The sequence below is a fragment of the Oncorhynchus gorbuscha genome, linkage group LG02 (assembly GCF_021184085.1).
Source record: "Oncorhynchus gorbuscha isolate QuinsamMale2020 ecotype Even-year linkage group LG02, OgorEven_v1.0, whole genome shotgun sequence".
NCBI lineage: Eukaryota > Metazoa > Chordata > Actinopteri > Salmoniformes > Salmonidae > Oncorhynchus > Oncorhynchus gorbuscha.
The window spans coordinates 84,770,114-84,842,202 of record NC_060174.1 but is presented as its reverse complement, the minus strand read 5'-3'; the positions used below and the strand labels follow the sequence as shown (position 1 = coordinate 84,842,202).

The following is a 72,089-nucleotide window of genomic DNA, read 5'->3' as shown; positions in this document are numbered from 1 at the left end:
GTGAAATGTCAGAATAATAGTAGAGAGAATTATTTATTTCAGCTTGTATTTCATCACATTCCCAGTGGGTCGGAAGTTTAATACACTCAATTAGTATTTGGTAGCATTGCCTTTAAATTGTTAAACTTGGGTCAAACGTTTTGCATAGCCTTCCACAAGCTTCCCACAATAAGTTGGGTGAATTTTGACCCATTCCTCCTAACAGAGCTGGTGTAACTGAGTCAGGTTTATCAGACTCAATGCTCGCACACGCTTTTTCAGTTCTACCTTGACTTTGTTGTCAAGCTATTTTTCAACAACTTTGGAAGTATGCTTGGGGTCATTGTCCATTTGGAAGACCCATTTGCGACCAAGCTTTAACTTTCTGACTGATGTCTTGAGATGTTGCTTCAATATATCCACATAATATTCCTTCCTCATGATACCATTTATTTTGTGAAGTGCCCCAGTCCCTCCTGCAGCAAAGCACCCCTACAACATGATGCGGGCACCCCCGTGCTTCACAGTTGGGATGGTGTTCTTTGGCTTGGAAGCCTCACACTTTTTCCTCCAAACATAATGATGGTAATTTTGGCTAAACAGTTCTATTTTTTTTCATCAGATTAGTGGACATTTCTCCAAAAGTACGATCTTCGTCCCCACATGCAGTTGCAAACCGTAGTCTGGCTTTTTCATTGTGGTTTTGGAGTAGTGGCTTCTTCCTTGCTGAGCAGTCTTTCAGGTTATGTCGATATAGTACTCGTTTTACTGTGGATATAGATAATTTTGTACGTGTTTCCTCCAGCATCTTCACAAGGTCCTTTGCTGTTGTTCTGGGATTGATTTGCACTTTTCACACCAAAGTATGCTCATCTCTAGGAGACAGAACGCGTCTCCTTCCTGAGCGGTGTGACGGCTGCGTGGCCCCATGGTGTTTATACTTGGGTACTATTGTTTGTACAGATGAACGTGGTACCTTCAGGCATTTCAGGCATTTGGAAATTGCTCCCAAGAATGAACCAGACGTTGGTCTGTGGTCGCAGCCTGGTGTCATAGGGGTATTTTGGGTATATTTTGCGGTTAAATTCCCATGTACCGAATAAAAGGTTAAATGGGTTTCCATCGCATAGTCAACTATACTGACCACGAAAAATGTGGCGTTACATAGCAATCGTGCCCACTCTGGTATTGGCTCATACTCTGGTGCCCACTCTAGGCAACAGCACGCAGATACAGTGCGGGTATAGCCTACTACATCATGAGATTATTTTGGACAAAAACATCTAGATTATTTGTCATACCGCAGCCAAGCATCGATTATCATGTCACCAGAATAAGAATTAGAAATTTGCATTAATTAGAAAGGAGCATTAAACTCATCACCTTTTACTTCCACCACCCTGTGTTCACCTGTAGCATAATAAACTTTATGCTGCGCAACAAATAACCCCCCTTCAAAAAACATCAACAACATGTATTGATGAAGTAGCGCGGTGCAGCTGCCTTCACTTCACAAGTAAGCAGGTGTGTACTGACGGACCTCACTTTTTTTCCATTTGAGAATACAAAGAACATTTATTCTGATAAATTCTAAATACATTATATTTAATCACCACACAAATTCCATGAAAAACAATAGAATTACAAACCAAATAAATATCTAGGCTACAGCAACCTAGAGGTAGGTAGGTTGCTGTAGCCTATGGTGGGTTCTTCCCTAATCTCTCTGGCGAATAATCAAGAACTGTGAGCTACGTGTGTGCACTGCAGAGGTCAGGGCTTCGTGATGGCCACTCCAATACCTTGACTTTGTTGTCAAGCTATTTTTCAACAACTTTGGAAGTATGCTTATATATATATATATATATATATATATATATATATATATATATATATATATATATATATATATATATATATATATTGTATCATGCGCCAAAACTAGGCAAGATATATGCTTTGATTTAAACAAAATACAAAAAAGGCTAATGGTTCAGTGTTCACTGTAAACACACGCCGAAGTTGCACAAAATTCTCACAGTGTTCAAGTTTCCGCTCACATCATCTACTCTAATTGGCTCACAAAACAGTCGTTCAAGAAGATCGAATTGCATAGGCAATTGCCATTAACTGACTGAGATCAATCAAATTATTGCCATGTAGATGCAGTTTCACCAGTAAAACCTGAATACGTAGGTATGCCTAAATTAGTGTTTGAGGGTATTAAAAATATAACATTTTCTTGAGGCAATATGTGTGGGCTGGGCATAGGCAGACGTTGCAATTGGAGGATGCATTTTATGCATATTTTATAAACGGAATCTTCAACCATGTTCCTGGAGAGCTACCATTCTGTAGGTTTTCATTCCAACCCTAATCTAGCGCACCTGATTGTAATTTATTAGCTAGTTTATACAATTAATGGAGTAAGTTACAACCAATGGTCACTCTAAACTGCGTGCGGTCGAGCACTTTCTCCAGGACTGCGGTGCGAAACAAATGCCTTGCAGCTCAGCGATGCAAGATATTGAACTTCACTGAGTTCTCCCATTAGTTTGCACTATATAGATCAACGTTTTTTTTCTGAGATCAAATCAACATATTATCAGCCCCTTTTCAATGCAACAAACCAAAATAGATCTAACTTTGCAAGACTGAATCTGTGATTTTGTTGTATGCAGAGCCAGAGTACAGAGCACAAATGGAGTAGAATTCTATTGGCGGGGCTCGTCCTAGAGCGGTCTTTCAATCACCGGTGAGTGAATGCCCTTTTCAGATCAGAACGCAGAACCGCGCATGTGTACATTTGTTGGTATTCTTTGCAAGTGAGCAAATTGTGATCCCAGTTCTAGATAATTATAGGTCAGCAATGGGGAGTTACTGCTTTCTACAAGAGCACAACACGTGTAGGGTACATTTCAAGCTCTCTTTGAAAAGTCCGTTAGGAAAAAAAAGCTTATGTCTTAATTAAAGCGGCAGTGTTGTGTTTTGAGACAGGCTTGAATATGCAAATAAGCCAATAGGCCGAGGGACATTATCTAATTCTCTGTATGGTAATAATTCATTGTATTTTGTTAAGGGGTTTCTTGCATCATACAACACAATACAATGCAATTTACAGTCACATATTTGGCCCATGGTGTTACAGACCATGTAAATCATCATTAATGTCAAGCCCTTCATAATGTAAAAACGTTTTTAAAAGTCTAATGTAATGTCGGCCTGCATTGAACACCACATATAGGCTACTGTAGGCTATATCATACAAATCAAAAGCTATTTCCATGTGAAAATGTTATGGGAATTGCTCCATTGGTGTTGTTGATAGGCCTACATTATGATCAAATTGCCACAATAGCCTATTGGCTAATGTCTAAAACTGTAAGTGTACAGCCTCAGTGTTCACTGTAAACACACGCCGAAGTTGCACAAAATTCTCACAATGTTTAAGTTTCCGCTCACAAGACCTAAAATTTGCTCAGTCCCCCCAAAAAGTTGAGGAAACATTGGTTACAACCGGGGTAGTGCTCCAGGAACAGGGTTGGAGAGCCCTGTATTGATAGGCTTTTTAATTGGTACAAACTTTGATTGAGGAAATTATGATGTAATTTACGAATAATGCAATAAACAGAGATACAGTACCAGTCAAAAGTTTGGACACACCTACTCATTCCAGGGTTTTTATTTATTTTTACAATTTTCTACATTGTAGAATAATAGTGAAGACATCAAAACTATGAAATAACACATATGGAATCATGTAGTAACCAAAAAAAGTGTTAAACAAATCAAAATATATTTTATAATTGCGATTCTTCAAAGTAGCTATCCTTTGCCTTGATGACAGCTTTGCACACTCTTGGTATTCTCTCAACCAGCTTCACGACGTAGTCACCTGGAATGCATTTCAATTAACAGGTTTGCCTTATTCGTTTCAAGGACTTTACAAGTTTCTTCAAGTGCAGTCGCAAAAACCATCAAGTGCTATGATGAAACTGGCTCTCATGAGCATCGCCACAGGAAAGGAAGACCCAGAGTTACCTCTGCTGTAGAGAATAAGTTCATTAGAGTTAACTGGACCTCAGAAATTGCAGCTCAAATCAAATTGTATTTGTCACATGCGCAAGGATTCGACCTTACAGTGAAATGTTTACTTACATGCCCTTAACCAACTAGAGATAAGTAAAAATTGATAAGTAAAAAATATAAAATAAAAGTAACAAATAATTAAACAGCAGTAGTAAAATAACAATAGCGAGGCTATATACAGGGGATACCGGTGCAGAGTCAATGTGTGGGTGCACCGGTTAGTCAAGGTAATTGAGGTAATATGTACATGTAGGTAGAGGTAAAGTGACTTTGCATAGATATAAACAGAGAGTAGCAGCAGTGTAAAAGAGGGGCCTGGGTAGCCCTTTGATTAGCTGTTCAGGAGTCTTATGCCTTGGGGGTAGAAGCTGTTAAGAAGCCTTTTGGACCTAGACTTGGTGCTCCGGTACCGCTTGCCGTGCGGTAGCAGAGAGAATAGTCTATGACTAGGGTGGCTGGATTCTTTGACAATTTTTGGGGCCTATGACTGCTCCACTACAACCTCGTCGATGAGAATGGGGGCGTGCCCGGTCCTCCTTTTCCTGTAGTCCACAATCATCTCCTTTGTCTTGATCACGTTGAGGGAGAGGTTGTTGTCCTGGCACCACACAGCCAGGTTTCTGATCTCTTCCCTATAGGCTGTCTCATCGTTGTTGGTGATCAGGCCACCCACTGTTGATTCATTGGCAAACTTGATGATGGTGTTGGAGTCGTGCCTGGCCATGCAGTCATGAGTGAACAGTGAGTACAGGAGGGTACAGGAGGGGCCCCCATGTTGAGGATCAGCGTGGCAGATGTGGTGTTATCTACCCTACCTCCTGGGGGTAGCCAGTCAGGAAGTCCAGGATCCAGTTTCAGAGGGAGGTGTTTAGTCCCAGGGTCCTTAGCTTAGTGATGAGCTTTGAGGACACTATGATGTGGAACGCTGAGCTGTAGTCAATGAATAGCATTCTCAAATACAGTAGGTGTTCCTTCCCATTTGAGATGGTTTCGGATGAGTTGGATCGCAGAGTGAAGGAAAAGCAGCCAACAAGTGCTCAGCATATGTGAGAACTCTTTCAAGACTGTTGGAAAAGCATTCCTCATGAAGCTGGTTGAGAGAATGCCAAGCATGTGCAAAGCTGTCATCAAGGCAAAGGGTGGCTACTTTCAAGACTCTAAAATATATTTTGATTTGTTTAACACTTTTTTGGTTACTACATGATTCCATGATATGTGTTAGTTCATAGTTTTGGTGTTTTTTAAATGTTTTATTTTACCTTTATTTAACTAGGCAAGTCAGTTAAAAGAACAAATTATTATTTACAATGATGGCCTAGGAACAGCTCTAACCACTAGGCTACCTGCCGCCCCAAATACATGCTACAATGTAGAAAATAGTAAAAATAAAGAAAAACCCTTGAATGTGTAGGTGTGTCCAAAACATTTGACTAGCGCTGTTTATTGCGGTAATATATTTTTTTGGGGGGGCCTCGCAACAGAAGGCTCTATCAGTCAGCTAATTAGGACTTGTAAAGGCCCAGTGCACTACTTCTGTGAGAGAGAGAAATGTTTTTGCCCGAGCTAAAGACTGCTATATCGGTCCGCTAAATACAGAGCTAGTAAATCCCAATGAACTACTTTTGTGAAAAAATAATATATTAATAAAATATATATTTTATTATATATCCGCAGCTATGGACAGTGGCATTTGCTCAATTACAATTGATCATACCATTTTTTAAGATCTGCGTGCCAGTTATGATTTTGATATAATCATTGTAGGCTACTCAACTGTGCCCAGAAAATATCTAACCGCCCACAAACTGAATTGCCTAATTCTAGCTGGCTACTAGACTGAGACGTTGCCACACCCCACGGAGCTCCACTATGCGTACCTGTACCGAGGCTGTGTCCATTCAGCGGTTCTGAATCACAGGCTCTGCTTTAATTTGGAGATTCCTTGGTCGAGTTTGTTTGTCTTTATGCGTCCTTCTCGATTTTAGGCCTAAGTAATTCCTTTAATGTATGCCTTTTATTTAAATGCATGTGTAGGATTTATCTGGTATAGTTTGCATTCGCAGTCAGCTGTTTTATATATAAAAAATGTTAACCCTTATTTAACTAGGCAGCCAGTTAAGTAAGAACAAATGATTATTTACAATGACAGCCTACACCGGCCAAACCCAAACCATGATGATGCTCCGGTTACTTTCACATTGTATATGAAGTTGGCCTTGATAGCATGTATTATGAATCCATTTCCTGTTGCACTGTATGCAGTGTTTCACAAGAAGGCTAAATCGGTCAATGCAGCCTATATATGATGAAGTTGAGTAGTACATTTTACACGCCATTCCACAGACCTTTAAACCTAATATAAACGTATGATGTCTGGGGGACATCTTTGTTTGTTATTTCATTTTAGAGTTTTAAAATTGTGTAGAAGTACAGTAAATTAGTTTCAACTGGTGGGTGTTTCCAATCCCAGTATTAGTGTACCAGAATGTTGATGAGAGTACAAATGCAGAGACCAGACATTCTGAAACTGGTAAGTATGATTTATCCAATGACACGAATACAATTTGTATGCCTACGGTTTTATCAGATGGAACCAGGTGGAATGAGGGGAAAAAACACTCAAAAGGAACAAATAAACAACCCCCTACCTCTCGCCCACTCCCTGGGCCGTTTTATGAATCCAAAACAAAAACATAATGAAAAGAAAGTTGGGCGGCCCACCATTTATGCATTTTGATCAGTAGAGCCAATTACTGTAAGGCTAATGGAAAGAACATGCAACACCTAAAGGAGGGGAGGCAAGTGGGTGGGTCAGGTGATATCCTCGCAGATAATGTAGTCTGCTGCAGTTAAAAGTAATATCAAGATTCAGTAAAAACCATCATCAAAGGTACAGGCAATACAATACATCTACATACACTAACACAATCTAACACATCCTCTCAAGACAAGCGTGGTAGCTTCTTCGTATGTGCTCTGATGCGAATGTTACTGTCCCCACATGTCATTTTGTCTTTGAAAAGTTTTATTGAAATACTGTAGAATGACATTAATTCCTTTCTGAGTAGTACCAATATGGTGACTGGTGGCTTCAAAGTCATTGGCCAATATAATCATATAATCAGCAATCCAGGGTTTATATACATCACATAATAAGGGCATCTGTTTGGAAACATTTCTCTTTATAACTGGACGTTTTCTCCACAGAATTTTATTTGTTTGTTCTGTGTGTTTTTTTTGTTTAATTTTTTACCCCTTTTTCTCCCCAATTTTGTGGTACTATCTTGTCTCATCGCTACAACTCCCGTACGGGCTCGGGAGAGACGACAGTTGAAAGTCATGCGTCCTCCAATACACAACCCAACCAAGCCGCACTGCACAGAGGAAACACAGTCCACGCTTGATTAGCGTGCACTGTGCCCAGCCCGCCACAGGAGTCACCGGTGCACAATGAGACAAGGATATCCCTACCGGCCAAGCCCTCCCTAACCCGGACAACGCTAGGCCAATTGTGCGTCGCCCCACAGACCTCCCGGTCGCGGCCGGTTATGACAGAGCCTGGGTGCAAACCCAGGGTCTCTGGGTGCACAGCTGGCGCTGCAGTACAGCACCCTTAACCACTGCGCCACCCGGGAGGCCTCCACAGACTTCTTCATAAACTACAGCGACAAGTGTTTTTCTGCCACAGTCATTAGCATTGTTTTCCATGAAGAACATACTTTTTACTTCAAGCTGTATTGCATTGCATAGTGGTTTTCATCCCTGGTCCCAGAGGGCCACACTACAGCACCTGCAATGTGAGGACCCCTAGGACCAGTTGTGAAGAGCACTGAACTATTTCTACAGTTACGACAAAGCAAATTCCAAAGTCCATTTAAAAGCCATGTTTAATGTGCATCAGGGCCATGTTCTATATGCATCAGGGCACTGTCACTAAAGCACCTCGCTGAACGGTATCATTTCTCGCACCTTCATTGAACTACAGTGATGTAGGGCACCCTTCAGAGGTTGTCCACCAGACTCTCTGTCCAGCCTGCTGATCAGAACGGATGTGGTGTGGAGTTCAGTTAGAAACAGGAAGCTCGTTCTATTCTCCCCCTTAACAGCTCTGTCACAGCAGCCTGTCTGTAAGTGGAGCTGTCAGTGAGATGGAGGTGGCCTGAAGAGGCTTTACTGAAGGTGAGAACAACACAATACATGTACTTCTTTTGTCTCATGTTTAAGAGTGTAGGAGCAACTTGGTTGGAGAAAGATAGACTATTTGAAGGGCTTCAATTTTAGACGCATTATGTTGTGTTATTTTCATCCTCTTCATCCTGATTTAATTATAGCTTTCAATAATGTACCACTTCAGTTTTGAAATGTCAAACAGATCAACCAGCAATCATGGATGATGTTCAGCTGAATGTGTGAAAAAGGGTATGATGTTAAAGTTTAGTGTTGTTGTGTTTAATGTTTAATGTTTTAAAGCTGAAAGTGTTCTTATCTTCTGATGCAGATACAGTATCACTGAACTAACAGGGATGTATTGAATACAATACCATCATCATTTGTTCTTGAAAACTGTCAAGACTTGACACAATGGCATTTGGCTATAGTGCTGTGGTTATTTGTAGGCTTAGGTTCTTTACAGGAACACAAGGAACACATGAACACAACAATTTATACCAAGTGAGGGGTATTCTACATTCTTTTTAAGACACTATTGGGTGAGCAGGAGATTTGTGCCGTTACAGCTGAATAAGGAACAAGTTTGGCCAACACCTATGGAAGAGAGAAAGCAGTAATACATTCTAATGGTGATGCCAAACAAATATTCTAAGTTCTTTTTAGTAAAGTGAAAAACAGCAGTAAGCAACTGTTCTTGAATTACTGATAGAGATGAAAACTATGAAGGAAATACATTAGATTATCCCAAAGAAAAATGCATTGTTGTGCTACTTTTCCCCTTTAAGTATGATAGCAATCTTCAGCCTACAAGGATCTGTCCTCACAGTTGTGTCTGTGGCATCGCTCAGTGTTTTCTCCGCTTTCTGCCTGTGGTGCAGGAGGAAAACCAGTGAGTAGCACTGTATTTAATATTATGAAATTTATTACAATGTATTACATGTTACACTAATCAACCTGTACAATGTCATGAAATCAATTTGTCATGTAGCACTAAAGCTAAATCAATATACTTAATTCCTTAGTTTGCCACTTTGATTTGTGAAATAATTGTACAGAATAAGTCAGTGTAGTGTAAGTGCCATTAAATACAATTGTCCTGCTTTTCATCATCTGTAGAAATAATACATGAAGAGAATCAAATTTATGACCCTCAAATATTGTAAGTATAACATAAACATAGATATGAAATAATTGATGCACTGTAGGACCGACCGATTGTGATCTTATGGATATGGATATGGTGAATATTACATAGAAGAATAGAAAAATGAGTGTATGTATTTTCTAATGTGAAATTCATAAAATAGGAATTTTCTATCATTCATAAAAGAGCTGTTTCTATTCTAACATTACAGTTTAAATACATGTTGTAAAACAATTTAACCTCATTATTGGCTAATATATTACAATATGATTTTACATCCCGTAACTCTACCCACGCAACAGCCAAAGCGAAGGTAACAGATTTGCAGTAATGCGATCTCAAACAGGTAAACGGACATTTTGATTCATCATACCTTTTGAGTCAGTTTCACCTGCAGGAGTAGCCTTATTCTACTTAAAATAATCCAGAATTTAAAAAAAATGCATTTCACAATTGTCCTCAATTATTGTGATATCTCGTCTCATATTGAATGATTGAATGAATCTAATTCATATATGTGGCTTTTGTGCTGATCAACAGTAAATGACATGTTCTCACTACTGAATCGTTCTCTATTGAATGTCTTGGTCTTTTGTAGTCACACGATCCAACCAGATTAAAAGAGAGCTGCCGCCAACACCAGTGTAAGTAACTTTACTCATACATGAAGGTCTTATGCCCACCCTGCTTTTGTCTTGTTTCAACATGACAATTGAAATGTTCCTTAAAACTGGATGGGTGGCAAAATATATACCTGTACAAATATGAATACAAGCAAACAATAGCTTCAAATAAATTGGAGTTCAGTTTTTACCTTCCAGCTCACCCCTTTTGGTTCTTACATGTAATGACCACAGATTTACTTCTGACCACATATTAGCTATGGTCTGTTTTACCTTCGGTGGCCTCTCAGCACTTTATCATTGTCACCAGATATGCTAGTAACAGACAACAGATACTCTACACTCACAATAAATACTTTAATGTATTTTATTTTACAGGGAACCAATACCACAAGGTACGTTGTATGTATTTGTTAATGTACAATGAAGACCTTTCCATTGACTTCTATGGTGCCAGTGTCTAAAGAGTCTGTAGACAAAATTGAAACAACTGGACCCAGAATATGAACAGTCATTCAAGATTACTACCATTACATATATTTCAACATAGTATGCGTGTAATACTATCTTGTAATATGTACAGCTGTGAATGAGGAGCAACCCAAGTATCAAAACATTGTAAATGAAAAACACTATCTGTTTGTAGTTGTATTAGGTATATATGAATGCAAACTTTTCAATTTAGGAAACACTAGCTAGGTTTCCATCTAATTGGAGACAGATTTTCATGCAAATATTCAAAGTTCTACATACAAACATATGCTGTGTGTAAAAGGCTGTGCCTGATGACATAGTGCACATAAAAATACCTTTTCCTTTTAAATTCCTATGTACCAAATAAAAAAATACAAGTTATATGGGCTTCCATGACATTTTCAACTCGACTGATGGGTTTCTCACAAAAAACGTTTTGCTTTATATAGCGAGTGCTTCCAGCAGCTTGCAGATACAGTGCGGGTTTAGCCAACATGACAATACTATTATGGACAAAAGATCCAGATTATTTTTCTTAGTCAACAGTAGTCAAGCATCTATAATTATGTCAACAGAATAAGACCCTCTATATTTATTGAAAAGAAGCATCAAGCTCATCACTTTGCATTTTAACCACCTTGTAAAGTTCATCATAATTTATTTAATCTGTAGCCTAATTGTCACGTGAGTCGTCTTGAAAATGACCAGACCAAGGTGCAGCGTGGTGAGCGTACATTTCTTTATTTTTTAAATGTCGCCAACAAAACAAAAAACAACAAACACGATGTTCCGTAAGGCTATACATGCATCAAACGAGACAACAACCCACAAATGAGAAAAGGAAAAAGGCTGCCTAAGTATGATTCCCAATCAGAGACAATGATAGATAGCTGTCCCTGATTGAGAATCATACCCGGCCAAAAACAAAGAACCAGAAAGCATAGACTTTCCCACCCGAGTCACACCCTGACCAAACAAACATGGAGAATAAAAGGATTTCTACGGTCAGGGCGTGACACTAATAATCTGCATGCTTTCCCGACGAGTCGTAGTGGGAGTCATCGCGTGGCTCCAAGTTTACTTCTATATGATTGTTTTTTATATCAATATTTCGTCCTAAAAGCGTTTCCACCGAAATGTCTTGGATAGATCATTTTATGACACAAAAATATCCCACTTTTGTAAAGTTGACTGATTCTTCAAAGTAGCAAAATCAAATGAAATTTATTTATATAGCCCTTCGTGTCAGGACCTGGTTACGAACCCGGGTCTCCGGAGTGAGAAACAGTCACTTAACCAACTGAGCCACGAATAGTCGGCAGAACCCAGAAGATGAGGCAGACACAGCAGTAAAAAGTGAAGTACTTCAGGAAAACATGTAACTCCACAACCTCAAAAGGAATTCCACAAGAACAAAGGTAATCCTCCAAGACAAAAAGGTAAATCCACAAGGTGGAAGGTATAGCATAAGAAGCCTCAAAAGATACTCAAAAATAAATAAACAAGAACAAAAAAACAGAATTCCACAAGAGAGTCTACCGGGATCAACAAGAGTTCACAGAATACTAGGGCAGGGTGCTAACATACAAACACAGAGCAAAGAACTGAGGAAAACTAAGGGTTTAAATACAATCAGGGGAAACGAGGCACAGGTGCAAATAATAATGGGGATCAAGGGAAAACAAAAGGTCAAAAAGCACAATGGGGGCATCTAGTGACCAAAAACCGGAACAACCCTGGCCAAATCCTGACACATTTACATTACATTTACATTTAAGTCATTTAGCAGACGCTCTTATCCAGAGCGACTTACAAATTGGTGCATTCACCTTATGACATCCAGTGGAACAGTCACTTTACAATAGTGCATCTAAATCTTAAAGGGGGGGGGGATTACTTATCCTATCCTAGGTATTCCTTAAAGAGGTGGGGTTTCAGGTGTCTCCGGAAGGTGGTGATTGACTCCGCTGTCCTGGCGTCGTGAGGGAGTTTGTTCCACCATTTGGGGGCCAGAGCAGCGAACAGTTTTGACTGGGCTGAGCGGGAGCTGTACTTCCTCAGTGGTAGGGAGGCGAGCAGGCCAGAGGTGGATGAACGCAGTGCCCTTGTTTGGGTGTAGGGCCTGATCAGAGCCTGGAGGTACTGAGGTGCCGTTACCCTCACAGCTCCGTAGGCAAGCACCATGGTCTTGTAGCGGATGCGAGCTTCAACTGGAAGCCAGTGGAGAGAACGGAGGAGCGGGGTGACGTGAGAGAACTTGGGAAGGTTGAACACCAGACGGGCTGCGGCGTTCTGGATGAGTTGAAGGGGTTTAATGGCACAGGCAGGGAGCCCAGCCAACAGCGAGTTGCAGTAATCCAGACGGGAGATGACAAGTGCCTGGATTAGGACCTGCGCCGCTTCCTGTGTGAGGCAGGGTCGTACTCTGCGGATGTTGTAGAGCATGAACCTACAGGAACGGGCCACCGCCTTGATGTTGGTTGAGAACGACAGGGTGTTGTCCAGGATCACGCCAAGGTTCTTAGCGCTTTGGGAGGAGGACACAATGGAGTTGTCAACCGTGATGGCGAGATCATGGAACGGGCAGTCCTTCCCCGGGAGGAAGAGCAGCTCCGCTTGCCGAGGTTCAGCTTGAGGTGGTGATCCGTCATCCACACTGATATGTCTGCCAGACATGCAGAGATGCGATTCGCCACCTGGTCATCAGAAGGGGGAAAGGAGAAGATTAATTGTGTGTCGTCTGCATAGCAATGATAGGAGAGACCATGTGAGGTTATGACAGAGCCAAGTGACTTGGTGTATAGCGAGAATAGGAGAGGGCCTAGAACAGAGCCCTGGGGGACACCAGTGGTGAGAGCGCGTGGTGAGGAGACAGATTCTCGCCACGCCACCTGGTAGGAGCGACCTGTCAGGTAGGACGCAATCCAAGCGTGGGCCGCGCCGGAGATGCCCAACTCGGAGAGGGTGGAGAGGAGGATCTGATGGTTCACAGTATCGAAGGCAGCCGATAGATCTAGAAGGATGAGAGCAGAGGAGAGAGAGTTAGCTTTAGCAGTGCGGAGCGCCTCCGTGATACAGAGGAGAGCAGTCTCAGTTGAATGACTAGTCTTGAAACCTGACTGATTTGGATAAAGAAGGTCATTCAGAGAGAGATAGCGGGAGAGCTGGCCAAGGACGGCACGTTCAAGAGTTTTGGAGAGAAAAGAAAGAAGGGATACTGGTCTGTAATTGTTGACGTCGGAGGGATCGAGTGTAGGTTTTTTCAGAAGGGGTGCAACTCTCGCTCTCTTGAAGACGGAAGGGACGTAGCCAGCGGTCAGGGACGAGTTGATGAGCGAGGTGAGGTAAGGGAGAAGGTCTCCGGAAATGGTCTGGAGAAGAGAGGAGGGGATAGGGTCAAGCGGGCAGGTTGTTGGGCGGCCGGCCGTCACAAGACGCGAGATTTCATCTGGAGAGAGAGGGGAGAAAGAGGTCAGAGCACAGGGTAGGGCAGTGTGAGCAGAACCAGCGGTGTCGTTTGACTTAGCAAACGAGGATCGGATGTCGTCGACCTTCTTTTCAAAATGGTTGACGAAGTCATCTGCAGAGAGGGAGGAGGGGGGAGCATTCAGGAGGGAGGAGAAGGTGGCAAAGAGCTTCCTAGGGTTAGAGGCAGATGCTTGGAATTTAGAGTGGTAGAAAGTGGCTTTAGCAGCAGAGACAGAGGAGGAAAATGTAGAGAGGAGGGAGTGAAAGGATGCCAGGTCCGCAGGGAGGCGAGTTTTCCTCCATTTCCGCTCGGCTGCCCGGAGCCCTGTTCTGTGAGCTCGCAATGAGTCATCGAGCCACGGAGCGGGAGGGGAGGACCGAGCCGGCCTGGAGGATAGGGGACATAGAGAGTCAAAGGATGCAGAAAGGGAGGAGAGGAGGGTTGAGGAGGCAGATTCAGGAGATAGGTTAGAGAAGGTTTGAGCAGAGGGAAGAGATGATAGGATGGAAGAGGAGAGAGTAGCGGGGGAGAGAGAGCGAAGGTTGGGACGGCGCGATACCATCCGAGTAGGGGCAGTGTGGGAGGTGTTGGATGAGAGCGAGAGGGAAAAGGATACAAGGTAGTGGTCGGAGACTTGGAGGGGAGTTGCAATGAGGTTAGTGGAAGAACAGCATCTCGTAAAGATGAGGTCGAGCGTATTGCCTGCCTTGTGAGTAGGGGGGGAAGGTGAGAGGGTGAGGTCAAAAGAGGAGAGGAGTGGAAAGAAGGAGGCAGAGAGGAATGAGTCAAAGGTAGACGTGGGGAGGTTAAAGTCGCCCAGAACTGTGAGAGATGAGCCGTCCTCAGGAAAGGAGCTTATCAAGGCATCAAGCTCATTGATGAACTCTCCGAGGGAACCTGGAGGGCGATAAATGATAAGGATGTTAAGCTTGAAAGGGCTGGTAACTGTGACAGCATGGAATTCAAAGGAGGCGATAGACAGATGGGTAAGGAGAGAAAGAGAGAATGACCACTTGGGAGAGATGAGGATCCCGGCGCCACCACCCCGCTGACCAGAAGCTCTCGGGGTGTGCGAGAACACGTGGGCGGACGAAGAGAGAGCAGTAGGAGTAGCAGTGTTGTCTGTGGTGATCCATGTTTCCGTCAGTGCCAAGAAGTCGAGGGACTGGAGGGAGGCATAGGCTGAGATGAACTCTGCCTTGTTGGCCGCAGATCGGCAGTTCCAGAGGCTACCGGAGACCTGGAACTCATGGGTCGTGCGCGCTGGGACCACCAGATTAGGGTGGCCGCAGCCACGCGGTGTGGAGCGTTTGTATGGTCTGTGCAGAGAGGAGAGAACAGGGATAGACAGACACATAGTTGACAGGCTACAGAAGAGGCTACGCTAATGCAAAGGAGATTGGAATGACAAGTGGACTACACGTCTCGAATGTTCAGAAAGTTAATCTTACGTAGCAAGAATCTTATTGACTAAAATGATTAAAATGATACAGTACTGCTGAAGTAGGCTAGCTGGCAGTGGGTGCGTTGTTGACACTACACTAATCAAGTCGTTCCGTTGAGTGTAATAGTTTCGACAGTGCTGCTATTCGGGGGCTAGCTGGCTAGCCAGCAGTGTTGTTTACGTTACGTTGCATTAAAAGAACGACAATAGCTGGCTAGCTAACCTAGAAAATCGCTCTAGACTACACAATTATCTTTGATACAAAGACGGCTATGTAGCTAGCTAACACCTTCGTACATCAGCTGATATCTCAAAGTGCTGTACAGAAACCCAGCCTAAAACCCCAAACAGTAAGCAATGCAGGTGTTGAATCACGGTGGCTAGGAAAAACTCTCTAGAAAGGCCAAAACCTAGGAAGAAACCTAGAGAGGAACCAGGCTATGAGGGGTGGCCAGTCCTCTTCTGGCTGTGCCGGGTGGAGATTATAGCAGAACATGGCCAAGATGTTCAAATGTTCATAAATGACCAGCATGGTCAAATAATAATAATCACAGTAGTTGTCGAGGGTGCAGCAAGTCAGCACCTCAGGAGTAAATGTCAGTTGGCTTTTCAGCCAATCATTAAGAGTATCTCTTCCACTCCTGTTGTCTCTAGAGAATTGAAAACAGCAGGTCTGGGACAGGTCCGGTGAACAGGTCAGGATTCCATAGCCGCAGGCAGAACAGTTTAAACTGGAGCAGCAGCACGGCCATGTGGACTGGGGACAGCAAGGAGTTATCATGCCAGGTAGTCCTGAGGCATGGTCCTAGGGCTCAGGTCCTCCGAGCTAAAGAGAGAAAGAGAGAATTAGAGAGAGCATACTTAAATTCACACAAGACACCGGATAAGACAGGAGAAGTACTCCAGATATAACAAACTGACCCTAGCCACCCGACACATAAACTACTGCAGCATAAATACTGGAGGCTGAGACAGGAGGGGTCAGGAGAAACTGTGGCCCCATCCGATGATACCCCCGGACAGGGCCAAACAAGAAGGATATAACCCTTTGCCTTGATGATATCTTTGCACGCTTGGCATTCTCTCAACCAGTTTCATGAGGAATGCTTCCACTGGTCTAATGTCCATTACTCGTGTTTCTTAATCTAAGCAATTCTCTTCTTCTTATTGGTGTCCTTTAGTAGTGTTTTCTTTGCAGCAATTCAACCATGAAGGCCTAATTCATGCAGTCTCCTATGAACAGTTGATGTTGAGATGTGTCTGTTACTTGAACTCTGTGAAGCATTTATTTGGGCTACAATCTGAGGTGCAGTTACAGAGGTAACTCTGGGTGTTCCTTTCCTCTGGCAGTCCTCATGAGAGCCAGTTTCATCATAGCGCTTGATGGTTTTTGCAACTTGAAGAAACGTTCAAAGTTCTTGACATTTTCTGGATTGACTGACCTTCATGTCTTAAAGTAACGATGGACTGTCGTTTCTCCCCCACCTTGTCACAACACAACTGATTGGCTCAAACGGATTAAGAAGGAAAGGAAAGAAATTCCACAAATGAACTTTTAAGAAGGCACACCTGTTTATTGAAATGCATTCTACTTCATGAAGCTGGTTGAGAGAATGCCAAGAGTGTGCAAAACTGTTATCAAGGCAAAGGGTGGTGACTTTGTAGAATCTCAAATATAAAATATATTTTGATTTGTTTAACCGATTTTTGGTTACTACATGATTCCATATGTGTTAATTCATAGTTTTGATGTCTTCACTATTATTCTACAATGTAGAAAATAGTAAAAAAATAATGAAAAACCCTTGCATGAGTAGGTGTCCAAACTTTTGACTGGTACTGTATATATACAAAAGTGTGTGGACATCCGATAGAATTAGTTGATTACCTATTTTAGCCACACCCGTTGCTGACAGGTGTATAAAATCGAGCACACAGCCATGTAATCTCAATAGACAAAAATTGGCAGTACGATGGCTTTACCGAAGAGCTCAGCTCACCGACATTGGACTCTGGAGCAGTGTAAACGCGTTCTCTGGAGTGATGAATCATTCTTCACCATCTTGCAGTCCAGCTGACAAGTCAGGGTTTGGCGGATGCCAGGAGAATATTTCCTGACTCAATGCATAATGTCAACTGTAAAGTTTGGTGGAGGAATAATGGTCTGGGGCTGTGTTTTATGGTTCGGGCTAGGCCCCTTAGTTCCAATGACGGGACATCTTAACACTACAGCATACAATGACATTCTATATGATTCTGTGCTTCCAACTTTGTGGCAACAGTTTGGTGAAGATCCTTTACTGTTTCAGCATGACAATGCCCCCATGCACAAAGTGAGGTCCATAAAGAAATGGTTTGTCGAGATCGGTGTGGAAGAGCTTGACTGGCCTGCACAGAGCCCTGACCTCAACTCCATCGAACACCTTTGGGATCAATTAGAATGCAGATTGCGAGCCAGGTCTAATTGCCCAACATCAGTGCCTGACCTCCCTAATGCTCTTGTGGCTGATTGGAAGCAAGTCCCTGCAGCAATGTTCCAACATCTAATGGAAAGCCTTCCCAGAAGAGTGGAGGCTGTTATAGCAGCAAAGGGGGACCAACTCCATAATTATTTTTTTTAAATGGTAGTAAAGCTTTCCACAGTAGTAAAGAGGACCACACACAATATTGTCGCATGACTCCAAGTTTACCTCGATATGATGGTTGTTATATCAATATTTGCGCATAAAAGCGTTTCCACCACCATTTCTCTCATAATGTATTTCACCAACACAAGATCTCAATGATCTGTTGGCATACATCAAATTGTACTGAAACTTCCTGTTTCCATCACAGCTGTTGTGACTTTTTTGTATACACATTATGACTTTACATCTCATAAAAACTGTGGATGGAAACGTGGTTAGTGTGGTAACACTACTTCTTGCGTCGAGCCATCCCGGATCCGGGATCGTGAATACAGCCTCAAGCTCATTACCATAACACAACGTTAACTATTCATGAAAATCGCAAATGAAATGAAATTAATCTATTTGCTCTCAATCTTACTTAGCCTTTTGTTAACAACACTGTCATCTCAGATTTTCAAAATATGCTTCTCAACCATTGCAAAACAAGCATTTGTGTAACAGTATTGATGGCTAACGTAGCATTTAGCGTTAGCATTCAGCATGCAACATTTTCCACAAAAAACAGAAAATAATTCAAATAAAATCATTTACCTTTGAAGAACTTCAGATGTTTTCAATGAGGAGACTCTGTTAGATAGCAAATGTTCCGTTTTTACAAAAAAATATTATATGTGTCGACTAATCGCTCCGTTTTGTTCATCACATTTGGGGAGGGAAAAAAATAATATATATATTAAGTCATTAAAATGCAAACTTTTTTTCCAAATTAACTCCATAATATCGACAGAAATATGGCAAACCGATGTTTAGAATCAATCCTCAAGGTGTTTTTCACATCTATCGACGATAAAATCCATCGTGGCATTTTACTTTCTCTTCTGAAGAAATGGAACGTGCATGGACCTACAGATTACGCACACAGGACACCGGGCGGGACACCAGGTAAATGTAGTCTCTTATGGTCAATCTTCCAATGATATGCCTACAAACACGTCACAATGCCGCAGACACCTCTGGGAATAGACAGAAACCGCAGGCTCATTCCTGGCGCATTCACAGCCATATAAGGAGACATTGGAACACAGCGCCTTCAGAATCTGGGGCATTTCCTGTATGAAACTTCATCTTGGTTTCGCCTGTTGCATTAGTTCTGGGGCACTCACAGATAATATCTTTGCAGTTTTGGAGACGTCAGAGTTTTGTCTTTCCAAGGCTGTCAATTGAATGCATAGTCGAGCATCTTTTCGTGACAAAATATTGCGCTTAAAACGGGCACGTCTTTTTATCCAATAATGACATAGCGCCCCCATAGGTTGAACAGGCTAATTCACACTACCAAATTCCTCAGCACTAACTGCCTTTTCAATTGTGTCATCTTAGCTCCGATGGGAAACTTTGAAGCAACATATGTGTAAGTATCTATCTGCTAATGTTTTGATTTCCATGTAAAACGTTATATACTTACAATTAATCTGTATTTTTTTCTGTGAATAATAATACACTTGCCTATTATTTTTACAGTGATCCAATCCCAGTGTTAGTGTACCAGAATGTTGATGAGAGTACAAATGCAGAGACCAGACATTCTGAAAGTGGTAAGTATGATTTATCCAATGACATGAATACAACTTGTATGCCTATGGTTTTATCAGATGGAACCAGGTGGAATGAGGGGGAAAAAACACTCAAAAGTAACAAATGAACAACCCCCTACCTCTCACCCACTCCCTGGGCCTTTTTATGAATCCAAAACATAATGAAAAAAAAGTTGGGCGGCCCACCATTTATGCATTTTGATCAGTAGAGCCATTTACTGTAAGGCTAATGGAAAGAACATGCAACACCTAAAGGAGGGGAGGCAAGTGGGTGGGTCAGGTGATATCCTCGCAGATAATGTAGTCTGCTGCAGTTAAAAGTAATGTCAAGCTTCAGTAAAAGCCACATCAAATGGTACAGGCAACAATACATGGCAGTCTACCTACACTGGACTAAAACATTCTAGATAACTTATTTGTATGTGCTCAGAGCACAGTATAGGCAGACTGGCCAATAGCTTCTTCCTCCAGACTATCAGCCCTCCCTCCGCCCCCCAAATTATATTTATCCTTGTTGCTCACTCATCACTCTATGGACAAGTATCCTTGTTTACATACTTTGCCACTTAACTGCAGCAAACTTGTTGAAAATATGTATATATACACTGCGCATACAAAACATTAAGGACACCTGCTTTATCCATGACAGACTGACCAGGTGAATCCAGGTGAAAGCTATAATCCATTTACATTTAAGTCATTTAGCAGACGCTCTTATCCAGAGCCCTTATTGATGTCACCTGTTAAATCCACTTCAATCAGTGTAGATGAAGAGGAGAGGACTGGTTAAAGAAGGATTTTTAAGCCTTGACACAATTGAGACATGGACATTCAAGGTGCACTGGTTTGTGTAAAGAACTGCAACACTCAACATTTTCTTGTGTATCAAATAATGGTCCACCACCCAAAGGACATCCAGCACAATTGACACAACTGTGGCAAGCATTGGAGTCAGCGTGGGCCAGAATCCCTTTGACCTCTTGTGGAGTCCATGCCATGATGAATTTAGGCTGTTCTGGGGGCAAAAATGGGTGCAACTCAATAGTAAGAAAATGTTCGTAATGTTTTGTACACTCTGTATATTTTGTGTGTATATATATATATTACACGTGTGTATGTCTTGTGATCTTTTTCTATTCTTACTTAGTATTTTTGTTTCACTCACTTTTCTTTTTTGTTTTCTGCCCAATTTCATGATATCCAATTAGTAATTGCAACTCACTGCTCTTTGACTTGCACTGTTGGAGCTCAAGAACATAAAAATGTCACTGTTCCCTGCAATTACATCTGCAACCCTGTGCACGTGACTAACACTTATTTGATTGTCACTTGCCTTATTTGGATGTCAGACAATGTAATTTGATTAAAAAATGTATTTCTTTCTAGATGATGATCAATGTTCATATGAGAATGTATCACTAGATGGAAAACCAATCAGCCATGACTCTGGTATGCACATTAAAAGGAGTACATCTAGGCCTGTCCATCCCTTGAATTAAGTCATATTTATGAAGATTGCTTTTGGAAAAGTTTAGTTTTGAACTTTGAATTACATTTGATATTTAACTAAGACTATTCTCCCCACACCTTACAACTAACAGATGGATCAGATTACCAGAACACAGAATTCCTGGACCAAATGAAAATGGGGTCAGAGGACGGTAAGTCACCATAGTGCTTTATAATAATTGCTATGAACGTAGGATGAATGCACTAATTGTAAGTCACTTTGGGTAAGATTGTCTGCTAAATCCACAATTCCAAACTCTGGTCCTCCAGTACCCCCCAAAAGTACATTTGTGGCCCCAGACAAGCACACCTGATTCTACTTGTTAAATCAAGTGTTATTGGCTGGGGCTACAACAAAATGTGTACTGTTGGAGATGCTCAAGGGCTGGAGTTGGGAAACATTGTGCGAAATGATTGCTTACATGTAATTAACTTGGAATTTACTTTTGTCACAGATGAACCAGTTTATGTGAACAAAACGGCATGATATGGAAACGTCATGCTCAACGAGTAGATGACTATGGGAATGGAATGTTCTTACCATCTTTGTTGAGATACTTGGATAAATGCTAAGTGATACAAATTTCAATGTGCTGTACCAGAGCAATGCCATAAGGGTAAACACCCAAACAGTGTTACTTCATAATGAATTCCCTTGAGTCTAAAAATGTAGGGGAACCATGTACAGTACTTTGGAGTGTTACAAAATGAATAAAAGAGCTCAGAAACAGTTAAAATGTAGATAACATGTCAGTCTGTAATAATAAATCCTTAATGGAATCTAAAGAGGTTGTAAGCCTAAGTCATAATTACAACACTGATTTATTACAGAAGTGACTTACAATAGTATTTACATTAACTAACTTGTATAAAATACAAAATGTATTTCATCCAGAAATGTCTAAACAGAAGACTCTTACTCAGCGTTTTGAAGCAAAGTCGTGTACATTAGGAATGAAGCAGAAACCAGCCAAACATGGAAGGACAATAATGAAAAATGTACATTTGCATTTCGTGGAAAGTGTTGTTTCCCCTAATGAACACAACCCCGGTGAGACAGACAGGTGGGAGGAGAGACAGTGCTGAGATGGGTGGCAGCGTGGGTGGGGTGTTAGCTGGTATCCGGGGTGGCCGTCTTGCTGCACAGTCGACCCAGGAGGCCTGCCATCTGCAGCAGGGAGTTCACGCCCTCTGCCACCTTCATGTGGGTGTAGCCTATCTCCTGAGAAAAGGGACAGTAGAAATTGAGAGAAATTAAGAGGGGATATGACTTACATTTTGGCACTTTTCAGCCAACTAAATCCTTTCAGAAAAGGATCTGACATAAGAGACAAATAACAATATACAACTGCAGACTTGTTTTGTCTCTTACCTTTATGAACTCCAGCTTAAGATACTCCGGCATCTGGAAGGTCTTACACACTCTGAAGATGTTACCGATGATGTCCTCAGGAGAGTAACCCAGGGCCCACAGCTGCTCAATAATCTAAAGGAGGCCAGTTATATTGCTTCTTTATTCAGAGCAGTTTTCAGCTGTGCTAACAAATGCAAAAGGGTTTTCTAATGATCAATTTTAAATTATAAAGTTGGATTAACTAGCACAACATGCCATTGGAAAACAGGAGTGATGGTTGCTGATAATGGGCCTCTGTAGGTATATTTTTTTATCAGCTGTTTCCAGCTACAAGTCATTTACATCATTAACAATATATACTGTATTTCTGATCAATTTGATGTTATTTTAATGGACAAAACAACCAAAGCACATTTTTAAGTGACCCCAAACTTTAGAACGTTAGTGTACATACATACACAGTACCAGTCAAGTTAGGACACCTACTCATTCAAGGGGTTCTTTCTTTTTTACATTGTAAAATAGTTAAGACAACTATGAAATAACACATGGAATCATGTAACCAAAAAAATAAAAAGTTAAACAAATCATTATATATTTGCGCTTTTTGGCTGCTTATCCTTCACTCGTCGGTCCAACTCATCCCAAACCATCTCAATTTGGTTGAGGTCGGGTGATTGTGGGGGCCAGGTCATCTGATGCAGCACTCCATCCTCCTTGGTCAAATAGCCCTTACACAGCCTGGAGGTGTGTGTTGAGTCATTGTCCTGTTGAAAAACAAATGATAGTGGGACTAAGTGCAAACCAGATGGGATGACATATCGTTGCAGAATGCTGTGGTAGGCGTGCTGGTTAAGCGTGCTTCGAATTCTAAATGAAAAGAAATCACCAGCAAGGCACCCCCACACCTCCATGTAACACGGTGGGATATTTGGGCTGCAATCGGAGGTGTAGTTAACTCTAATTAACTTATTATCTGCAGTCTCAAAAACCATCAAGCACTATAATGAACCTGGCTCTCATGAAGACTGCCACAGGAAATGAAGAACCAGTTACCTTTGCTGCAGAGGATAAGTTCCTTAACGTTAACTGCACCTCCGATTGCAGCCCAAATTTCTCACCGTGTTACATGGAGGTGTGGGGGTGCCTTGCTGGTGATTTCTTTCGTTTGGTTTTTCATTTAGAATTCGAAGCACGCTTAACCAGCACGGCTACCACAGCATTCTGCAACGATATGTCATCCCATCTGGTTTGCACTTAGTCCCACTATCATTTGTTTTTCAACAGGACAATGACCCAACACACACCTCCAGGCTGTGTAAAGGCTATTTGACCAAGAAGGAGAGTGATAGAATGCTGCATCAGATGACCTGGCCTCCACAATTTCCCAACCTCAACCAAATTGAGATGGTTTGCTATGAGTTGGACCGCGGAGTGAAGGAAAAGCAGCCAACAACAGCTCCGCATACGTGGGAACTCCTTCAAGACTGTTGGAAAACCATTCCAGGTGAAGCTGGTTGAGAGAATGCAAAGCGGACAAGGAAAAGCATGGCTACTTTGAAGACTAAATCCATTTGGATTTGTTTTATACTTTTGGTTACATAATTACATGTTTTTTTCTGTCTATTCCACAATGCAGAAAACAGTGCAAATAAAGAAAAACCCTTGAATGAGTAGGTGTCAACTTTTGACTGGTACTGTGTGTGCGTGTGTATATTATACAGTGGGGCAAAAAAAGAATTTAGTCAGTCACCAATTGTGCAAGTTCTCCCATTTAAAGATAGATGAGGCCTGTAATTTTCATCATGGGTAGACTTAAACTATGACAGACAAATTTAGAGAAAAAAATCCAGAAAATCACATTGTAGGATTTTTAATGAATTTATTTGCAAATTATGGTGGAAAAATAAGTATTTGGTCAAAAGTTTCTCAATACTTTTGTCATTAACAACAGAGTATATAGAAGTCAAATGTTTTCTGTAAGTCTTCACAAGGTTTTCACACACTGTTGCTGGTATTTTGGCCCATTCCTCCAAGCAGATCTCCTCTAGAGCAGTGATGTTTTGGGGCTGTTGCTGGGCAACACAGACTTTCAACTCCCTCCAAAGATTTTCTATGGGGTTGAGATCTGGAGACTGGCTAGGCCACTCCAGGACCTTAATGCTTCTTACGAAGCCATTCCTTCGTTGCCCGGGTGGTGTGTTTGGGATCATTGTCATGCTGAAAGACCTAGCCACGTTTCATCTTCAATGCCCTTGCTGATGGTAGGCTTTGTTACTTTGGTCCCAGCTCTCTGCAGGTGATTCACTAGGTCCCCCCGTGTGGTTCTGGGATTTTTGCTCACTGTTCTTGTGATCATTTTGACCCCACGGGAGTGAGATATTGCGTGGAGCCCCAGATCGAGGGAGATTATCAGTGGTCTTGTATGTCTTCCATTTCCTAATAATTGCTCCCACAGTTGATTTCTTCAAACCAAGCTGCTTACCTATTGCAGATTCAGTCTTCCCAGTTGGTGCAGGTCTACAATTTTGTTTCTGGTGTCCTTTGACAGCTCTTTGGTCTTGGCCATAGTGGAGTTTGGAGTGTGACTGTTTGACGTTGTGGACAGGTGTCTTTTATACTGATAACAAGTTCAAACAGGTGCCATTAATACAGGTAACGAGTGGAGGACAGAGGAGCCTCTTAAAGAAGAAGTTACAGGTCTGTGAGAGCCAGAAATCTTGCTTGTTTGTAGGTGACCAAATACTTATTTTCCACCATAATTTACAAATAAATTCATTAAAAATCCTACAACGTGATTTTCTGGATTTTCTCCCTCTCTCATTTTGTCTGTCATAGTTAAGTGTACCTATGACAAATTACAGGCCTCTCATCTTAAGTGGGAGAACTTGCACAATTGGTGGCTGACTAAATACTTTGCCCCACTGTATATCAGCTATATGCTCATACTATATTCTAACTAATCAGTTATTGGTCACTTCAAGAACCATGCTTAAAGGCTACAGAAATTAGGGTTATTCATTGAGAGCCATATGATTATATTTATGTCTACTGTTATTGAATGTGGATTGCAATACCTTGTAAGCCTCATCAATGTTTGCATTGACACAGTGTTCGAGCATGCTTTTCACCAACAGGGGATGTGGCTCATCACACACCTGAGAAAAACAATTCTTTACTTTTCTTTCATTCGAAACAGAGCTAGGCATTTGTCAACTTTGTTCTAAAATGACTGAAATAGACAGGTTTGGAAACAGAACTGTACCTTGAACACATTCTCACTGTTAATGTAGCCAAACCCAGAGTTTGTGGACTGTAGGTTATTCAGCGCCTGATGATGCAAAAAAAGACAGCTTAAGTTATATAGTTTCACACGTCTCAGCCAGACTTGGCCCAAAAGTACAAGGCACTATGAGGAGCCATGGATATACATTGTTCAACAAACTACAGATGTTTAAAAGGGTGCCATGTTTACACCCAAACCGCCTAAGACATTCCCAATCTAGTCAATGGTAACAAGAATGCTATTCTCATGGAACCCTTAGTGCCAACATGGAGGTTGAGGACAGTTGGCCCTTTCCACCACCTGTCTCATGTCTCCCTGAGCGGTGAAGATGATGGCCTCCAAGCCGTCGTTGCTGGTGACCAGGTTCTCCCTCTCCACCACCTCCAGCAGACGCATCATGATCTGCTCGTCCCTCAGCTTGGTGTAGCGCAGGACTGCACAACGTGACTGGATGGGCTCTGTGGAAGAGGGGGCACAGCAACATGGAAGAACATCACAACAGTGAAAAGGGCAGGTTGGTTTTGTAATGCGACTGTCGCTTACACAAGGGTCTCTATTCAATACGACAGCATCGGTGTTGAACTGTTAAATCAAATGTTATTTGTTACATGTACCGAATACAACCGGAGTAGACCTTACCATGAAATGCTTACTTAAGTCCTTAACCAACACTGCAGAGATGTTAATTATTTCCCCAAAAATAAATTAAAAAGGACAGTCACCAATGATCTTGTCGGAGGCGTTGCATGCCAGAGCGAAGCGTGTGGTTTTAGAGTATATCTCCATGGTCCTCCTCAAGGCCTGCTGGGCTCCGTCTGTCATACTGGTGGCACAAGCACAGCCGTTACAGACACAGTCGTTATAGGTACAGGTACACTAGATCAGCTTTCAGCTTAGCTGTCGTGACCCTCAGTTGACTTACCTGTCAGCCTCATCCAGGATGATGATCTTGTGTCTCCCTTTAGGGAGGGTGACTTTCTGCTGGGCAAACATCTTGATCTTGTTTCGAACTACATCGATGCCTCTGAGGAAGGTGGATGACAATGTGTTAGTGTAGGCTTCACTTTCTAAAGAAACACAACGTGATTTTAACTCAAAATGCAGCTCCTGGCCTCACATGTTGTGCACTTAAGTATTCCAGTGTAACATTTTTCATGGTAGACTTCACTTACTCACCTGTCATTGGAGGCGTTCAGTTCCAGGACAGCATCTTTCATGGCTGGGCCCAGAAGAGCTCGCGCCAAACACAGAATACTGGTGGTCTTTCCTGTACCGGGGGGACCCTATAATATTGATAATTGTGTTTAAAAAGAGACGGCATATGAAAGATGGCATAACTTGCATACTATTACTCTGCTGCGCCAACATCTCAGTATGTAATAGCATATAGTTATGATTTAAGAATGAATTATTTCAGTCACTCACTGCAATAATGATGTTCGGCACATTTCCCTCTCTGGCAAACACCTGTAAGAAAGAATGGAACAATAATTCATACAAGTAGCTATTATTTAGCATCAAATGTATTGAAACTGTCAAACTACTGTAATAAAATAAAGGATACTTTACCTCCAATCTGCTAACAGTCTCCTCGTTGCCTACTATTTCATTCAACTTCAAGGGTCTGTATTTTTCAACCCTGTGAGATATTCAGAACACGCATAGCTATCAGCAACAAGCAATTCATAGTGATTCACACGATATATATGGAGGGTAGATATGGGCGGCAGGTAGCCTAGTGGTTGGATTGTTGGGCCAGTACTGAAAGATTGCCATTTCAAATCCCCGAAACGACAAGGTGACAATCTGTCATTGTGCCCTTTAGCAGGGCCGGGCTGTGACCGTACTCTCCGCGAGGGTGTCAGGCAGGGTTGGGATATGCAATAAAAACACACATTTCCAATTCACGTATGTGTATAAAACACGTGTACATGTGCAAAACAGGACAAATTAGCACCCATCAAATTATTATTGCTATAACTTGCACTAGCTAGCTGTTGCTCTATGAGATGCTTAAAAGATAGCTAGTTACCAGTATATTTGACATAGCATTACATAGCAAGCTATCTACTTACTTTTTGAGAGGCATGCAGAATGGGTTTGTTTTCATAGCTAATAGTATGCCTTGCGTAGTTAAGTACAATGCTAGCATCTGTACTCATGTTTGTGCTGGCTTGCTAATGTTAGCTAGCTAATTAGCCATTAGCACTACTAGCTGTGCTGAGCGATTTCAGTCCGCTAAGAAATACTGCAATTAGCCAACTAGTCTAGCTAGTAAACCTTACCATGGCAGCTCATATCCACTACTAGACAACTTCGCAGGGGACTCATCTTTCTTCAGTTGAACTTCTGTTTGAATTTGCTCAGAATCTACCTCATTCATCGCCACGTCCATGTTTTCGGGTGCACAAAATTCCCGCCAAGACAGGGACCAAACAGCTGGCGCTAAACTGACGTCATTTCCTTGAAGATGCGAACAGTCTTCCAACCGTAGATTTTCATACCAGCCAGTTGGTTGTATGGCCAGACATTGAACAACACAGTGGACCAAGTTTATGCTTACGACAAAATCCTGGCTTTGAGACCTTGCATGTGTGTGATTGTTTCAGCAATCCGAGATGGCCGTTACAAAGAGGATTTGCTCCGGGTCACCCAGGTAAGGTCGCTTGTGCATCAGTGTGATCAGACAAGCCGGCGGGTCTAAGAAATTAGAGTGAGGTAGTTTGTCCAAATCTCAGTTAGTAGTTGCATGATGTCAAATCATTTCAAAATGGAGGCTTATCCCCTTTATTGTTCGAAGATGCCATCCTTAATTTTTTTCCTATCCTCTTGGCAAGGATCTGGGATATCCCATTCGAAATGGCTGGGTGGAATGAAACATCATGCAGCATCAAGGCCATTCGATCACACGCCCTTGCGTCAATCACAGGGATAGTTTAATGTAGGCTAAATATCTCTGTATTGTGCATGCCTTGATTTATTTATCCATTCTTTTGGAATCCAAAAATCAACTGATGATTGTTTGATTTGCATTTTGCAAGGTGCCCCTCCCATGCAATGTCCAAGTTATTCTAGGCGTGACTACCACAGAGGCACGTTGTGGGCTAATTAAAACAGCAATTAGTATCGATTGTATTACACCTAGCACCCGCTGTTGGCCTAGACAAGACATAGTCATTCATTGCTGTGTTTTTATAATATTTAATTTGAGCTTCTCTCAATAAGATGCCTTGTGCACCAGACACCGGTAGGCACCTGTATAGAAAAGTCAGAATGACCCACTGTATTAGGAAGGTGTTCCTTTATGTTTTATATACTCAGTGTATTACTTCTTTAGAGAATGGAATATTAACCCTTCAATGTTGCTTGTCCCCCCCCAACATTTTCAGGTGATTCAGGATTTCATAACATACATACAGTTGAAGTCGGAAGTTTCCATACACTTAGGTTGGAGTCATTAAAACAAGTTTTTCCAACCACTCCACACATTTCTTGTTAACAAACTATTGTTTTGGCAAGTCGGTAAGGACATCTACTTTGTGCATGACACAAGCAATTGTTTAAACAGATTATTTCACTGTATCACAATTCCAATGGGTCAGAAGTTTAAATTCACTAAGTTGACTGTGCCTTTAAACAGCTTGGAAAACTCCAGACAATTATGTCATGGCTTTAGAAGCTTCTTATAGGCTAATTGACATCATTTGAGTCAATTGGAGGGTGTACCTGTGAATGTATTTCAAGGCCTACCTTCAAACTCAGTGCCTCTTTACTTGACATAATGGGAAAATCAGCCAAGACCTCAGATTTAAAAAAATAGACCTCCACAAGTCTGGTTCATCCTTGGGAGAAATTTCCAAATGCCTGAAGGTACCACATTCATCTGTACAAACAACAGTATGCAAGTATAAACACCATGGGATCACGCAGCCTTCATACCGCTCAGGAAGGAGATGCGTTCTGTCTCCTAAAGATGAACGTACTTTGGTGCAAAAAGTCCAAATCAATCCCAGAACAACAGCAAAGGACCTTGTGAAGATGCTGGAGGAAATGGGTACAAAAGTATATACAGTGGGGCAAAAAAGTATTTAGTCAGCCACCAATTGTGCAAGTTCTCCCACTTAAAAAGATGAGAGGCCTGTAATTTTCATCATAGGTACACTTCAACTATGACAGACACAATGAGAGAGAAAAAATCCAGAAAATCACGCTGTATGATTTTTAATGAATTTATTTGCAAATTATGGTGGAAAATAAGTATTTGGTCAATCACAAAAGTTTATCTCTATACTACCCTTTGTTGGCAATGACAGGTCAAATGTTTTCTGTAAGTCTTCACAAGGTTTTCACACACTGTTGCTGGTATTTTGGCCCATTCCTCCACGCAGATCTCCTCTAGAGCAGTGATGTTTTGGGGCTGTTGCTGGGCAACACGGACTTTCAACTCCCTCCAAAGATTTTCTATGGGGTTGAGATCTGGAGACTGGCTAGGCTACTCCAGGACCTTGAAATGCTTCTTACGAAGCCACTCCTTCGTTGCCCGGGCAGTGTGTTTGGGATCATTGTCATGCTGAAAGACCCAGCCACATTTCATCTTCAATGACCTTGCTGATGGAAGGAGGTTTTCACTCAATCTCACGATACATGGCCCCATTCATTCTTTCCTTTACACGGATCAGTCGTCCTGGTCCCTTTGCAGAAAAACAGTCCCAAAGCATGATGTTTCCACCCCCATGCTTCACAGTAGGTATGGTGTTCTTTGGATGCAACTCAGCATTCTTTGTCCTCCAAACACGATTAGTTTAGTTTTTACCAAAAAGTTATATTTTGGATCATCCAAATGCTCTAGCAAACTTCAGACGGGCCTGGACATGTACTGGCTTAAGCAGGGGGACACGTCTGGCACTGCAGGATTTGAGTCCCTGGCGGCGTAGTGTGTTACTGATGGTAGGCTTTGTTACTTTGGTCCCAGCTCTCTGCAGGTCATTCACTATGTCCCCCTGTGTGATTCGGGGATTTCTGCTCACCGTTCTTGTGATCATTTTGACCCCACGGGGTGAGATCTTGCGTGAAGCCCCAGATCGAGGGAGATTATCAGTGGTCTTGTATGTCTTCCATTTCCTAATAATTGCTCCCACAGTTGATTTCTTCAAACCAAGCTGCTTACCTATTGCAGATTCAGTCTTCCCAGCCTGGTGCAGGTCTACAATTTTGTTTCTGGTGTCCTTTGACAGTTCTTTGGTCTTGGCCATAGTGGAGTTTGGAGTGTGACTGTTTGAGGTTGTGGACAGGTGTCTTTTATACTGATAACAAGTTCAAACAGGTGCCATTAATACAGGTAATGAGTGGAGGACAGAGGAGCCTCTTAAATAAGTAAGTTACAGGTCTTTGAGCCAGAAATCTTGCTTGTTTGTAGGTGACCAAATACTTATTTTCCACCATAATTTGCAAATAAATTCATTAACATTCCTACAATGTGATTTTCTGGATTTTCTCTCTCTCTCTCATTTTGTCTGTCATAGTTAAAACTTGTTAGAGAAGTGCTCCCGCTGTGGGAACATCAATCAGCGGAAATTTCAAGTGCGCCACGTATAGTTTTTGATAAAACTCAAACTTTCATTAAAATGCACATACAATGTACTGAATTAAAGCTACACTCGTTGTGAATCTATCCACCAAGTCAGATTTGTAAAATGCTTTTCGGCGAAAGCATGAGAAGCTATTATCTGATAGCATGTATCCCCCAAAATACTTCAACGTCACCTAACGATAGATTTTGCGATAGCCGGGGGCTACTCAAAACGCATAAATAAAATATAAAACATTCATTACCTTTGACGAGCTTCTTTCTTGGCACTCCTAGATGTCCCATAAACATCATTTTGGGTCTTTTTTTCGATTAAATCGGTCCATATATAGCTTAGATATCGATATATGAACACTGTGTAAACAACGGAAAAAAATAGCTTTTTCTAACGTAACGTCATTTTTTTAAATTAAAAAAGTCAACGATAAACTTTCACAAAACACTTCGAAATACTTTTGTAATGCAACTTTAGGTATTAGTACACGTTAATAAGCGATAAAATTGACCACGAGGCGATGTCAATTCTATAGGTGTCCGTCTGGAAATGCTGTCCGAATAAATCTCAACCAAAATATCCGGTCGGAGACCGGAAGAAATGCGCTGCCTTGCGTCTGTTTGACCAAGAAACAAATAGTAGGCAAATGACAATACTCTAGACAACGTGTGGAAACTGTAGGTATTGCAACCTCGACCTCATTTAATCCGGTTCACCTTTATCAATCCTTGGAAGTGGTGCATGGATATTTTTTTCCATTTTCAGTGATCAGATTCTTTACTTTTCTTTCATTCAAAACAGAGCTAGGCATTTGTCAACTTTGTTCTAAAATGACTGAAAAAGACAGGTTTGGAAACAGAACTGTACCTTGAACACATTCTCACTGTTAATGTAGCCAAACCCAGAGTTTGTGGACTGTAGGTTATTCAGCGCCTTGATGATGCAAAAATGGGTCTTCCAAATGGACAATGACCCCAAGCTTACTTGCAAGCAAAGTTGTGGCAAAATGGCTCAAGGACAACAAAGTCAAGGTATTGGAGTAGCCATCACAAAGCCCTGACCTCAATCGTATAGAGAATTTGTGGGCAGAACTGAAAAAGCGTGTGCGAGCAAGGAGTCCTACAAACCTGACTCAGTTACACCAGCTCTGTTAGGAGGAATGGGCCAAAATTCACCCAACTTATTGTGGAAGGCTACCCAAAACGTTTTCACAAGTTAACCTCTTGGTCCTACCTGGAACGCAGGCGTCCCATCTAGAGCTCTGGAAATGCAAATGCGCTACGCTAAATGCTAATAGCATTAGTTAAAACTCAAACGTTCATTAAAATACACATGCAGGGTATTGAATTAAAGCTACACTCGTTGTGAATCCAGGCAACAAGTCAGATTTTTAAAATGCTTTTCGGCGAAAGCATGAGAAGCTATTATCTGAAAGCATGTAACACCCCAAAAGACCCGCAGGGGACGTAAACAAAATAATTAGCATATTCGTCGCTACACAAACCGCACAAATAAAATATAAAACATTCATTACCTTTGACCATCTTCTTTGTTGGCATTCCTAGATGTCCCATAATCACTATTGGGTCTTTTTTTTCGATTAAATCGGTCCATATATAGCCTAGATATCGATCTATGAAGACTGTGTGATAAACTGAAAAAAATAGCGTTTCATAACGTAACGTCATTTTTTTTAATTCAAAAAGTCGACGATAAACTTTCACAAAACACTTCGAAATACTTTTGTAATGCAACTTTAGGTATTAGTACACGTTAATAAGCGATAAAATTCTATAGGTGTCTGTTTCGAAAAAATGTCTTGGAGAGAGCTCAACCAAAACATCAGGCCGGAGACCGGAGGGAATCGATTCCCTTGATTCGGTTAGACCAAGAATCAATTGCGAATCAAATGACAAGACTCTAGACAACGTGTGGAAGCTGTAGGCACTGCAACCTCGGCCTCATTTAATTCGATTCACTTTGAACAAATCCTTGAAGTCGCGGATGGATATTTATTTCCTTTTTCAGTGATCAGATATTCCTGCACTTTTCGATGAAACGCACGTTCTGTTCTAGTCACAGCCGTGATTTAACCAGTTTTATAAACGTCTGAGTTTTCTATCCACACATACTAATCATATGCATATACTATATTCCTGGCCTGAGTAGCAGGGCGCTGAAATGTTGCGCGATTTTTAACAGAATGTTCGAAAAAGTAGAGGGTCGACTTAACAGGTTAAACAATTTAAAGGCAATGCTACCAAATACTAATTTAGTGTATGTTAACTTCTGACCCTCTGGGAATGTGAAGAAATAAAAGCTGAAATAAATCACTGCTATTATTCTGACATTTCACATTCTTAAAATAAAGTGGTGATCCTAACTGACCTAAGACAGGGAATTTTTTACTTGGATTAAATGTCAAGAATTGTGAAAAACTGAGTTTAAATTTACTTGGCTAAGGTGTATGTAAACTTCCGACTTCAACTGTATCTACAAGGGCTGGGAATTGCCAGGGAACTCGCAATACTATATTATCACAATACTTAGGTGCCGATACGATATGTTTTGCGATTCTCGCTATTCTATATGTATTGTGATTCGATGATCCAAACATATTGCTCACCATTTGTCTGCTGCCGAGGGACAAGCGAGAGCTATGAGAAAATTCGCTTTGATCAGTCAGGGAAATAAAGGTGCTGAAAACAGAGAACAAGCTATGAAGGAAAAGTTTTGGGTCCAGTCCAGCCAACTAGTGAACAAAATAAAATTGCGATATTGTCAATACGATACATATCAGGATATTATTTCACAATATATTGTAACTGTTTCGATTCGCTCCCCCATCACTAATATCTATACAATTCATCTGAAAGCCATGCTTCACTATTCTGCAATTACATTTCCTTACTAGGCAACTCTGTTTTTCTATGCACCTTTGATGTAAGTCCATAGAACTAGAATTAAGATTCTAATTCCATGTGCAAGTCTTTCCATGAGAAAGTGATGTCATTTTCTGTTGATGTATTTTGTGTGAACAGGCAGGAGCATGTGGACATCCTGTTGTAGCTGGTTTTGTTTAGAACCCACCGCCACAGTGGAAGAAAACGTCAGCTCCTGGCGCCAGGCCTACACAAACTCGGTCTACAGCCAATCCCTGACCTCTCCCGAACATATGTGCAAGGCCTGCGGAGGCCAATTCGACACCATCGCTCGGAAGGTAAGAGGCACTTGGTAATACCTTGATAAATATTGTAAAGGAGGGCTAGCTGGTCAGCTCTCATCTGAAATTTGTGTAACAGAGTGTGACTTGAAAGTCTGGAACAGCATAGACCCAAGAGGATTTGATACATATGAGCTGCTACAGACTCCAAAGTAACAGATTTGATTGTCAACAGAGTTACTAGAATTTAGACTTCTATGATTCACTACAATTCTTAGATTCACTATGTCGGTAAGTAATTCATTAGTAGCTGACAGTAACTGACCCTGTACTAGTCAGTCTTACAACACAGAGATGCTCATGTTCTGGAAAATCCTAAACAGGCTACACCTCTAGAATAGTGACTATTTTTTAGAAGGCTGTTTAAATCACTAGCAAATGTAGGTCAGTTATTTCTCCAACAGGCCTTGCCCTCCTGACATGTTTGCCTGCCAGTTGCCACACACAATCTCACCTGCAAAGTAAACAGCAACTTTTTAATTGCATTTTATGAGTTATTACTGAACGTGCATGGAAGTAAGTTCTTATCTTTTCTATAAATGTGCCAACAGCTGTTGGTCAGAGGTTAATTATTTCGGTGAGAAAAGTTGAAGTTTTTGTACAGTATGGCTATCATACTTGATTCAACTACTCCACTACCCATCAATAAGGTTCTAGTCTAGAGCTCAGGTAGCCTGCACATTCTACACGCACTGTTATTCTTTCACACCCCTTACTGTGACCGTTCATTCCTTGGTAAGTTTCACCCTCACTGTGTCCTGTCCTCCTCTCTCATTAACCCAGCATGTCTGCGTGGACTGCAAGAAGAACTTCTGCGGCCATTGCTCTGTGCAGCTGGAGCCGCCACGCCCGCGCCTCTGCCACACATGTCAGCACTTTCACGGAACCCTATTTGACCGCGCCCAGTTGATGCGACTCAAGGTGTGCCGCTGCTCTTTTTAAATGTATTTTAATTTTATTTTTAATTTTAATTTTACACCTTTTTTTTCCTCCCCAATTTCACGGTATCCAATTGTTTAGTGGCTACTATCTTGTCTCCCGGAAGCCAGCCGCACCAATGTGTCGGAGGAAACACCATTGCATCTGGCAACCTTGGTTAGCGCGTACTGCGCCCGGCCCGCCACAGGAGTCGCTGGTGCGCGATGAGACAAGGATTTCCCTACCGGCCAAGCCCTCCATAACCCGGACGACGCTAGGCAAATTGTGCGTCGCCCCACGGACCTCCCGGTCGCGGCCGGTTACGACAGAGCCTGGGCGTGACCCCAGAATCTCTGGTGCCGCAGCTGGCGCTGCAGTACAGCACCCTTAACCACTGCGCCTCTGGGGAGGCCCGCTACTCTTTAAAAAATTTTTTTAAACAGTTGATGGCAAATAAACGAGGACAAATGCATTAGGTTAAGTTACATGTCTAACTATATACACTGCTCAAAAAATAAAGGGAACACTTAAACAACACAATGTAACTCCAAGTCAATCACACTTCTGTGAAATCAAACTGTCCACTTAGGAAGCAACACTGATTGACAATACATTTCACATGCTGTTGTGCAAATGGAATAGGCAACAGGTGGAAATTATAGGCAATTAGCAAGACTCTCCCAATGAAGGAGTGGTTCTGCAGTTGCTGACCACAGACCACTTCTCAGTTTCAATGCTTCCTGGCTGATGTTTTGGTCACTTTTGAATGATGGTGGTGCTTTCACTCTAGTGGTAGCATGAGACTGACTCTACAACCCACACAAGTGGCTCAGGTAGTGCAGCTCATCCAGGATGGCACATCAATGCGAGCTGTGGCAAGAAGGTTTTGCTGTGTCTGTCAGTGTAGTGTCCAGAGCATGGAGGCGCTACCAGCAGACAGGCCAGTACATCAGGAGACGTGGAGGAGGCCGTAGGAGGGCAACAACCCAGCAGCAGGACCGCTACCTCCGCCTTTGTGCAAGGAGGAGCAGGAGGAGCACTGCCAGAGCCCTGCAAAATGACCTCCAGCAGGCCACAAATGTGCATGTGTCTGCTCAAAACGGTCAGAAACAGACTCCATGAGGGTGGTATGAGGGCCCGACGTCCACAGGTGGGGGTTGTGCTTACAGCCCCACACCGTGCAGGACGTTTGCATTTGCCAGAGAACACCAGGATTGGCAAATTCGCCACTAGCGCCCTGTGCTCTTCACAGATGAAAGCAGGTTCACACTGAGCACGTGACAGATGTGACAGAGTCTGGAGACGCCGTGGAGAACGTTCTGCTGCCTGCAACATCCTCCAGCATGACCGGTTTGGCGGTGGGTCAGTCATGGTGTGGGGTGGCATTTCTTTGGGGGGGCCGCACAGCCCTCTGTGCTCGCCAGAGGTAGCCTGACTGCCATTAGGTACCGAGATGAGATCCTCTTGTGGCTGGAGTGTGTCAGCAGTTCCTGCAAGAGGAAGGCATTGATGCTATGGACTGGCCCGCCCGTTCCCCAGACCTGAATCCAATTGAGCACATCTGGGACATCGTGTCTCGTTCCATCCACCAACGCCACGTTAAACCACAGACTGTCCAGGAGTTGGCAGATGCTTTAGTCCAGGTCTGGGAGGAGATCCCTCAGGAGACCATCCGCCACCTCATCAGGAGCATGCCCAGGCGTTGTAGGGAGGTCATACAGGCACATGGAGGCCACACACACTACTGAGCCTCATTTTGACTTATTTTAAGGACATTACATCAAAGTTGGATCAGCCTGTAGTGTGGTTTTCCACTTTAATTTTGATAAATTTGATTTCCATTGATAATTGTTGCGTGATTTCTGTTGTCAGCACATTCAACTATGTAAAGAAAAAAGTATTTAAGAATTTTTCATGCATTCAGATCTAGGATGTGTTATTTTAGTGTTCCCTTTATTTTTTGAGTAGTGTATATTGTAGCTAAGTCAAGTGAAAGCTAAAGCAATAACACTTTTCATTCTGTTATTCGTATATCTGTGTAATAACACTAATTACATTAGTTAGACATTGTATTAAGATGTCAAGATGACATGATGTTTTAGTAACTGCATTTTAGGTGCATAGTAGTGGAGTTTTAGTTTTTTTTGTAATTACACAGACGAATAGGGAATATCTAAATAGTGTTAGATGGAATTCAACAATAACCCCCAAAACTAGGTGCGGGAGCTGCGCGACTACCTCCACCTGCATGAGGTGCCCACCCAGACGTGCCGGGAAAAGGAGGAGCTGGTTGAGCTGGTCTTGGGCCAGCAGACCCCTAGCACCAGCACCAGCAGTGAGACCGTGTCCTCCCAGCCCACGGCTCACAACAACGTCCCTTCCCCAGGCACACCATCCCCTCCCCAGACACAGGGCCCTATCAGCCCTGACACATTGAGCCCAGAGCAGCCAGAACAATCAGCCCCCGAGGCAGAGCCAGAGTCAGAGCAGATATCTGATGAGGAGGATGATGATGAAGAAGAGGAGGACGAAGGTGAAGAGGTAACTGCTAAGTTCAAGGTTTTGGGATTGATTAATCAGTAGCTGTTAGATAAATGGATACCTATCACCACCAAGGGGATAATCAATGTCAGACAGCAGCAGAGACGGACTCAAAGACCAGACAAAATACACGTAGACCAGACAAAATAAAATCCATAAAGGTTGTTGTTTTTTGTTTAGCAAACCACTGTTGTTGACAAAGACTAGACAAAATACACACTGGCCAAACCAAAAAAAACAGACCAGACAAAATATACTTTGTTATTTATACCCACCTCCATGATTGTCCTGTTGCTGCAGTCGTCAGACAACGAGGAGACCCTGATCCCCGGCCGGAGGGCCTCTCTGTCTGACCTGAGCTGCGTTGAGGACATCGAGGGCCTGAGCGTGCGCCAGCTGAAGGAGATCTTGGCCCGCAACTTTGTCAACTACAAGGGCTGCTGCGAGAAGTGGGAGCTGATGGAGAGGGTCACCCGCCTCTACAACAACCAGAAGGACCTCCAGAACCAAGGTGAGCATTTCCAGTGTGTGGTCCTGTTAGGCTACGTTGGTAATAGCGTGGCGCTAGCAATCGCAGGGAAGTGAGTGCGATTTCCGCTGGGGTCACATATATGAAAATGTACGCACTCACTGTAGACTACTCCAAATGTCTGCTAAATGGCATATATTATATATGGGGATGACTGGTGTGGAATTTTAGCCTGTAAAAAATAAATATATACAGTGCCTTGCGAAAGTATTCGGCCCCCTTGAACTTTGCGACCTTTTACCACATTTCAAACATAAAGATATAAAACTGTATTTTTTTGTGAAGAATCAACAACAAGTGGGACACAATCATGAAGTGGAACGACATTTATTGGATATTTTAAACTTTTTTTAACAAATCAAAAATTGGGCGTGCAAAATTATTCAGCCACTTTACTTTTAATGCAGCAAACTCTCTCTAGAAGTTCAGTGAGGATCTCTGAATGATCCAATGTTGACCTAAATGACTAATGATGATAAATACAATCCACCTGTGTGTAATCAAGTCTCCGTATTAATGCACCTGCACTGTGATAGTCTCAGAGGTCCGTTAAAAGCGCAGAGAGCATCATGAAGAACAAGGACCACACCAGGCAGGTCCGAGATACTGTTGTGAAGAAGTTTAAAGCCGGATTTGGATACAAAAAGATTTACCAAGCTTTAAACATCCCAAGGAGCACTGTGCAAGCGATAATATTGAAATGGAAGGAGTATCAGACCACTGCAAATCTACCAAGACCTGGCCGTCCCTCTAAACTTTCAGCTCATACAAGGAGAAGACTGATCAGAGATGCAGCCAAGAGGCCCATGATTATTCTGGATGAACTGCAGAGATCTACAGTAGAGGTGGGAGACTCTGTCCATAGAACAACAATCAGTCGTATATTGCACAAATCTGGCCTTTATGGAAGAGTGGCAAGAAGAAAGCCATTTCTTAAAGATGTCCATAAAAAGTGTTTTTTAAAGTTTGCCACAAGCCACCTGGGAGACACCAAACATGTGGAAGAAGGTGCTCTGGTCTGATGAAACCAAAATTGAACTTTTTGGCAACAATGCAAAACTTTATGTTTGGCGTAAAAGCAACACAGCTCATCACCCTGAACACACCATCCCCACTGTCAAACATGGTGGTGGCAGCATCATGGTTTGGGCCTGCTTTTCTTCAGCAGGGACAGGGAAGATGGTTAAAATTGATGGGATCCAATCGAGAATCTGTGGAAAGAACTGAAACTGCTGTTCACAAATGCTCTCCATCCAACCTCACTGAGCTCGAGCTGTTTTGCAAGGAGGAATGGGGAAAAAATTTCAGTCTCTCGATGTGCAAAACTGATAGAGACATACCCCAAGCGACTTATAGCTGTAATCGCAGCAAAAGGTGGCACTACGAAGTATTAACTTAAGGGGGCTGAATAATTTTGCACGCCCAATTTTTCAGTTTTTGAATTGTTAAAAAAGTTTGAAATATCCAATAAATGTTGTTCCACTTCATGATTGTGTCCCACTTGTTGTTGATTCTTCACAAAAAAATAACAGTTTTATATCTTTATGTTTGAAGCCTGAAATGTGGCAAAAGGTCGCAAAGTTCAAGGTGGCCGAATACTTTCGCAAGGCACTGTATATCGTTCAATTCAGTTCAATTCTTTTTTTCATTTTTCCAGTTTCAAATACAACAAGTAAAGGTAAGGGTATTGTATCAAGTTCTAAAGACAAGAGAAGCATGATCAAAAGCATTTTTGAGAAGTACTTGAAGATCACTTAAATCATCCACTAATCCAAATGGAAATATTTGTTCCCACTGCTTAAATGTATCATTTTATGGGCAACGTGCCAAATATGAAACAATGAAAGATGACCCAAGTAGTTATTTAGAATACACTTAATAGAGACCTCTCCTCTTTCCCCTGTCGTTGTACCATAGACCCTGTGGCTCCCAAGAGCCAGGAGGAGAACCTCTGTCGGATCTGCATGGACTCTCCCATTGACTGTGTTCTGCTGGAGTGCGGCCACATGGTCACCTGCAGCAAGTGCGGCAAACGCATGAGCGAGTGCCCCATCTGTAGGCAGTACGTGGTACGGGCGGTGCATGTCTTCAGGTCCTGATGCATTGCCACATGGAGGGACACAATGGACAAAATGGCATTGTTGCCACCACTGCTCAGTGATAGCATAGCTTACAAGAATACACTATATAAATGTGCACACTCACTCATTCAAACAGTCTTCTTCATACTGGTGTTCCAGAGAAATAACCTGACTCAACTTTTCTGGGTTCTCTACTCTACCTGAACCTATTGTTTCTGATCTTTCAGTGTCTTACAAGAACTCAAGATTTCAGTACAATAACTTTGTTATTCAACTAGTTTTACTCTTGTTCATATCAATAGCAAAACAGAGAGAGTGGCCAGAATGGTGCTATTTGACCAATGGTGAACAACACTCAGGGCCCCATTTTGACAATGCGAATAAGCGGCGGTAATGTAAGAGACCAAAATTTGGAAAACCTCAAAACAGTTCATTTCCAACCTTATCGCCTCAAGCAAGGCTTGGAAAAAGCAGGCTTGAATATGACGGTGTGGATCTTTAATGCAGGCAATGCAATAGTTGTGTAATTGGTGCAATAAGTGGCGCACAGAATATATAAAGTGCTACGGTCTGTTTTGCGTCCTCCAAATGACACTCTGACTTCAGTACCTGCAACCCAGCTGATCTGTTAATTGTTTTTGTGGTCCAGAGCTATCTTTAGGTTGCAGTGCACTTGCTAAGCATAGAACCCAGGCCTTATTTGTCTTATTGGCGATCCTTCAGACACAGAGATGTGGTGGTTGAACATAGCATCCTAGGAGTGGAAACAGCCCTTTAAATGCAATTGTCTGCATGTAGCTCACCGAAAGTACTTGAGGGTCAAGGAGGCATACAGCTTGGGTTCATTTGCCCTTTTATGGTCAAAATACCCTTTAACTTGTAGATATTTTATCAAAACTGTAAAAGAACACGCATTGACTTGACAGTTAATATACAGTTCTGTAAATGAGCCACAATGGGAACATTTTCTGAAATGTAAACCATGCACAGTACGGTAGATATGCATTTATACAAATTCTCTGGATGTTGTCAATTGTTTGCTGCTGTTTGAGGTTGGTTCTGTGACCTTACCCCAAATTAGATTTGAGGTAAATAAATAGAGCTGACCTCGTTTGGCAGCATGTCTACATTCTAAGGCGCTCACCATCCCCCTCTTATCAGCAAGTGCCCCAGAATGGAATGCTCATTGACTACGCAGTGCACTGAATGCACTCGTTTCCTAATGACAAGTTGATGTATTATGTTAACGTATGTTTTGATAAACTAGAAGTTTTCTGAAAATGTACTTTTGTTTGTGTTGAGTGTTTTTTAGGAGGGGTTCATTCTATTCCAACTAGGCAATTCAGTAAATTTATTGAGATTTTTTTATTTTTTATTAGGGGCTATTTTCGGTAATGTTAATTGGAATGCATTTGTCCGATTTCCTGTAATTGAAATGGTTTGCCAGCCCTCTCTGCAACTAACATTTATGGAGCATGTTGTTTTAAAATCATAGAGAAACATAACGGTTCACTTTTAAATGGTCTTTCTACTGTACATCTTGTTTTATAGGTAATGAATGTACCATAAAACTGGTCATATAAGGAAAATGCACTTAAACTAATTAATGTCTGTTTTAGTGAATTCAAATCCGCTGGGATAGACTCTGTTCATCCCAGATACCCAGTCTGTCTGAAATTAATGTATGGGTTTTAAGTTGTTCAGCTACAATAACAAAACCATTTCTTACTGTGACAGCCAATATCGCAAATAGATTTTTACACCCCTCTGTTTGATATGCCTGTTGTCAATAACTTATAATATCATGCAACAATATTAACAATCTCACGTGTAATTTGCAGAGAGCAGGTGAAATAAGATATGTCAGTGTCATGAGACAACTGGATCTATTTAATTATTATTTTTTTTTACAAACTTCTCGTTTTTATCCTGGATATCAGTTTATACAAGCCAGGTTGTCAGTCAAGTCACTCCTTCTTTCTGAGGAGTGTTTTCTGCACAAATGATAACATACAGTGCCTTGCAAAAGTATTCATCCCTCTTGGCGTTTTTCCTATTTTGTTGCATTACAACCTGGAAATGAAATGGATTTTTATTTGGATTTCATGTAATGGACAGACACAAAATAGTTCAAATTGGTCAAGTCAAATGGAAAAAAATAACTTGTTTGAAAAATAAAACTGATAAAAACGGGAAAGTGGTGCGTGCAGTTGAAGTCTGAAGTTTACATACACCTATGTTGGAGTCACAACTTGTTTTTCAACCACTCCGCAAATTTTTTGTTAAACTATAGTTTTGGCAAGTCAGTTAGGACATCTACTTTGTGCATGACACAAGTAATTCTTCCAACAATTGTTTACAGACAGATTATTTCACTTATAATTCACAGTATCACAATTCCAGTGGGTCAGAGGTGCCTTGAAACAGCTTGGAAAATTCCAGAAAAGGACGTCATGGCTTCTGATAGGCTAATGTACATCATTTGAGTCAATTGGAGGTGTACCTGTGGATTTATTTCAAGGCCTACCTTCAAATTCAATGCCTCTGCTTGACATCATGGGAAAATCAAAAGAAATCAGCCAAGACCTCAGAAATAAAATTGTAGACTTCCACAAGTCTGGTTCATCCTTGGGAGCAATTTCCAAATGCCTGAAGGTACCACGTTCATCTGTACAAACAATAGTACGCAAGTATTAACACCATGGGACCATGCAGCCGCCATACCGCTCAGGAAGGAGACGTGTTCTGTCTCCTAGAGATGAATGTACTTTGGTGCGAAAAGTGCAAATCATTCCCAGAATAATAACAATAGCAAAGGACCTTGTGAAGATGCTGGAGGAAACAGGTACAAAAGTATCTATATCCACAGTAAAAACGAGTCTTATATCGACATAACCTGAAAGGCCACTCAGCAAGAAAGGAGCCACTGCTCCAAAACCGCCGTAAAAAAGCCAGACTACAGTTTGCAACTGCACATGGGGACAAAGATCGTACTTTTTGGAGAAATGTCCTCTAGTCTGATGAAAAAAAAAATAGAACCGTTTAGCCATAATGACCGTTACTATGTATGGAGGAAAAAGGGGGAGGCTTGCAAGCCAAAGAACATTTCACAAAATAGATAGCATCCTATGGAAGGATATATTGAAGCAACATCTCAAGCCACCAGGAAGTTAAAGCTTGGTCGCAAATGGGTCTTCCAAATGGACAATGACACCAAGCATACTTCCAAAGTTGTGGCAAAATGGCTTAAGGACAAGAAAGTCAAGGTATTGGAGTAGCCAACACAAAGCACTGACCTCAATCCTATAGAAAATGTGTGGGCAGAAATGAAAAGGCGTGTGCGAGCAAGGAGGCCTACAAACCTGACTCGGTTATAGCAGCCCTGTCAGGGGGAATGGGCCAACATTCACCCACCTTATTGTGGGAAGCTTGTGGAAGGTTACCCAAAACATTTGACCCAAGTTAAACAAGTTAAAGGCAATGCTACCAAATACTAATTGAGTGTATGTAAACTTCTGACCCACTGGGAATGTGTTGAAAAAAATAAAAGCTGAAATAAATCACTCTACTATTATTCTGACATTTCACATTCTTAAAATAAAGTGGTGATCCTAACTGACCTAAGCATTTTTACTAGGATTAAATGTCAAGAATTGTGAAATACTGAGTTTAAATGTATTTTGCTAAGGTGTATGTAAACTTCCGACTTCAACTGTATGTATTCACCCCCTTTGCTATGAAGCCCCTAAATAAGATCTGGTGCAACCAATTCCCATCAGAAGTCGCATAAGTAGATAAAGAAAGTCCACCCATGTGCAATCTAAGTGTCACATGATCTGTCACCTGATCTCAGTATATATACACCTGTTCTGAAATGCCCCAGAGTCTACAATGCAACTAAGCAAGGGCTTAGCAAGCAAGTGGCACCATGAAGACTAAGGAGCTCTCCAAACAAGAGAGCTGGGTTCTTCGGCTGACCCCATCGGATAAGCCTTGTTGGTTCCAGGTAGAACCGTTTTGGTTCCAAGTAGAACCATTTTGTGTTCCATGTAGAACCCTTTCCACAACATGTGGAACCAAAAAGGATTTTACCTCGAACCAAAAAGGGTTTTCCTATGGGGATAGTCGAATAACCCTTTTTTCTAAGAGTGTAGATATCCATGTGAAATTGTGATGGGTGACATTAAAACGTAGGTATTTTTGAAGACAAATCAATGTACTATTCTTAAATGATGGACGTATTCTGAAGACCATCAGACGAAAATTATTGTATATTTGATGCTCTAACAGTCAAAATCTTTGCAAATGTCTAGCTATGGAGTGTTGCGCTAAAAGCTTAACACCCCCACCAGTAAATAGATTAGAAGAGGTAAATTAGTCTGCACTAACCCACCCTGGGGGGGAAAGATTAATTATTAGCATATGAAGTAAAACTTTGATGGAAGACTGCTCTGGCAAAAGTCTGTTTGAAAACACTTGGAATGACTCGTATACAGTATAACCGTATTGTCACGCCCTGACCATAGAGAGCCTTTTTATTCTCTATGTTGGTTAGGTCAGGGTGTGACTAGGGTAGGTTATCTAGGTTATTATATGTCTATGTTGGCCTGGTATGGTTCCCAATCAGAGGCAGCTGTTTATTGTTGTCTCTGATTGGGGATCATATTTAGGCAGCCTTTTTCCACTGGGTTTTTGTGGATCTTGTTTGCTAGTGTGTAGTTGCCAGTGTGCACTGCATTTGACTTCACGTTTTGTTTGGTTCTGTATTGTTTTGGTGAGTTTCTTTAATTAAACATGTGGAACTCTATGCACGCTGCACCTTGGTCCGTTAATTCTATACAAACAATCGTGACAGAAGAGCCCACCACTCACGGACCAAGCAGCGTGCACAGAGAGGGTATCCTGGGTCTGGGAAGATATCCAGGAGGTAAAGACATCCTGGACTTGGGAGAAGACAATGGCGGGAGACGGAAGCCTTCTATGGAAGCAGACACAAGTGGTGAAGGAGGGACAGCGACAATGGCGGAGTTCGCGGGCACAACGCAAGCACAAGAAACAGCCTTAAAAATGTTTTTTTGGTGGGGTCACGGGGTGGTCAGCGAAGTTGAGGTGTGAGTCAGAGACCGTCGAGGAGTTATTGGACAAATTGGAGGAGAGTGAAGCGAGAGAGCTGTTGGTTTGGTGTAGTATGCACGGCATTCGCCCTGAGGAGCGTGTTAGCCGTCCGATGCCACCTGTGCCAGCTCCCCATACTCGTCCTGAGGAGTGTGCCATTTGTCCAGTACCATGCGGGCCGGTTCTACGCACCAGGTCTCCAGTGTGCCTCCACAGCCCTGTACGTCCTGTGCTAGCTCACCGCACTCACCGTGTGGAGTGTGTCATCGTTCCGGCACCATTTGTGTCTGCTCCTCACACTTTCCCTCAAGTGCGCCTTCCCAGTCAGGTACGTCCTGAGCCTGCTCCTCGCATTCTCCCTCAAGTGCGTGTCCCCAGTCAAGCACGTCCTGTGCCTGCTCCCTGCACTCACCCTGAAGTGCATGTCCCCAGTCCGGTGCCACCTGTGCCGGCCCCACGCATCAGGCCTCCAGTGCGCCTCCCCAGTCCAGAGTTTCCGGTGACAGTCCACGGTCCAGAACCTCCTGAGACGGTCCATGGTCCAGAACCTCCTGAGACGGTCCACGGTCCGGAACCTCCATCTCCAAGGCTGGAGCCTTCCTCTGAGCCGATATCCAGTCAAGGCACAGTGTCCAGTCCCGTGCCAAGGCAGGAGCCTCCAGCGAGGGTTCCCGGTCCGGAGCCTCCAGCGAGGGTTCGCAGTCCGGAGCCTCCAGCGAGGGTTCGCGGTCCGGAGCCTCCTGCGAGGTTTCCCGGTCTGGAGCCTCCAGCGAGGGTTCCCGGTCCGGAGCCTCCAATGATGATCCACGGTCCGGTTCCTCCGGCGACGACCCACGGTCCGGTTCCTCTGGCGACGATCCCCGCACCAGAGCTGCCACCGAAGCGGACGTTTCCGCGAGTGGAGTGGGTATTCGCCCTGCACCGGAGCCGCCCCTGACATTAGATGCCCACCCGGACCCTCCCCTATTGAGTCAGGTTTGGGGAGGGTCCTTTGGGGAGGGGTACTATCACACCCTGACCATAGATAGCCTTTTATTCGCTATGTTGGTTAGGTCAGGGTGTAACTAGAGTGGGTTATCTAGGTTATTATATATCTATGTTGGCCGGGTATGGTTCCCAATCAGAGGCAGCTGTTTATAATATATGCCATTTAGCAGACGCTTTTATCCAAAGCGACTTACAGTCATGTGTGCATACATTCTACGTATGGGTGGTCCCGGGGATCGAACCCACTACCCTGGCGTTACAAGCGCCATGCTCTACCAACTGAGCTACAGCCTTTTTCCACTGGGCTTTTGTGGGATCTTGTTTGTGTGTAGTTGCCAGTGTGCACTACTGCATTTGACTTCACGTTTAGTTTTGGTTCTAAATTGTTTTGGCGAGTTTCTTTAATTAAACATGTGGAACTCTATGCACGCTGCGCCTTGGTCCGTTAATTCTACGAACGACCGTGACACGTTGTGTGAAATTCTGTTTGTGTTTGGTATACGCTGAGGATTTAACTTTATCTTAAACTGTGAAATTGTATAAAATAGTATAGCCACAGTATAATTTTAAATATGTTTGAGTGGTGTTGTACACATTGAGTGTGTTGTACATTTGTCAAATTACTAGCATGGACTATTGCCTTTTGTAGTTTAAACATTTAAAAAATGTGTTCAGTGGTATAGGCTAAATGCTGGATCAGTTCTTAAAACTACAACGGAAGCTAATAGCATTTATTTTTCAGAAAAACATATATTTTTAAAATGTATTATGCTATTGATGTTCTTGTGCACATGTTTTGTTTATATGTTTATCAACGTAAAAATGTCAAAGTACTCCAACAGACTTACAAACTAAATGTGTACAGTAGGCGTATCTATGTCCAATAGACTGTTATGCCAATGACAAACATGAAAAATAAGAATTGTGCAAAAGGGGAAATAGTATGAACGGTGCTGTTCTGAAGGACCACTTTGGTTGGGTTGTGGGTTCTAAAATGCACCGCTGCCCTTTAAAACGTCACCCATTGCTAAAAGGACACACCCGCCAAACGTAGAGAACGTACCTCAAAGTATTGTAACGACCTGAACGTTTTGGGGAAACGTGTAAAAGTCGTAACGCAAAGTAGCAAACGTTCGATTGAACTGAACGCACCCTTGGCTACGTTCGCCGCGGGAAATCTAGCAACACACATTATTCATAGAATTGTATATGCTTGTAATGAAAGAGCAGGGAGTAGGTTTACACTAGCTTGCGACTCTACGTCTTACTACAGGAACGCGCTCACCGGTCAAGCACACACTGTTCGGTCACTTATGAGACCAGTGTAATTAAACAGCAGGGAGCAGGTCTCGAACCCTCGACCTTTCAAGCCCGAGGTCCGGCGCGCTATCGACTGTGCCGCAAAAGCATGCTCGTGCGGCAAGGTCGATTTTCGCGCTTATAAACCCAGGCTCGTTACGTTATCATAGCTAGCTAGTGCAATTGAAATTTGCAATCATCTTTCGACAACATTATGTCAGGAAACGGACTGTCAACCAGAATTCAGCAGTTTTTGGATCCCCACGAGCGGCTAATGGCAGGTACTCAGGTAAAGAGGTGGATGGGAGGCTGTCTATTGCCAGCAGCGAGTTAACGTTCCCTAGTTAACCTAACGTTACATGTGATGTCAACATTTTAACACAACTATTATTTGCTCAACTTTATACCATATTAATAGGGTTGTTTCATAAACCAAAATGCATTGCTCACTGGTTACAATGTATACAAATGTTTGTGCATAATTTGCTCATTTGCTAGATAGCTAGCTAACTAACCAAGACACTATGCTTCAGCCTCGCGAGCTTGATCCTGTCACCCAAAAGTATTTTTGCTTCGCGTCCCACCTTGCAGAATTTCGTTTCAACTTACTAGCTATCTAACTAAGATATAAAACGGTGTTTTGACAAGACTGCAAACACATTTAAAAGGGTTTGAAAAAAATTTGGTAAGTGTTATCAATGTTAACTTTTCTATATCCTTGTCAGAGCCCTTCCCACCGCCTGGGCCAGCAGATGCAGGACCTCTTGGGCGATGGCGGGAACAAGAAGGAAGTGGTCCAACCTGGAAAGGCCCACCAGTGCCAAGAGATGTTATAATAGTTTTAGAATGACAGACACAGGGACCACAGTTTAAAAGCCTGTTTCGGTGGAGTTTTAGGCAGTTAATTGCCTAAAACTTTGCTAGCTGAAATACACTCCGTGGCTGTTCATTAGGTACACCACCCCGTTCACAAAAATGGTTCGCCCCTACAGACTGTGTCACGTGGCCACGTGGCCGTGGCTTGCTATATAAAGCAGGCAGACAGGCATGGAGGCATTCTGTTACTCTTCAATTGAACGGAATCGTGCAAGCTAATAGGCGGGTCCTTGTCACGGATGGGCTATTGCAGCAGACGACCACACCGGGTTCTACTCCTCATCTAAAAACAAGAAGCAGCTTCAGTTGGCACGCGATCACCAACATTGGACAATTTTGGAGTGGAAAAAATATACCTGGTCCGACGAATCCCGATTCCTGTTGCGTCCCGGTTCCAGCATTACAGGCTTATGTCATGCTGATGGCAGAGTCAGGATTTGGCATAAGCAGCATGAGTCCATTAAAAAAAATATATATATATTTCACCTTTATTTAACCAGGTAGGCTAGTTGAGAACAAGTTAAAAACAGTATAAAAAACAGTATGGGAATGAGGTAGGTGAAAATGGGTGGGCTATTTTCCTATAGACTATGTACAGCTGCAGCGATCGGTTAGCTGCTCGGATAGCTGATGTTTGAAGTTGGTGAGGGTGATAAAAGTCTCCAACTTCAGCGATTTTTGCAATTCGTTCCAGTCACAGGCAGCAGAGTACTGGAACGAAAGGCGGCCAAATGATGTGTTGGCTTTAGGGATGATCAGTGAGATACACCTGCTGGAGCGCGTGCTACGGATGGGTGTTGCCATCGTGACCAGTGAACTGAGATAAGGCGGAGCTTTACCTAGCATGGACTTGTAGATGACCTGGAGCCAGTGGGTCTGGCGACGAATATGTAGTGAGGGCCAGCCGACTAGAGCATACAAGTCGCAGTGGTGGGTGGTATAAGGTGCTTTAGTGACATGGCCCCGTCCTGTCTGGTTCAGCGGTACAGGCTGGTGGCGGTGGTGTAATGGTGTGGGGAATGTTTTCCTGGCACACGTTAGGTTTCCATGCCCCAAAGAATTTCCAACTGTTCTGGAGGCAAAGGGGGTACAACTTAGTACTAGTCTGTTGTACCTAATAAACTGCCCACCGAGTGTATATACTTAAGTAATCAGACCTATTCTTACTATGACGAAACGTTTCACTTTTTATTCAGCTTGAATTCTACATTTTAACAAATATTTTTAGACAGGCAAGCACACAGATTTTCTTCGGGAAATGTACCTTTTCTAGTTTAGTCATATTTATCTTACCTTAGAAGTTACTTTGCAGGCTGACTAGCATCTATTGAGTTTAAATGTCCCATAAATGAAATGTCCAAATCAATTTGAAGTATCTACAAAACAAGTTTTGCAGCCACATAATCCCTAAGGAAGTCTATGAAAATTACTGTTTGTGTTTCACAAAAGATTATTTTAATTCACATGATTTGATTCACCATGATTTAATCAAATCCCAAATACACTCAACGCAACAAGCAACAATTTCAAATATTTTACTGCGTTACAGTTCATATATGGAAGTCCGTCAATTGAAATAAATTCATTAGGCCCTAATCTATGGATTTCACATGACTGGGAATACAGATATGCGTCTGTTGGTCACAGATACCTTAAAAGGGTAGGGGCTTGGATCAGAAAACCAGTCAGTATCTGGTGTGAGCACGATATGCCTCATGCAGCGTAACACATTTCCTTCACATAGAGGTGATCAGGCTGTTGATTGTGGCCTGTGTAATGTTGTCCCACTCGTCTTCAAATGGCCGTGTGAAATTGATGGATATTGGCTGGAACTGGAACGCGCTGTCGTACACGTTGGTCCAGAGCATCCCAAACATGCTCAATGGGTGACATGTCTGAGTATGCAGGCCATGGAAGAGCTGGGACATTTTCAATTTCCAGTAATTGTGTACAGATCTTTGCGTGCATTATCATGCTGAAACATGAGGTGATGGCAACAGATGAGTGGCATGACAATGGGCCTCAGGATCTCGTCATGGTATTTCTGTGTATTCAAATTGCCATCAATAAAATGAAATTGGTTTTGTTGTCCATAGCTTATGTCTGCCCATACCATAACCCCACCACCACCATGGGGCACTCTGTTCACAATGTTGACATCAGCAAACCGCTTGCCCACATGACGCCATACACACTACACTGTCTGCCATCTGTCCGGTACAGTTGAAACTGAGATTCATCTCCAGTGTGCCAGTGGCTGTCAAAGGTGAACATTTGCCCACAGAAGTCCATTGCGCATAAAGGCATTTCCACCACCATTTGAAAAGTTCTCACATAATTAATTTTACCAACACGGGGAGCCCACCTTGTCTAGTGTATTTTGTTTTGTCGACATTTGGAATGTTTACGGACACATTTTCTGTTTCCATCAGGCCTGTCGTGACTTTTTTTTTATCCGACATGTACTTTACTCACGTAAAAAGGCCGGATGGTAACCTTGTATTTCTGTGCTAGCCACAAGAGGGCGCCGTATGAACAGATTCAAAGCATTGATTGATGTTTGCCACATACATTGCTAACTATCTGTATCCAGTTCAGATAGTTGCCCCTTTTCACTTTGTTTTAATAAGATAGGCAGTGCCATCAGTGCCCATCTAAGACAATGCAATCATCTAGCATATTTGTATAGTCATGTTTTCATGTGGAATTGGAAGATGCAATATTATATCCACAGGCAGCTCACAGAGATATTGCAGTCATCTGTTCCCAAATGGATGACCAACCAAAACTTCAGTGTGATTTGTCAGAACCTGTTTTTTTCCAGAGGTACATAAATATTTGCCTATGCAAGGATCCAAACTCCAGACTGTCATCTTCAAATGGCAGCGCTCTCTCAAGATCAAAGGCTTCTGAGTGTAATTTGGGAATCATGTTGCCTACATGCTCTGGGCGTTCTACAGAGCTTTAGGACACTCCAGTTTTGCTGAGGTATCCTCCCTGTATCACAAGGTGGGATCTGCCCTGTTTGCCTGCCAGGAGAGAGAGTGAGAGAGAGAGGAGCAATGTCTGAAGCTAAATTTTGGACTCACATTCTGTTGCAGGTGATGGTGTAAGGATAACTTAAAGTCAACACCGAAGACTCACACAAGCCTTAATACATTATGTAAATATGTTCACTTTGATTTCAAGAGTTTTTGTTCATTATGTACCAACATTTACAAAGCTATCCTGTACACTAAATCCAACTGCAGTTGGGACACAGTGAAATGTCTTAATAATAAAAAATGTGTTTGTGTTCATCTTGTTACAATATTTTCAAGGGCCATTGTTGTTTATTGAGATATATTCAAGAGGTAAAGCCTCTCCAAAACATACCATACAGTCTGAATAAACATATTCTCCAGTGATTCAAGCAAGTTTCAGATAAAGCATTCCTGGGAAAACCTGTATTGAAGGACATTTCATGGAAGCCAGTTGGAATACCATAACATGCTGGTTTTACAAGGCAGAGTTGATATACTTCTCTTTGTTTAAATCTCTTGATACCATTGTTGTAATTCATCAGATATTGACTGAACTATTGCACAAAAATACACCGGGTGTATTTGCATATATTAACACATTAACATAAAAGGGTGGAACAGGGCTGCAACCACCAAACACCTGTTCTGTCTACCCTACCAGCACTCACCTGCTCTGTCTACCCTACCAGCACTCACCTGCTCTGTCTACCCTACCAGCACTCACCTGCTCTGTCTACCCTACCAGCACTCACCTGCTCTGTCTACCCTGCCAGCACTCACTTGCTCTGTCTACCCTGCCAGCACTCACTTGCTCTGTCTACCCTGCCAGCACTCACCTGCTCTGTCTACCCTACCAGCACTCACCTGCTCTGTCTACCCTACCAGCACTCACCTGCTCTGTCTACCCTACCAGCACTCACCTGCTCTGTCTACCCTGCCAGCACTCACTTGCTCTGTCTACCCTGCCAGCACTCACCTGCTCTGTCTACCCTACCAGCACTCACCTGCTCGGTCTACCCTACCAGCACTCACCTGCTCTGTCTACCCTACCAGTACTCACCTGCTCTGTCTACCCTACCAGCACTCACCTGCTCTGTCTACCCTACCAGCACTCACCTGCTCTGTCTACCCTACCAGCACTCACCTGCTCTGTCTACCCTACCAGCACTCACCTGCTCGGTCTACCCTACCAGCACTCACCTGCTCGATCTACCCTACCAGCACTCACCTGCTCGGTCTACCCTACCAGCACTCACCTGCTCGGTCTACCCTACCAGCACTCACTTGCTCTGTCTACCCTGCCAGCACTCACTTTCTATGTCTACCCTACCAGCACTCACCTGCTCGGTCTACCCTACCAGCACTCACCTGCTCGGTCTACCCTACCAGCACTCACCTGCTCTGTCTACCCTACCAGCACTCACTTGCTCTGTCTACCCTGCCAGCACTCACCTGCTCTGTCTACCCTACCAGCACTCACTTGCTCTGTCTACCCTGCCAACACTCACTTGCTCTGTCTACCCTACCAGCACTCACCTGCTCTGTCTACCCTACCCGCACTCACTTGCTCTGTCTACCCTACCAGCACTCACCTGCTCTGTCTACCCTACCAGCACTCACTTGCTCTGTCTACCCTGCCAGCACTCACTTTCTATGTCTACCCTGCCAGCACTCACCTGCTCTGTCTACCCAACCAGCACTCACCTGCTCTGTCTACCCTACCAGCACTCACTTGCTCTGTCTACCCTGCCAGCACTCACTTGCTCTGTCTACCCTGCCAGCACTCACCTGCTCTGTCTACCCTGCCAGCACTCACCTGCTCTGTCTACCCTGCCAGCACTCACCTGCTCTGTCTACCCTACCAGCACTCACCTGCTCGGTATACCCTACCAGCACTCACCTGCTCGGTCTACCCTACCAGCACTCACCTGCTCGGTCTACCCTACCAGCACTCACTTGCTCTGTCTACCCTGCCAGCACTCACTTTCTATGTCTACCCTACCAGCACTCACCTGCTCGGTCTACCCTACCAGCACTCACCTGCTCGGTCTACCCTACCAGCACTCACCTGCTCTGTCTACCCTACCAGCACTCACCTGCTCGGTCTACCCTACCAGCACTCACCTGCTCTGTCTACCCTACCAGCACTCACCTGCTCTGTCTACCCTACCAGCACTCACCTGCTCGGTCTACCCTACCAGCACTCACCTGCTCTGTCTACCCTACCAGCACTCACCTGCTCTGTCTACCCTACCAGCACTCACCTGCTCGGTCTACCCTACCAGCACTCACCTGCTCTGTCTACCCTACCAGCACTCACCTGCTCGGTCTACCCTACCAGCACTCACCTGCTCTGTCTATACTGCTTCATTTCTTACTGTTGTCACGTTTCTCTTACATAATTCAACAAGTGTGTCAATAGTAGATACCCTCGATTTAAAAATCAACACGTTTGAACATCAAAATGAAGTTATATTTCTTCTCTTTCTTGTGATATAAATGTCAAGAGTGTGTTAAATCCCGTATGAAGCTTTACCGTTCTTAGAAATGCAACAGGAAAGACGATGTATTCCATTGAACCAATTCAGCAATTACCGGGTTCATGACAGTTCATTGCAAACATTTCCATGGTCGTAACGTTAACTGGAAAAAATGACAGGCAAAAGAGTCAAATTGAAGCAGTCAATCCAGTGAGATTTAAGTGACAAGTGAATTTTCCACCCCTCAAACACAGGAAATAGATGGCTGAAAAAGACAGATCCTCAGATGCGAGGGGCATGGGCGCTGCAGTTTCAGCTGCACCAGGAGTAGCTTTTAGGAGTTTTTCATTAAATGAATGTTAAAATGATAGATTTTCTGTTTCATTATGCAGACAGCAATATTAAATCAATCTCTTTGCTTATGACCATATGTGGATTCTATGCCTAGCATTATGGTTTCAGAAGCCATAATCGAGGAATTGCTTCAAGCTGACTATAATTTACTTGTGAGCCTATTTCTAAGATCATATCAGGTTTTGGAAAGAGCTGTGAGCTTGATTTGACGGTGGTCCGGTGGATATTTTCTTTTAACACTGACCAACCTAAAGAGCCTAGGTGGTTCTTCCAGGTAAGCTGTGCGTGCAGTGTAGAGTGGAAGCCATGTCTACGGTTATTTATCCCTTCGCCTTACCAAATGCTATAGCCTAGGGCTAGTCCTTTCCAAGGAATGCTTTTACTGCCTCCGTTTCCTGCCACACAGTTTTGCCTTGGCGGTGCCCGCTCCCCAAGCACTGAGGAATTCAATGGAGGAACTTGAAAGGTGCATCTGAATAGTCTAAGTGGCTCCCTACCTCCATCCCTTGTTTCCTTTATTTAGACTGGTGTGAAAGAACTGGACAAGTGAACGTAAATTCCTGTAGGGTGTCTGCCATATTGCTTTTACCTGTGTTTTCAGATGTGTGTAGATGGAGTAGGAAAGAAGGGGAAGAAGCCAAATTAGACCCGAGATCTATCCTAAATGTTCACCTGTTCTGCTTAGCTGACCGTGGGGCATGCTTGCCGGGTACTCTGCAGGCAATGTGGTTTCCGCCTACCATCATTGTCCAGGAGTGAGCCTTCCATGTGTGTTTAGCGAGTGTGCCTCACCAAAGATCTTTGTCGGAGACCCTCAGCTAAACAGTGTTTGGCTTTTAACCACAAGTGAGGCAGAGAAACTCTCCCACCCGGTGTTTGTTTAAAGTGGTAGATGATCACGAGATAGCTCGCTCATTATAACGGACGCAGAGCCATTCCAATTACTCTATTATGATTGGAAGGGAAACCATGTTTTTACTGCTAAAGGAGTTAGTCAATTTAGTCTAATAGGCTAGAGGCACTCATTTTTCAATGTCTAGGTCTATAGTCATTGGTGCAGGTTGGAGGCAACCCATTATTATGTACGGATTGGCTGTGGTTTCGGATTTTCTGTAAACCCGATTTAGCCATGGCTAAAGACATTTGCAGGGTTTTTTTTCACGTAGGTGCTGCTCAGTGTTACACTGCAGCTTCCCCCTCCTTGATCAGCAATGAACACTTTGTCTGGTGCAGCCTATAAACTTCATGTTGTACACAAAAGACATGGTCATCATGTTTGTACAAACTCGCAGATAGTTTTTTGCCCCAGTGCAATACTCAAGTGGGGAGTTACATGCAGCTATCTAGGCAGCATATCAAACACAAGCAAGACAGCCTCGCAATCTAATGAGCAATTGAATGTTATTTTTTTAATCATCATTGCAAACATTGGCTAAAAACTATGTTACTTATCCCTTTCTCTATAAAATGTCTTGCACATTTAGTTTTGAATTACTTTAGAATTATTTTGGGATTCCACCCTGTAACACGTGATTGGAGTAGTCATTTCATACAAGCGCATTTTTGTCTACTTTCACACTCCTTGCCGCCTCTCCTCAATTACCTTTGACCTTTTTCAAAAAGAGGTCAGAGAGGATGGAGAAGAGAGAGGACACAAGAGTTGAGCAAGTCTAATTGAGAAAAGGCCCATGCAATCAGGTGTTTGAAATAGGGTGGGAAGATCATGTGGAGAGCAGCAACTCTCCTCTCTGACTGTTACATCCACAACAACACTAACTACAATTAGATCATTCCCAGCGGAGAACACCTGACCTGACAGAAAAACAAGCCGGGAAGTTGTGTACGCCTATCTGTTCAATAAGAAAGGCTTATTTTTGTTTTCTGTTGCAAAACGTTTTAAAACATGTTTTGATGGGATTGTATATGGCTAAAAGATCATGCTTTGCAAATCATTTTCAGGCTTTATCACATCTAGGTCTTAACTTGGTTCATTTTCTGTCATTACTGCGTAACAGTTTACCTTTCTGTAGGTTTTCAGGCCTTTTCAACGGTGTGGCCCACACCCAGTGCAGTTGCTGTCACGCCCTGACCATAGAGAGTAGGGGGTGACTAGGGGGTGATCTAGTATATCTATTTCTATGTTGGGTGCTAAAGTCATGTGTATTGTGGAAAAAGAAACATAGATAACCCACCCAACTCACGCCCTGACCATACAAAAAAAATACATAATTAAAGAACTAAGGTCAGAACGTGATAGTATGGCCCACACCCAGTGCAGTTGCTGTCACACCCTGACCATGGAGAGTTGGTTCTCTATGGTGTAGTAGGTCAGGGCGGTACTAGGGGGTGATCTAGTATATCTATTTCTATGTTGGGTGCTAAAGTCATGTGTATTGTGGAAAAAGAAACATAGATAACCCACCCAACTCACGCCCTGGCCATACTAAAACAAAGACATAATTAAAGAACTAAGGTCAGAATGTGATAGTATATCCCCCCCCCCCAAAGGTGCGGAATTCCGGCTGCAAAGCCTAAACCTATAGGGGAGGGTCTGGGTGGGTGTCTGTCCGCGGAGACTCTGGCAGCTCCGGGCGGACAGGCGGCTCTGAGACTCTGGCAGCTCCGGGCGGACAGGCGGCTCTGAGACTCTGGCAGCTCCGGGCGGACAGGCGGCTCTGAGACACTGGCAGCTCCGGGCGGACAGGCGGCTCTGAGACTATGGCAGCTCCGGGTGGACAGGCGGCTCTGAGACTCTGGCAGCTCCGGGCGGACAGGCGGCTCGGAGACTCTGGCAGCTCCGGGCGGACAGGCGGCTCTGAGACACTGGCAGCTCCGGGCGGACAGGCGGCTCTGAGACTATGGCAGCTCCGGGTGGACAGGCGGCTCTGAGACTCTGGCAGCTCCGGGCGGACAGGCAGCTCGGAGACTCTGGCAGCTCCGGGCGGACAGGCGGCTCGGAGACTCTGGCAGCTCCGGGCGGACAGGCGGCTCGGAGACTCTGGCAGCTCTGGGCGGACAGGCGGGAGGGAGGAGACCCAGGGCTCTGGCAGCTCCGGGCGGACAGACTCTGGCAGCTCCGGGCGGACAGGCGGCTCGGAGACTCTGGCAGCTCTGGGCGGACAGGCGGGAGGGAGGAGACCCAGGGCTCTGTTCTTGGCCCTCTCCTATTCTCGCTATACACCAAGTCACTTGGCTCTGTCATAACCTCACATGGTCTCTCTTATCATTGCTATGCAGACGACACACAATTAATCTTCTCCTTTCCCCCTTCTGATGACCAGGTGGCGAATCGCATCTCTGCATGTCTGGCAGACACATCAGTGTGGATGACGGATCACCACCTCAAGCTGAACCTCGGCAAGACGGAGCTGCTCTTCCTCCCGGGGAAGGACTGCCCGTTCCATGATCTCGCCATCACGGTTGACAACTCCATTGTGTCCTCCTCCCAGAGCGCCAAGAACCTTGGCGTGATCCTGGACAACACCCTGTCGTTCTCAACCAACATCAAGGCGGTGGCCCGTTCCTGTAGGTTCATGCTCTACAACATCCGCAGAGTACGACCCTGCCTCACACAGGAAGCGGCGCAGGTCCTAATCCAGGCACTTGTCATCTCCCGTCTGGATTACTGCAACTCGCTGTTGGCTGGGCTCCCTGCCTGTGCCATTAAACCCCTTCAACTCATCCAGAACGCCGCAGCCCGTCTGGTGTTCAACCTTCCCAAGTTCTCTCACGTCACCCCGCTCCTCCGTTCTCTCCACTGGCTTCCAGTTGAAGCTCGCATCCGCTACAAGACCATGGTGCTTGCCTACGGAGCTGTGAGGGGAACGGCACCTCAGTACCTCCAGGCTCTGATCAGGCCCTACACCCAAACAAGGGCACTGCGTTCATCCACCTCTGGCCTGCTCGCCTCCCTACCACTGAGGAAGTACAGCTCCCGCTCAGCCCAGTCAAAACTGTTCGCTGCCCTGGCCCCCCCAATGGTGGAACAAACTCCCTCACGACGCCAGGACAGCGGAGTCAATCACCACCTTCCGGAGACACCTGAAACCCCACCTCTTTAAGGAATACCTAGGATAGGATAAGTAATCCCTCTCACCCCACCCCCCCTAAGTTTTAGATGCACTATTGTTAAGTGACTGTCCCACTGGATGTCATAAGGTGAATGCACCAATTTGTAAGTCGCTCTGGATAAGAGCGTCTGCTAAATGACTTAAATGTAATGTAAATGAGACTGAGAGACAGCCTGGTGCGTGGGGCTGCCACCGGAGGCCTGGTGCGTAGTGGGGGCACCGGATACACAGGGCCGTGGAGGCACACTGGCGGTCTCGAGCGCAGAGCTGGCCCCACCCGTTCTGGCTGGATGCCAGCTTCCCCCGGCAAATGCGGGACGCTGGCACCGAGCATACCGGCCTGTGAATACTCCGTCGTGGTACCCGGGGAGTTGGCGCAGGTCTCCTACCTGACTTCACCACACTCCCCGTGTGCCCCCCCCCCCCCCAATACATTTTTGGGGCTGCCTCTCGGGCTTCCAGTCGCGCTGCTGTGCTGCCTCCTTATACCACCGCCTCTCGGCTTTCGCTGCCATCAGCTCTGCCTTGGGGCGGCGATATTCCCCAGCCTGTGCCCAGGGTCCCTCTCCGTCTAGAATCTCCTCCCATGTCCAGGAGTCCTGAGATCGCTTGCTGCCTGTTACCACACTGCTTGGTCCTTTGGTGGTGGGTGATTCTGTAACGTTCGTCGTCTTCCTCTGATGAGGAGTAAGAGAGGTCGGACCAATTTGCAGCGTGGTAAGTGTCAATTTTAATAAGACATACTGAACACTACAAATATACAAAATAACAAAGTGACACAAACAAAACAGTCCCGTGTGGTAACTAACACGAAAAATAATCACCCACAACTCAAAAGTGAAACCAGGCTACCTAAATATGGTTCTCAATCAGGGACAACGATAAACAGCGGCCTCTGATTGAGAACCATACCAGGCCAAACACAGAAATCCCAAAACATAGAAAAAGGAACATAGACAACCCACCCAACTCACGCCCTGACCATACTAAAACAAAGACATAATAAAAGAACTAAGGTCAGAACGTGACAGATGGGTTGAGTGGCTTTGGTTGATGCCGTTTTGCTGGTGTCGCCATTCCATGCTCTGGCTGTTTGAGGCTTTGCAGACTAAGTGTCTGGTGCTAATGCTATCGCTGGTTATTATGCTTCATATTTCAACTATTCTGGTCATGTTCAGTAGACACAAAACGGCCATCTTCATATTGCAAGTAGAAAAGACAGCTACTCGTCTAACACGTCATCAAAGGCAGCAGCTCGAGCATTTGTAATTGTAGGTGTTAATTTGGACTTTTGTGTTTGCAGGGCATCCCCGGTTCCTTTTGAGTCCCAGTAAGAAAATCAGTAGCAATAATTTAAACGTGGTTGTTGCTGTGTAAATTGCACTTCTGGCTAAATGTGGAATGGGTGTGGGTATTTATGTATTTCCATCATACACAGATGCAAGACCGAGACTCCTGCTCTGGTCCACAGGGATGTACTCTGCCTCTCGTTTTAGTTGTCATTCCCTCTGTGATCCTGTCCTCTTGACTTTAAATTAACGAGTGCAGGCTTATATTTGAATCAGGACATCCAAATTCCTTTTACTATGACTTTCAAAAGTCTGTCCAATTGCAAAGTTATGTTATTTTAAGATTTGTTTATGTTAGAGGGTGAGTAACCACATTTGTTTAGAATCCATGAATGCTGTTGAGTAATTATGTTTACAGTATAGTCTGTAATAAAATAAAAGATGTTTTGAGCGTGATTCAGTCAGCATCTAAAGTGCTGTGGATTGCACTGAATCCACCCCCTTGAAAGACATGTTCTATTTAGAACCTAAAAGGATTCTTCAGCTGTCCCCATAGGAGAACCTTCTGAATAACTACTTTTGGTTCTACATGGAACCCAAAAGGATTCTACCTGGAACCACAAAGGGTTCTCCTACGGGGACAGCCAAAGAACCCTTTTGGAACCCTTTTTGCTAAGAGTATCCATTTACCTTGTATTGAAAGTGTAATATTTAGACTTGTTATTGTTCATTTATGAAGATACAGGATGGAATCTGAAATATCACATCCAAGTAATGGGTTTAGAGTAATTATTTGGGGTTGATGACTACATTATATTTATTGAGAATATATATTGAGTAATGAATGGCGAAGGAGTGTTGTTGAGGTAGGGTTTGGGGAATTAGTTAGGATTTGTGAAGTCTAACCATCAACATTTCCTCTAAAGTATCTGAAGTGCTTGTCTTTGACTGATAAAGACGGAACACTAGGCTTTGTACTCTCGTCTTTGGGACTTGAAAGGCTTGGATTTAGGTATTTTGTGCGTGGAGAGTTTTTAGTCTGGTGTGAATATATTTGCATCCATTACATTAGCCAGTGCGGGTGTGAAACCTCTCATTTAGGTTGCTCTACAGTCATGTATGGTGTGTGACAATGTCCTTTCTGACACATTCAGCAAAGGTCAGACCATATAATGCTGCCTTTATAAACTGGACACTCTCACTCACACAAAGCACAGCATTGGAGGTCATCGTTGTAAACCCAGTCAGACAAGCCCCTCTTCAGTTCCTTGGGGTTCCCTGAGGCTGTTTTGCAGAGGGCTGAAGAAACTGCTTATCCTACCCAAGGTTTTGAAGCTGAGGTAAACTTAACCCTGTTTTCCTTGGGGTCGTAATTGCAATTGATTCAAAATAAATACTGGATATTTTAGGCTTGCTGAATGAATGGAGCGGTTTAGTTTTCTTTGTTGGCATCCTATGAAGGTAAAATGCGTACCCCTCCACTTTTTGTGCCCTCTCACCCTGTCCACATTAAAGGCATAACTGCACACCCACAATATCAGTATCAGCAACATTCAGAATGTGCTCATTTTCAGATGATTTAACTTCTGATATTTTTTTATATATTTTCCTGTAAATACACATTCTAGTGTAAGCTGATAAAATAACCTGATGTAATGTTGTACAAAGGCAGTTTTCACCTGTCACCCCCCTTTCTCTGAAGACTTCTTCCTGTGCAAAAGGCTCAGTGCCTATGTATACCCAACCGCTGGCTACGTTCCTTTTCAAACTTTTGAGACGCTCCATCTAACCTATCAACCTATCATCCAAGATTTGTCAAAGTCAATTAGTCCCCTAATAAGTTCCCCTTTAAGTTGAGAAGCAGACTGCCAATTATATGAGTTAGATACACTGAGGGTTTGTATGTTAAGCCCGCTGGAGAGTGTGTCTGAACTCTCACCACATCCATATAACTCGGTCCCAAAGTTTTGTCCTCTTTTTGTCTTCTTTTTCGTGCCAACGGTTGACAGCAAAGAGCAGTGTGTTTTTGTCTTGATACAGTAGTTCTCTCCAGGCTGACACCCTGTCAAAGGGTTGGTCAGTCTATCAGGCATGTTTTATCCACTCATTGTGCTTACATTCAAGTTATTTATTTATATATATATATATATTTTTTTACCAGGTAAGTTGACTGACAGCACATTCTCATTTACAGCAACGACCTGGGGAATAGTTACAGGGGAGAGGAGGGGGATGAATGAGCAAATTGTAAGCTGGGGATGATTAGGTGGCCATGATGGTATGAGGGACAGCTTGCGAATTTAGCCAGGACACCGGGGTTAACACCCCTACTCTTACAATAAGTGCCATGGGATCTTTAATGACCTCAGAGAGTCAGGACACCCGTTTAACGTCCCATCCGAAAGACGGCACCCAACACAGAGCAGTGTAAAAAGGTTTTAAGAATGAAGATGCTCAAACGCCTACTTAAGTTTTCGACCTATCACAATGCAAGCCCATTGCATGTCTAGACAGTACAAGCCCATTGCAGTTATGTTTGTGTACACAGGCCTTCGTGCAAACTCTGAGCAGATAGCGCCTTCAGATGGAACAAGCCGATAAGTTCTACACAAAGGGATCAGCTCTATGCCTGAGTTCGAGTTTGTTCCTGGGGAGGAGACGATGGAACTCAATGAGGATCCATAGAGGAAGGCCAGCCAGATAAGATAGCGCTGCCATGGAGTCTGCAGAGAGGCAGAACCAACGGAGCCACCCAGCAACAATGAAGATATTATCAGAAACTGTGATACCATTTACTCTCTGGGTGAGGTAGACCACACTGAGCTGAGACGATGACGTTAGGGGCTTGACACACTTGACAGTTTGTATGTACTTAAAGATGAAGAGGATGCAGTGGGTTAAAAACACTCCCCAACCTACAGCAACATCAGAAGTAATTGCTGGCCTATGCTTTTAGTTACACAGCCCATGGGTGCCAATGCTCTCTTGGGGTAGGTGGAGGTACGGTCAAAATCACTCAGGTGATGATGGCACATCAAACGGAGCTCCAAGAAACGTCTAAGATTAGTTGTGTCCTGGGAGTTGGATGACCAGAGGGGCACAGTCTACCTACCATGCCTGTTCTGCTGGGTCTACTTTAATATACCAGTGGTGCTGACAGAAACATGGCCTTTGAGATGCGCAAGCGCTCACTGGCGTGTGTGTGCGTGTGTGTGTGTGTGTGTGTGTGTGTGTGTGTGTGTGTGTGTGTGTGTGTGTGTGTGTGTGTGTGTGTGTGTGTGTGTGTGTGTGTGTCAGCCCTCACTCCCCAGGAGTCAATGAGCCATAGAGAGCATTATGGCTGCGGTACACACTGGGTGAGAGAACCAGCCAAGTATGCTAGCCAATTCAGCCCCAGCCAGCATCAGGGCCAAGACGAAAGCCACGCTATACAGAAGCCTCTGAAACATGTCTAACCAGGCACATAGGGAACATACTGAGGAGAAAGAAGAAACACACCATACTCTTAAATCAACTCTGCCTGGCATTATTATGATTCGTAGAGTAATAATTTATGAAAACACTCCTAGGCCGTTTGCGTACATTCGATCCCCTCTTCTCAGCCCCATTTGGTGGATCAATGTCCTATTCATAATATCTAAAGTGGTGCCGCCATCCCCCCATTTTTTTCAGGTTTAGGAAAGGTTGTGTTTTCTTTTCCTCTCGCTGCTCTCCCTCTGATTAAACACACTCCCTGCTGTTTGGAATTGCAGCGCTCTGAAGATAGAGAGAAGGAGGATGTTTCCTTTCTTTTCCCCTCCAATACAGAAGTGGCTTTGTCAAGGAGCTGATTGCTTATCACCATATCTTGGAGATTCGGTTCCTGCCACCACAAGCAGGGTATGAGGGCTCCTCCTCAGGGTATGAGAGCTCCTCTCTCTGTAGGGGGTCAAGTATATGTAGGCTTATATGTCGAGGGGCGGGGAAACCTACAAGGGGACGTCATAAAAACAGTGGTGTTTTTGTTCAGGCCTCTTTCCTTGCATATAAAGCGGAGGGGCCTTTTTTTTCTCTCGGACCCTCTGTATAATTACTTGCAGACTTGACAGCTCAGCTTTTCCCCCAATGTTTTTCTTGAAGGATTTCAAATGGAGCTGTAGCGAGTTCTTCCAAAGACTACAACATTTTCATCTTGAACATTATTTTTCAAATGGGTGATTGGTTTTTGGGTAGTCTAATGCCAACATGGTTACCTTGTTGGGCACAGAGGGTCATTGTTGTTGTAAATATTATGCTTCCTGCTTTCTCTGGTGTGGTGAGCTATTTGGTCTTGCAGAGCAGGGTTAAATGGCACAGGCACGGTCCCTTGCCAGCCTGTGGATGGATGGAGTGATACAGAAGGAGGAGAAGGTTGATGGATGAGATGGGCAGAAAGGATAAAACAAATAAAGGTTATTGCTGGGTCGATTTTGAAATCCTACTGTCAATCTTAATATCACCAATATTATCAAGGAGTTTAATTGTTTAGTTGTTGAGAAATTGCGACTAATGATACAATATGCTGCATTTGAATTTATATTTGTCCTAAGGCTAAGAGGTTGGTTTTAAGTAAAACAATGAATCAGGGGGGTTGAATGTACCCTTCAAGGCAGGAAAAATATTGTATATGATCCTCATCTCAATCAACCTTTGATTGGCCTACAGAGAGGTCATTTTCCCACATGCCAAAGCTACCCCGCATAGCTTCCCTTGGCCCTCTGAGACCACTTGATGCAGCTCCAGCCTCTGTGTGGAGACATCAAAATGCAACATTTTCTCATGGGATATGTAGCAAACAGCATGGCGAAACATAGCCCCAGGTCTGTTTCCGATGTTTGCGCCTCCATTCTCCCTTAAATGCCCACTCTAGTCCCCAGTATTTAGAACAATTAAAAGAGAAACACAAGTTTCTGATTTTACATGCCCCCTGCAGCATAAATGCCCCATTTCTGCTGGCTCCAACTGAATACACACTTTGTATTCAATAGACCTATAAAAAGGGGCCACTTAATAAAAAGAGAAATAGTTGTTCCAATCACATGTCCAGTTGTAGTGACCTGCAAGGCTGTGGTTTTATTTTTAAATGACCTTTCTTGGCATCAGTATTTTTAAACCCCCACACAAATGATAGTTGGTCAGAAATGTAAGATTTGAACCATACACAATAACTAAGAGCACCATAAGTTGTTTAGGTAAATATCGTGTTACTTTAACTAAATTACACTACATGACCAAAAGTATGTGGACACCTGCTCATCAAACATCTAATCCCAAAATCATGGGAATTCATTTGGAGTTGTTCTCTCTTTGCTGCTCTCTTCTGGGAAGGCTTTCCACTATATGTTTTGAAATTGCTGCTGGGACTTGCTTCCATTTAGCCACAAGAGCACTAGTGAGGTTGGGTTATTAGGCCTGGCTCACAGTCAGCATTCCAATTCATCCCAAAGGGTTCGATGGGGTTGAGGCCAGGTCTCTGTGCAGGCCAGTCAAGTTCTTCCACACCGATCTTGATAAACCATTTCTGTATGGACCTCGCTTTGTGCATGGGGGCATTGTCATGCTGAAACAGGATAGTGCCTTCCACAAACTGTTGCCACAAAGTTAGAAGCACAGAATCGTCTAGAATGTCATTGTATGCTGTAACATTAAGATTTCCCTTCACTGGAACTAAGGGGCCTAGCCCAAACCATGAAAAACAGCCCCAGATCATTATTCCTCCTACACCAAACTTTACAGTTGGCACTATGCATTGGTTGCAGGTAGCGTTCTCCTGGCATCCGTCAAACCCAGATTCATCCATCGGACTGCTGGATAGTGAAGAGTGATCCATCATTCCAGAGAACGTGTTTCCACTGTGCCACTGAGTCCAATGGCTCGGAAGCCCAAAGCGAGGTCCATGCAGAAATGTTTTGTCGAGATCGATGTGGAAGAACTTGACTGGCCAGCACAGAGTCCTGACCTCAACTCCATCAAACCCCTTTGGGAGGAATTTTAATGCCGACTGCGAGCCAGCCCTAATCGCCCAACATCAGTGCCTGACCTCACTAATGCTCTTGTGGCTGAATGGAAGCAAGTCCCCAAAGCAATGTTCCAACATCTAGTGGAAAGTCTTTCGGGAAGAGTGAAGGCTGTTATAGCAGCAATGGGGGGACCAACTCACTATTAATGCCCATGATTTTGGAATGAGAGTTTCGACGAGCAGTGTCCACATACTTTTGGCCACAGTTTATGTTTTCTTTTTCCTCATTGTACCCCCTCTTTTCAATACGGAGGAGAAGGATCAGAACTTTATGCTAGTGAGGGCCTGGTGTTTATGCAAGAGCACTGGTAGAGGGGGAACAAATGGGACAGCATTAGGAGAGGAAGGAAGGTGAGAAAAAGGGACCGCGTTTAGGAAGGGACGAAAAAGAGAGAAGACGTGGGAGAGAAAGACCTCTTTGAGTGACAGGACATTGGGAACCTGGAGCGGTGTGTTGGAGCCTGTAGCTCCAAGGAAAAAACCCTGAGAGCAGGGGTGATGGCGCCGAGGCTCAAGTCAAAGACATCATTGAGAGGAACACTGTAGTTGGGATAGGAAACAGACACTGGTTCTACTGTACACTGTGCATTGGTGTGTGTGTGTACAGTGTGTGCATGTGTGTCCATCAGTCTTTCTACGTGTAGATAATATAAAACATTCATCACATGATCTGAAAGTTTTTGAATTGACAGATTGAGTTTGATTTTGCACAATTTTATCAGTTGAAAATTAATCAATGTGAACGGAGCTTTATATGATTGATATTTAGCTTTCTAATTTGAATGAATCTATCAGTTTGGACAACACATTGAGATGGAGTTGATATTGGGCTGTGGACTTGTGTTTGTGTCTCCCCGCTTCATGCGAGTCTAGGCCTATACCCATTTACACCTCTCTCTCATAAATGTCACATCCCAGTGACAGTCCGTCTGGCCTGAGCTGTGCGTGTCCTCTGTGACACATATCTGGCCCCCCTGTTACCATCTGCCCCCTTAGTGGGCCCTGCTGCCTGCCACGCCCTGGCCCAGCCACTCCGGTCATGTCTCGATGACATACAGTTCATGTCAAATGTTTTGTTCTTGTACCTAACCCTTACCCTTTTCCTGACCTTAACCTAATTTTCCTATCCTGCTGTGTATGTTCTCCTTACCCGTTCTCCTCTCCTTACCTGAAAAGTCAATTCTGACATACAGAATTGTAAGCTGTATACCATCTAGTCAAAACCAGCCACTCACTGCCGGTCATGGAGATGCCACCTGGCCCCTCTGTCCGTCCACACTGTATTAATAGGACTTGTTTGGCATGCCTGCCTTGCTGGTAACCCAAGCCGGGGAGGGAGGTGATAGGGTTAGGAGGGGGAGAAAAAGGGAGAACCAGAGCAGAGGGGGAGGGAGAAGGAGAGAGTAAATGGGAGGAAGAGGCGGGTGATACAGTATATCTTAATCTGCCACTGTCGCGTCAGGCTTCTCTTGTTCTCCAGCAGTCAGTCTCATGTGCCAGTGGCCTTTCCTTCAGCTGGGGCTAATATAAGCCCCCCTGTCTCCACAACCCCTGTTCTCACCTCTGCTCCCATCTTTATCCCCTGCTGGGCCCCAAGCTGAATAAAACAATAGGACGAGTGCCCCAACAAATCCACAGATGACGCAATCTCTACTGCACTCCACACTAGAGGTCTTCACGGGTCCAAAAAGTTGGAACGAAATGTACCTGGGACTTTCTCACCCAAACTCAATATGCATAAATGTTGATTTATGCTACTTTATTAACTGGAGGGTTAATAAACTGGAGGGTTAATTAACTGGAGGGTTAGTAAACTGGAGGGTTAATAAACTGGAGGGTTAATTAACTGGAGGGTTAATTAACTGGAGGGTTAATTAACTGGAGGGTTAATAAACTGGAGGGTTAATAAACTGGAGGGTTAATTAACTGGAGGGTTAATAAACTGGAGGGTTAATAAACTGGAGGGTTAATTAACTGGAGGGTTAATAAACTGGAGGGTTAATTAACTGGAGGGTTAGTAAACTGGAGGGTTAATTAACTGGAGGGTTAGTAAACTGGAGGGTTAATAAACTGGAGGGTTAATTAACTGGAGGGTTAGTAAACTGGAGGGTTAATAAACTGGAGGGTTAATTAACTAGAGGGTTAATAAACTGGAGGGTTAATAAACTGGAGGGTTAATTAACTGGAGGGTTAATAAACTGGAGGGTTAATTAACTGGAGGGTTAATAAACTGGTGGGTTAATTAACTGGAGGGTTAATAAACTGGAGGGTTAATAAACTGGGGGGTTAATTAACTGGAGGGTTAATAAACTGGAGGGTTAATAAACTGGAGGGTTAATTAACTGAAGGGTTATAGTAAGCTACTTTATTAACTGGAGGGTTAATAAACTGGAGGGTTAATTAACTGGAGGGTTATAGTAAGCTACTTTATTAACTGGAGGGTTAATTAACTGGAGGGTTAATTAACTGAAGGGTTAAAGTAAGCTACTTTATTAACTGGAGGGTTGGTAGAGCATGGCGCTTGTAACGCCAGGGTAGTGGGTTCGATTCCCGGGACCACCCATACGTAGAATGTATGCACACATGACTGTAAGTCGCTTTGGATAAAAGCGTCCGCTAAATGGCATATATTATTATTATTATATTATAATAAACTGGAGGGTTAATTAACTGGAGGGTTAATGTAAGCTACTTTGTTAACTGAAGGGTTCATTAACTGGAGGGTTACAGTAAGCTAATTTATTAACTGGAGGGTTAATTAACTGGAGGGTTAATTAACTGAAGGGTTAAAGTAAGCTACTTTATTAACTGGAGGGTTAAAGTAAGCTACTTTATTAACTGGAGGGTTAAAGTAAGCTACTTTATTAACTGGTGGGTTAATTAACTGGAGGGTTAATAAACTGGAGGGTTAATTAACTGGAGGGTTAAAGTAAGCTACTTTATTAACTGAAGGGTTAATTAACTGGAAGGTTAATTAACTGGAGGGTTAAAGTAAGCTACTTTATTAACTGGAGGGTTAAGTAATCTACTTTATTAACTTGAGGGTTAAAGTAAGCTACTTTATTAACTGGAGGGTTAAAGTAAGCTACTTTATTAACTGGAGGGTTAATTATCTGGAGGGTTAATAAACTGGAGGGTTAATTAACTGGAGGGTTAAAGTAAGCTACTTTATTAACTGAAGGGTTAATTAACTGGACGGTTAATTAACTGGAGGGTTAAAGTAAGCTATTTTATTAACTGGAGGGTTAAAGTAAGCTACTTTATTAACTGGAGGGTTAAAGTAAGCTACTTTATTAACTGGAGGGTTAAAGTAAGCTACTTTATTAACTGGAGGGTTAATTAACTGCAGGGTTAATAAACTGGAGGGTTAATTAACTGAAGGGTTAAAGTAAGCTACTTTATTAACTGGAGGGTTAATAAACTGGAGGGTTATAGTAAGATACTTTATTAACTGGAGGGTTAATTAACTGGAGGGTTAATAAACTGGAGGGTTAATTAACTGAAGGGTTAAAGTAAGCTACTTTATTAACTGGAGGGTTAAAGTAAGCTACTTTATTAACTGGAGGGTTAAAGTAAGCTACTTTATTAACTGGAGGGTTAAAGTAAGCTACTTTATTGACTGGAGGGTTAACTAACTGTAGGGTTAATAAACTGGAGGGTTAATTAACTGAAGGGTTAAAGTAAGCTACTTTATTAACTGGAGGGTTAATAAACTGGAGGGTTAATTAACTGGAGGGTTATAGTAAGCTACTTTATTAACTGAAGGGTTATTTAACTGGAGGGTTAATTAACTGGAGGGTTAAAGTAAGCTACTTTATTAACTGTAGGGTTAAAGTAAGCTACTTTATTAACTGGAGGGTTAAAGTAAGCTACTTTATTAACTGGAGGGTTAATAAACTGGAGGGTTAATTAACTGGAGGGTTAAAGTAAGCTACTTTATTAACTGGAGGGTTAAAGTAAGCTACTTTATTAACTGGAGGGTTAATAAACTGGAGGGTTAATTAACTGGAGGGTTAAAGTAAGCTACTTTATTAACTGGTGGGTTAATTAACTGGAGAGTTAATAAACTGGAGGGTTAATTAACTGAAGGGTTAAAGTAAGCTACTTTATTAACTGAAGGGTTAATTAACTGGAAGGTTAATTAACTGGAGGGTTAAAGTAAGCTACTTTATTAACTGGAGGGTTAAGTAAGCTACTTTATTAACTGGAGGGTTAATAAACTGGAGGGTTAATTAACTGGAGGGTTAATTAACTGGAGGGTTAAAGTAAGCTATTTTATTAACTGGAGGGTTAAATTAACTACTTTATTAACTGGAGGGTTAAAGTAAGCTACTTTATTAACTGGAGGGTTAAAGTAAGCTACTTTATTAACTGGAGGGTTAATTAACTGCAGGGTTAATAAACTGGAGGGTTAATTAACTGAAGGGTTAAAGTAAGCTACTTTATTAACTGGAGGGTTAATAAACTGGAGGGTTATAGTAAGATACTTTATTAACTGGAGGGTTAATTAACTGGAGGGTTAATAAACTGGAGGGTTAATTAACTGAAGGGTTAAAGTAAGCTACTTTATTAACTGGAGGGTTAAAGTAAGCTACTTTATTAACTGGAGGGTTAAAGTAAGCTACTTTATTAACTGGAGGGTTAAAGTAAGCTACTTTATTGACTGGAGGGTTAACTAACTGTAGGGTTAATAAACTGGAGGGTTAATTAACTGAAGGGTTAAAGTAAGCTACTTTATTAACTGGAGGGTTAATAAACTGGAGGGTTAATTAACTGGAGGGTTATAGTAAGCTACTTTATTAACTGAAGGGTTATTTAACTGGAGGGTTAATTAACTGGAGGGTTAAAGTAAGCTACTTTATTAACTGTAGGGTTAAAGTAAGCTACTTTATTAACTGGAGGGTTAAAGTAAGCTACTTTATTAACTGGAGGGTTAATAAACTGGAGGGTTAATTAACTGGAGGGTTAAAGTAAGCTACTTTATTAACTGGAGGGTTAAAGTAAGCTACTTTATTAACTGGAGGGTTAATAAACTGGAGGGTTAATTAACTGGAGGGTTAAAGTAAGCTACTTTATTAACTGGTGGGTTAATTAACTGGAGAGTTAATAAACTGGAGGGTTAATTAACTGAAGGGTTAAAGTAAGCTACTTTATTAACTGAAGGGTTAATTAACTGGAAGGTTAATTAACTGGAGGGTTAAAGTAAGCTACTTTATTAACTGGAGGGTTAAGTAAGCTACTTTATTAACTGGAGGGTTAATAAACTGGAGGGTTAATTAACTGGAGGGTTATAGTAAGCTACTTTATTAACTGAAGGGTTAATTAACTGGAGGGTTAATTAACTGGAGGGTTAAAGTAAGCTACTTTATTAACTGAAGGGTTAAAGTAAGCTACTTTATTAACTGGAGGGTTAATTAACTGTAGGGTTAATAAACTGGAGGGTTAATTAACTGAAGGGTTAAAGTAAGCTACTTTATTAACTGGAGGGTTAATAAACTGGAGGGTTATAGTAAGATACTTTATTAACTGGAGGGTTAATTAACTGGAGGGTTAATAAACTGGAGGGTTAATTAACTGAAGGGTTAAAGTAAGCTACTTTATTAACTGGAGGGTTAAAGTAAGCTACTTTATTAACTGGAGGGTTAAAGTAAGCTACTTTATTAACTGGAGGGTTAAAGTAAGCTACTTTATTGACTGGAGGGTTAACTAACTGTAGGGTTAATAAACTGGAGGGTTAATTAACTGAAGGGTTAAAGTAAGCTACTTTATTAACTGGAGGGTTAATAAACTGGAGGGTTAATTAACTGGAGGGTTATAGTAAGCTACTTTATTAACTGAAGGGTTATTTAACTGGAGGGTTAATTAACTGGAGGGTTAAAGTAAGCTACTTTATTAACTGTAGGGTTAAAGTAAGCTACT

General features: G+C 43.0%; 2 protein-coding genes across 3 annotated transcripts; one reads left to right on the top strand and one right to left on the bottom strand.

Moving 5' to 3' along the window:
- Positions 1 to 21,860: 21,860 nt before the first annotated feature.
- On the bottom strand, positions 21,861 to 28,368 carry rfc2 (replication factor C (activator 1) 2). Of its 2 annotated transcripts, XM_046325231.1 has the most exons (11): positions 28,052 to 28,353; positions 27,336 to 27,405; positions 27,192 to 27,233; positions 26,943 to 27,049; positions 26,689 to 26,790; positions 26,489 to 26,589; positions 26,067 to 26,224; positions 25,746 to 25,811; positions 25,558 to 25,638; positions 22,499 to 22,612; positions 21,861 to 22,348 (listed from the first exon to the last, which is right to left on the bottom strand). In XM_046325231.1, exons 1-11 carry the CDS (start codon positions 28,159 to 28,161, stop codon positions 22,238 to 22,240), a joined length of 1,062 nt encoding a protein of 353 aa, XP_046181187.1. In that variant the 5' UTR covers positions 28,162 to 28,353; the 3' UTR covers positions 21,861 to 22,237. The 2 variants fall into 2 exon arrangements, with proteins under 2 accessions (XP_046181187.1, XP_046181188.1); XM_046325232.1 differs by lacking the exons at positions 21,861 to 22,348; positions 22,499 to 22,612 and adding an exon at positions 22,974 to 23,247 and having other exon boundaries at positions 28,052 to 28,368.
- LOC124011747 (E3 ubiquitin-protein ligase rififylin-like) lies at positions 28,228 to 42,833 on the top strand. The gene is made up of 6 exons (XM_046325233.1): positions 28,228 to 28,422; positions 34,390 to 34,568; positions 35,355 to 35,492; positions 37,707 to 38,030; positions 38,331 to 38,541; positions 40,477 to 42,833. The coding sequence occupies exons 2-6, from the start codon at positions 34,398 to 34,400 to the stop codon at positions 40,656 to 40,658; spliced, it is 1,026 nt and encodes a 341-aa protein (XP_046181189.1). The 5' UTR covers positions 28,228 to 28,422; positions 34,390 to 34,397; the 3' UTR covers positions 40,659 to 42,833.
- Positions 42,834 to 72,089: the final 29,256 nt, after the last annotated feature.

Coding starts and splice junctions, on each gene's coding strand:
- LOC124011747 (XM_046325233.1), top strand. CDS start 34,398: ATGTGGACATCCTGTTGTAGCTGGTTTTGTTTAGAACCCACCGCCACA. Junction 38,031..38,330: donor AGGAGGACGAAGGTGAAGAG/GTAACTGCTAAG, acceptor CTGTTGCTGCAG/TCGTCAGACAACGAGGAGAC. Junction 38,542..40,476: donor GAAGGACCTCCAGAACCAAG/GTGAGCATTTCC, acceptor GTTGTACCATAG/ACCCTGTGGCTCCCAAGAGC.
- rfc2 (XM_046325231.1), bottom strand. CDS start 28,161: ATGGACGTGGCGATGAATGAGGTAGATTCTGAGCAAATTCAAACAGAA. Junction 27,050..27,191: donor TGCCGAACATCATTATTGCA/GTGAGTGACTGA, acceptor TCAATATTATAG/GGTCCCCCCGGTACAGGAAA. Junction 25,639..25,745: donor ACAGTGAGAATGTGTTCAAG/GTACAGTTCTGT, acceptor TGTTTTTCTCAG/GTGTGTGATGAGCCACATCC.